Source organism: Abrus precatorius, unplaced genomic scaffold, assembly GCF_003935025.1.
Source record: "Abrus precatorius isolate BTA unplaced genomic scaffold, Abrus_2018 Scaffold11, whole genome shotgun sequence".
Lineage (NCBI taxonomy): Eukaryota > Viridiplantae > Streptophyta > Magnoliopsida > Fabales > Fabaceae > Abrus > Abrus precatorius.
Genome location: NW_020874303.1, coordinates 28410461 through 28463484, shown reverse-complemented (window position 1 = coordinate 28463484; position 53024 = coordinate 28410461). Strand labels below are relative to the sequence as shown.

The 53024-nt window shown below is 30.3% G+C and overlaps 6 protein-coding genes across 18 annotated transcripts; 5 read left to right on the top strand and 1 right to left on the bottom strand.

Moving 5' to 3' along the window:
* Window positions 1-1934: 1934 nt before the first annotated feature.
* LOC113856633 (probable E3 ubiquitin-protein ligase ARI7) lies at window positions 1935-9761 on the bottom strand. Of its 3 annotated transcripts, XR_003502901.1 has the most exons (16): window positions 9336-9760; window positions 8662-8786; window positions 8407-8512; window positions 8187-8277; window positions 7778-7950; window positions 7295-7399; window positions 7116-7204; window positions 5770-5877; window positions 5430-5520; window positions 5224-5313; window positions 5043-5090; window positions 4596-4667; window positions 4276-4375; window positions 4064-4190; window positions 3187-3605; window positions 2822-3096 (listed from the first exon to the last, which is right to left on the bottom strand). XR_003502901.1 is itself a non-coding variant. In XM_027488551.1 (15 exons), the coding sequence occupies exons 1-15, from the start codon at window positions 9510-9512 to the stop codon at window positions 3335-3337; spliced, it is 1773 nt and encodes a 590-aa protein (XP_027344352.1). In that variant the 5' UTR covers window positions 9513-9760; the 3' UTR covers window positions 1935-3334. The 3 variants fall into 3 exon arrangements, 2 of the variants coding, with proteins under 2 accessions (XP_027344352.1, XP_027344353.1); XM_027488551.1 differs by having other exon boundaries at window positions 1935-3605; XM_027488552.1 differs by lacking the exons at window positions 2822-3096; window positions 3187-3605 and having other exon boundaries at window positions 4098-4190; window positions 4317-4375; window positions 9336-9761.
* A 4958-nt stretch (window positions 9762-14719) lies between these two features.
* Window positions 14720-19609, top strand: LOC113854574. Of its 9 annotated transcripts, none has more exons than XM_027485641.1 (4): window positions 14720-14871; window positions 14982-15127; window positions 16011-16463; window positions 17013-17282. In XM_027485641.1, exons 3-4 carry the CDS (start codon window positions 16048-16050, stop codon window positions 17065-17067), a joined length of 471 nt encoding a protein of 156 aa, XP_027341442.1. In that variant the 5' UTR covers window positions 14720-14871; window positions 14982-15127; window positions 16011-16047; the 3' UTR covers window positions 17068-17282. The 9 variants fall into 9 exon arrangements, with proteins under 9 accessions (XP_027341442.1, XP_027341447.1, XP_027341451.1 ...); XM_027485646.1 differs by having other exon boundaries at window positions 14725-14871; window positions 15047-15127; window positions 17013-17541; XM_027485642.1 differs by having other exon boundaries at window positions 14726-14912; window positions 15073-15127.
* A 4275-nt stretch (window positions 19610-23884) lies between these two features.
* Window positions 23885-28623, top strand: LOC113854573 (beta-glucosidase 12-like). The gene is made up of 13 exons (XM_027485640.1): window positions 23885-24049; window positions 25024-25093; window positions 25657-25715; window positions 25958-26033; window positions 26134-26211; window positions 26323-26410; window positions 26962-27217; window positions 27344-27459; window positions 27567-27784; window positions 27868-27899; window positions 27997-28099; window positions 28267-28375; window positions 28455-28623. Exons 1-13 carry the CDS (start codon window positions 23885-23887, stop codon window positions 28621-28623), a joined length of 1539 nt encoding a protein of 512 aa, XP_027341441.1.
* Window positions 28624-30767: 2144 nt separating this feature from the next.
* LOC113854571 (beta-glucosidase 12-like) lies at window positions 30768-38079 on the top strand. The gene is made up of 13 exons (XM_027485639.1): window positions 30768-30965; window positions 31186-31255; window positions 33614-33672; window positions 33974-34049; window positions 34149-34226; window positions 34333-34420; window positions 34973-35228; window positions 35373-35488; window positions 36139-36356; window positions 36511-36542; window positions 36644-36746; window positions 37713-37821; window positions 37908-38079. Exons 1-13 carry the CDS (start codon window positions 30801-30803, stop codon window positions 38077-38079), a joined length of 1542 nt encoding a protein of 513 aa, XP_027341440.1. The 5' UTR covers window positions 30768-30800.
* Window positions 38080-39338: 1259 nt separating this feature from the next.
* On the top strand, window positions 39339-45520 carry LOC113855160 (DNA topoisomerase 6 subunit B). Of its 2 annotated transcripts, XM_027486667.1 has the most exons (19): window positions 39339-39633; window positions 39743-39795; window positions 39899-39996; window positions 40112-40217; window positions 40408-40545; window positions 40750-40801; window positions 40923-40987; window positions 41144-41250; window positions 41322-41424; window positions 41592-41677; window positions 41759-41955; window positions 42476-42591; window positions 42711-42796; window positions 43032-43104; window positions 43953-44044; window positions 44181-44319; window positions 44397-44491; window positions 44608-44782; window positions 45213-45520. In XM_027486667.1, the coding sequence occupies exons 1-19, from the start codon at window positions 39540-39542 to the stop codon at window positions 45357-45359; spliced, it is 2022 nt and encodes a 673-aa protein (XP_027342468.1). In that variant the 5' UTR covers window positions 39339-39539; the 3' UTR covers window positions 45360-45520. The 2 variants fall into 2 exon arrangements, with proteins under 2 accessions (XP_027342468.1, XP_027342469.1); XM_027486668.1 differs by lacking the exon at window positions 45213-45520 and having other exon boundaries at window positions 39435-39633; window positions 44397-44487; window positions 44608-44778.
* Window positions 45521-46765: 1245 nt separating this feature from the next.
* LOC113855231 (glucose--fructose oxidoreductase) lies at window positions 46766-51556 on the top strand. Of its 2 annotated transcripts, none has more exons than XM_027486781.1 (12): window positions 46766-47022; window positions 47099-47239; window positions 47493-47541; window positions 47762-47779; window positions 48820-48935; window positions 49003-49116; window positions 49658-49708; window positions 50235-50323; window positions 50404-50464; window positions 50593-50667; window positions 50813-50923; window positions 51145-51556. In XM_027486781.1, the coding sequence occupies exons 1-12, from the start codon at window positions 46897-46899 to the stop codon at window positions 51271-51273; spliced, it is 1080 nt and encodes a 359-aa protein (XP_027342582.1). In that variant the 5' UTR covers window positions 46766-46896; the 3' UTR covers window positions 51274-51556. The 2 variants fall into 2 exon arrangements, with proteins under 2 accessions (XP_027342582.1, XP_027342581.1); XM_027486780.1 differs by having other exon boundaries at window positions 46818-47022; window positions 51142-51467.
* The last annotated feature ends 1468 nt before the right edge of the window (window positions 51557-53024 follow it).

Sequence of the window (53024 nt, the reverse complement as noted above, 5' to 3'; positions counted from 1 at the left end):
CTAACCTCTTGCAGAGTGAAAAATTAGAGTTTAAATTTCTATTGAAAAGAGTGTGTATGTAATGTTTGACTATGTCTTGAGCATAATTATTTCTTATTAATGATGTTAATAAGAAATGAAATGATTTAACAATATCATGTCTAATAATAAAATTTTGACAGCTATAATTACTGTTATTGCTGTTATTATTATATAGTATCATTACCCTCAATAATTACTGTCATGTTTATCTTTATTATCATTATTATTTTCATTACTATAATAATTATCGTCAACACTACTTTAAAGGAGAGGTAGGTGAAGAGGGAGTGAAAAACAATGTGTAATTTGAGTTTGAAGTTTGGCATTAATTCAAATATGAAAACTAAAATTCACCATATCTAAATATTTATTTTAGTTTAGTGTATTATTGCTCTACCTTTATTATCAAAACGGACATACTTATTATCAAAAGCCATTTTGAATGCCGCAAACTGAAAAACAAGCATGTATAGAATATTAGTTTAGTGTATTATTGCTCTACCTTTATTTTTCTTTTTACCAAAATACATTATTACTAAACCTATATAATCTGCATAGCTAAAACACTCTTTAAAAGCTTTGGATGAAAACACAATTAGTTAATCTGATAAAAGAAATTCTAGTAAATTATTGTTTTCAAACTCAAAATACTTTTTTTAACACAATTATGTTTATTAAAATTTAAATTTAAGAATAATTTTTACCCATTAATTCACATTCTCTCTAAAAAAATAATTTTATTTAGTATGCAAAATTGATGCTCTTTAGGAAAAAAAAATAAAAGAACTTCTTTAATTATAATAAAGTGTTCAAGACCACGAGAAAGCACATATTCCACTTGCATGTTCTTTCTCAGTGCTTGTATATGACATGTTGAGAGGACATGCATGCACGTGTGCTTGCACACACAATGAATTGTTGTACATATGCATGAACGTGTTTGGATTTTTACTTTACTTTTTTTTTTGCCATAGACAAACTGAGGGGCCAAGTAGCAGCACGTGACCAAATTGGTCAGAGATACAGTGGATTTGGGTCCCTTAATACTTTCCCCCCAAACATGGTATAGCAGCCAGGTACATATAACCTTGGAACATTTCCCTTCAACATGTCCTACAACACCCGTCTCAATCCAATCCATATTCCATAGCTCTATTTCCCTGCTTTCTCATTTCATCACATCAAACCAATTCTAACCCATGATGGCTCTAGCAAGTTTCATAGATCAGACATACCTTTGTCTCGCAATTTCAGTACTACTGGTTTTGTATGTGATTCTACTGGCCTTGGATTCCCCATGGAGCAACCAAGGAGTTTCTTTGTTGTTGCAAGATCGCAGCTTTCCAGTTCTCACAGAAAGTACCTTAACGTTACTCAATAACTCAGAAAAGAGAATTTGATCAAGCTATGGATTTGAGATATGCCCCAGATACATCATACATGTATCGGCACACTCTTTTCTTCTCCCTATCTTTGTTTAATTACGTATTTTCTGTAATTAAAAAAGGGTCGCCAATATCTCAATTTCAGTTTTGAACGACTTAATTATCTGTATATTTATGTATTTTTTTTATCTAATTGACTTGTTAATTATCTGACTGTGCATGTGTAACCAGTCAAGATTCCGATCAGTTCTTTCTACAATCATACATAAATAGTAGGTCAGGGTATATGCCTATTCATTTTTTGTTTAATAAAACATTTTTAGTTACCATTTATCACTACCAAAATAATAATGAACCCCTTTACGTCATTACATTTTAACATACGATATCTTCAACTAAGCAATTGCTTTGTAAGAGTGTGATAATGATGGAACAATAAGGAAGTAACTGCATTGGCGATCACACAAGTAACACGTATTTCGACAGAGATCTCTGTTGGAATTACATTCTCAATTTTTCTTTTTTGGTCAACAAAATTTCAATAGTTAGAACTACTTAAAATTAGATCAAAATATAGGACCATTTGGATGCAACCCATAAAAAACCTATTAGTGCTAAAGGAAATTGCTCAAAAATTTATTTTGATTTGGAAGTACAATAGACAAATACGCCAATCAAAACTTAAAATGTTCAAAATTTTTGCATTCTCTCAAGTATAATTTACAATAACCTTAGCAAAGACGTGCTGCCAGCTGTCACTAATACTCTTATCATTGAAGATCGTTAGATTATTACATTTTCATTGTGGGTCCATCATCTATGCTACAAGTATTTTTTTTTGCTACCACAGATATTTATCTATTAGGTAGGCTGAAAAAACAACTACCAATGATTGGCTGCATATTTTGATTTTGTAATTTTGTGAAGAATGATGCAGGGGTGTTGCTACGAGGAAATTCAAATGGAGAGCGATTTACCACCATGGCAACCCATGATCACGGGGTGACAGACGACAAGACTAAGCCTAGCACAAGTTTGTCCAACTAAAGGTACTTGTTAATGCAGCGAAGACTAACAAATTTCAGGTGTAAAGTGACTCTCCCGCACCAAAATGGCTTAGGAGTGAGAAATTATAATTTACTGCACGCACGCAGGTTTATATACCTCTAAATATCAGGTTTATTTTTTACGCTTACCCTTTGTTTGGTAGGGTGAAAGGACAATGAGAGAAAGAAAAAAAAATGAAGTTTAAACTGAATACTACAACAAAGGAGAAAATTAAACTTTTGTTTCAACTCATTTTTTCTCTTCACCTTTCCTTTCTCTTTTCCTTCAACTAAACAAACAAAAATACATTGTTATTCATATTTTCCTTTATTTTCCATATTATCTAAACAAAGCAATAATTTAAAAGGACACGTCAAACATCCAATAAGACCCAGCCAAATTCTCAATCAAGCCACAAAGTTCACAAGTGCTATAAATATCGAGCGATAATAGCATGGTATTTGTAAGAGTCCTTATTCGTCGTGACCTTATTTAAATGGAAACTACCCCCAACTTATACACAACTGATTCAAGGTAACTTAAAGAAGCTGCAAAGAGATTTACTAGAAGAAATCAGGACACAAACAAGCACATTTGTGTTCATCTCCAGCATGTGCTGTATATGATATTCAGTTACAGAAGCCTGTTGCATAAACCCCATACGTAAATTTTCAGATAAAACACTATATACATTAAATTGGGATGTATTCAATAGGAGTGCAAGGAGGATAACCTTTCTTACGTGACTTAACCCCCTTTCACATTAAATAGCCTTACAAAAAGGAGCCAGCATATAAGTATAAGTAATAACTCCATTTCAGCTTTTGGTGCGCATTGGCCTTGGGCAGAAGACACGTGTTTATAAGGTGAGGATCTAAGTTTCATCGGCGCGGTTGATTGCACATTTGGCATGTGGTGGCAGCCTTGATATTTGCATAGGTACACTGTTCACAAGACCAATGATTATCATCAGTCGTTCTGCTGGACATGCTTCCTCGCATAGTTCCCTTTCCTCTTCCACCCCTCCCCTTGCTGCTCCCTGCAGCATTTTTTGAACTCGTTGCTTTGCTGGAAGCAGCTCCATTGCTATCCACATCAGATAAACCATTCTCTAATGCCCTAACCAAATTCTCAAAGTAGTTTCTGGTCACACTGCCAAAACAAATGGATTAGAAAACCAAACCACACAATCTGGGCAAGATTGTTACTGATGTCAAACCTACTATTTGATCATATAACTAGCTGCATGCTGAAATTTATAAGCTACCCTTGATTTCAATTTTTATTCAATGTGAAACTAGGAAATTCACATTGAAAGACAGAACAAACACATAATAAGAAATCAATAAATAGTATTTTTTATTAAAATTTATAACATTTAATGTTATTGTGTGATTCTCAATGCATTGAATTTTGTGATTTTCATTAAAACTTACAATATATAAATTCTTATTTTTGTTTTTGAGCACTCACTAAAAAGACCATAATTCAAAATAAGATGTTCAAACACAACCAATCTAAGTCAAACTCCAATCAGAATCCAACAAAATCATAAATAAATAAATAAAAAGAAAGTTGCAAGTAATACTGAACAAAGCAGGAAAATCTACCTGGTCAATCCAGCCAGTTTAGTGCGAAAATCATTGAATTCTCTAGATGGGCCATCAGCAGTGAGGAATAGTTGTAGCTCCTTTTCAGCACATTGATGAAGTCTCTCCAACCCAGATTCCGCCTCACCTGTTGGGGGAAAAAAGTATAATTTGTAGAGGTACCGCCACATATGCAAGACAATTCTAAGGAAATTCAAGTTGACATATAAAACCTTGTAAGTACTCAAAGAACTGTTTTTTAGCATGTTCATACTCAGGCAAATAGTACCCATACGCATATGTCCACTTCAGCACCCGCCTGCATTCTACTATCTGCCAGCATGAAACAGAAATTAGGAAGCGCAGTCAAAAACATTCTCATCATATGACTAGCTTCAGAAAATCTTTCAATCAACAGCAACTTCATTTGTGCCTTAGGGAACAGGGTTACAAAAAAAAGCTATTCACAGTCCCAAAACACATGAAAGCCTCATTAAATTTATAAATTTTACAACTTAATATACCAACCCAAAAACTATAAAATATTCATTACCTGTAACCACGCCTCGGTTATGAACTTAAGCTGTGACTCAGGCTGACACTGTGTGTCACTAAGCTTCTCAAGCTGCCAACGGAAAAAAGGGAAGATTAGTGGGACGATTTTACAATTCCTAAGAGCATATATGAAGCTCTACTTAGAAGCAAAAAAAGCCCAAGCAATACACCAAAAGGTATTATTTGGTCTTGTCCTTTGGGTTTGAGAGCATCTAAAGTAACACACACTTGAGGTGAATTAATCAAAAGACTATGAAAGAAGCGGGAGGGGAAAAAAAAAGGATTTGCATCTACAAGACTAAGACTTTGCCCAGGCATTTTAGTCAGTTTAATTATACAACGAAAAAATCTTTCCAATGTTCAATTCTTTATAATAATGTGAAATTTATTATCTGGTATAAATTTGAGTGAACACAAAACACACAAAAATGTATGTGTAACATACATGAACAGTTTGCATCTGGTGTAGATCTGCAAGAGCTTTTTGCCTTGACTGCAAGAGAAAAAAAGAAAATTAATCATTCAGCTTTACACCATAAGAATTCTAGCAAACTATAGGAATTTGGAAATTAAGAAAATCAGACATATATGATAATGCACAGGAAAAAGTATGGAGTGGTGCATACAGATTGGTTGCTGGCCCACCGCTCATAATAATGTGTGTACCTCTCCAACGAATTCTTTGCCATTTCTCTTCTTCTTTCAGTTTCATCATACTACATGCAACAAGATTTAGTCCGTAAGATATTATCAAAATATGTCAGGGGAATAATGGGCTAATGGTAGCCTGAATCCTGAATCACGAGTAGTTAAGTATTTCTATGCCCCTTACCACTCCCTCTTGTTTAGCTGCTTCATAACGATTGCAAGCATAGAAACCACCAGTCCTTTCACCGTGGTCTGACCATGCACCGAGGCATAGCCTAGGTAGATAAAAAAATATATATTAAGTATTAACTTCAGTAGATATCAATATAATTTCAAGCTATTTGAAAATAAGGTGAGCCATTAGCCATGTTAAGGGTGCAAGTTAAAAGTATCATTCATTCCAAATTAAGAAAATAACCCCACAATTTACATTATACCAACCCTCTACAAAAATAATAATTGCTAAGGGGAAGAAAGGAAAAGAGGAAGCATGCAAAACAATCATGAAAAAAAAAGAAACATACCAGCAAAATTCAAATTTACATGGTGGAGTACATGTCATATGCATGCACCCTTGATTTTTTTCAATTGGTCGCTTGCACTTGGGACATGGCTTTGAGTTAGCAAGTATCCTGAAAGTCATTAAATTAACAGTTAGTACAGGGCCTCAATTCCCAAAAAAAAGGTGGCAATATAGCAGTGTATATAATGGACAAGGGTTATCAAATCACAATTCAGAACCAGAAATCAAGAGGCAAATTTTGGAATTGTGAATCATAAATTGTATCAAATCATAAAATGCAGGGACAAAATGAAAAATAGCTTCAAATTTTTGGTCATGCGTTGACCACAACTTAAACATGAATCTCACAGAACAAATATCATAAAATATAAGTCATCGTTGAAATTATGAAGATTTGGTAGGAAAGGAAGAAAAGTGAAAAATGTAAATAGTTTGAAATTCATATTGATTTGATGTGAAAGATGTGATCTGAAATACAAAATACCAATCCTTATTCATACTTGTACTAGGCTCTTAAACCTAATCAAATCAAATAAGAAACAAATCACAGAATATTAGAAAATATGAAAATTGATCCTAAGGGATCAACCAAGATACTATAAAATATTTTAAGATAAATTGATATTGAGATATTTTTTTCATATACTCTTAGCTCTCAAAGCTTGTAAGTAACAAACTAAGTGGTCCAAAGTTTGTATAGAGCAGAGCAATACAAGAATATTCCATGAATTAAGAACTGATTAAGTAAAATTGTCAATATAGGATTTAACTTGATATAAGTATACAAATCTAGGTAATGTTTCAACTAAGTTTCTCCATTAAAAGAGTGAGTTTTAAACACTTGCAGATCATTCATTCACTAGTTTTGTTATGTATAATCATCCCAAAGGAATAACTATTTGCCATATATAGGAAAGTTATAAGCAATCAAGTAACTTTAAAACTGTTTTCCAGTTTGACTCTAGTATTATCTTTCACCATCAAGACCATGTCTAGGGCCATACTTAATCCTTTGTTCACACATAGTCAAACATCCACTGCAACAAAACCACATTTCTTGACACATCCTAGATCCTACATTGCTCCAACAGGAGGAGGTATATTTTGCATTAATACACAGATATGAATACACATATAAGAAGGCATTGATAGTGGCCTTAAGCCACTGAACTCTAGTCATAAAAACAGTGAACTCGTCAGCCTTGACATAAAGTAGGCATCAAAGACTATAATTTCCATTGACAACTAAAGAAGGGACAATCACTGCATTGCAGCAGACACAAGATCATGTCCCAAATAAATATAGGCAAGAAATATTATCCAAAGATGTCAAAGCACATTCCGTACCAGTTCATGTTTTCTGATTCTGCACTGTTTTTCAAAATCCATTTTGCCACAGTGCCACAGTCCACTGGACGGTGAGCCTCCTCAGTGCACTGCAAATCCAAAAACACATCATTAAGCAGAACATGTACATTCTAGAATGCAATGCTATAACAATCTACAACAACCCATATGCAACTTACATTCCAGCAAAAGCAATAAGAACAGAGGCAAGATACATCATAGTTTCCACTGCCAGCATCAAAAGTAACTGCATACTCACAACCTGGAGCAGGACACCACTTGGTCTACATAAAACAGATATCAGAATAAATAAGATAATTATGACAGTAAAAAATTTAAATAGAAAAACAAGATCAAAAAATAAAAGTATGAAATTCCATCTATAGCCATTCAAATTAATAATGATTAAAATAAGGGTAAAGTAACATCAATTGTTAACTAATGGGCCATTCATCATGCGATTTAGGAATTCAATCCCATGTGTAGCCAGATGACAATACCCTGGCTAACACTCAAATCAATAACGTGTAAAGAATTATGAATCCATAAATTGGGGTAAATTTGTCAAAATATAGATAAAAGATTGCAATTGGCAGGACAAAAAAAAGTATAGATTCCTTTACTATTATTATAAATGCCGAAATTCAATATCTACAATATACCTTTTTATTGTCTTCAATATAAGACCTAAGAAGGTAGCGGTCATACTTCTCTTTATCTTCATCAGATGCTAAAAGGTTAATCATATCTTGACCAACAGCAGCACCACAAGTGGGATCAGGACACCTCAGCACCAAACATCCCGGACCATCACTGATTGATGTGCCAATATATCCTAGCATGACAAAAAGGATAGAAAACATTATTTAACAAAAAAAGAAGAGAACAAAAGGATAGGATATTGACGGATACATGTATTGGGACTATAACATCTACCAACAAAAGAAAAAATATGCATGGGAACACTGGCTTCAGGATGTGCTAAGCATGTCCAAAAAGCATAATTTCATAATGATGTCCAGACAGCATCTGTGGCCACCAAAGGATGTAAGGAAGGCACATGAATAATACCTGCCCAGCATGAATAGCAGTAAGGATGGCCACAAGCAGCAGATTCAATCCTAGCACGAGGATAATTCTCAAAACAGATGCCGCAAGTAAGCTGACCACAAGGGGGGAGAAATGAAAATAAGTGAATTGGTGGAGTTTAAATGGAGCCCAAGCAGCGTAAGACTAGAAAAATCGATATCATTAGTTCATCTGTTTTAAAACCCAAACAACCAAAACTCACCTCTCTACTATTAGAATTCTGGAAAATTGGCTTTTCCAACAAACCAACTGCTTTTCGGACTTTATCTTCATCCGCAAACCAAGCATCATGCACTTTACTAACACTCCTGCATCACCAACTCATCTCTCCTTCAGTACATGAGTATACAATAAAGAGCCAAAACCTTACATATCATACAAGGCGGCATCAAAATATATACACACCAAACAGAGATGACAAATTAACCAGTACAAGGTTGGAAGCTAACAAAATTACCAATTGTAGTGACGAAGAAGTATGCTTGCAGAAACTCGTGGAATGGAAAGAACTGTTGCTACTCTAGTGATGTCATCTTCCTGCCTTTGCCGGATATCCGATTCCCTCAATATGGTAAAATTTTGCTGCAATCCAATCAGGGATCCATCAATCAAAGAGGCATAATATGATTGCAGAAAGAAATGAAGAAACACGCGAGCCCATAGGTCTTGAACGGGAAATTATTGCACCCATATCCATAAGATACCAAAAGTTTCCGTACTATATTTGTTCATCTTTTATTTAAACAGAAAGAGCAAGAAAGAAAGAATAACGACCATCTTCACCATTTAAACCAAAACCAACCTCCTCTCAGGATAACGACTGGTTCCAATAAACGATTACTTATCAAGATCAATTGAACACATCTCCTTGTCCTACCAACCACGCACACTAACATACTTCAAAAATTATTAAAAAGCAACCATGTAAAGCTTCAAAACTAGCCCTTCTATATTTATACATCGATGCTTGAGTGCAGCAAAATCCTTCACCGCGTGAGTCCAATTAGCCCCTTTCATTCAATTCTTCGGAGTTTGCAAAAGCAGGCAACATTCCCAGCTCAACAATACATTGAATACAAATTGAGACAGCGATACGCAGAGAGGAACGGAGTGAGAATCGAAGAGACCTACCTCCGGGCGACGAGACTCAATCCGGTCGGAATCGTCGGCATCGTCGAAGTAATCATCGGCTTCGTCATCGTAGTCGCTGTAGTAATCCATGGGAGCATCCTCTGTCTCGCCACTGTAGAAATCGTCATCAAGAGACTCAACATCGTTTGCGTCGTGCATATCATCTTCGGAATCCATGAGAACCCTAGAGGGTGGTTGGGTTGGGATAGAAATTCCGGTGCGATCGAAGGGATTTAAAGACGGTGCTGCGGTGGGGTCGAGAAAATCTAGGGCACAGCAACGAGAATTAGGAATCGGAAGCAGAAGAAGAAGAAGACGACGACGATGGAAGGAAGAGGAGGAAAAGGTGTGTGTTGCTTTATGGTTTTTTCTTCGATCCTTTCTCGTCCTAACTAACCAGAGCTTTGCAAATTGGAATAATAATAATAATATGATAAAATATAAATTTGCCTTTTATTTATTTATTTATTTAAATTATAGTGATAATATACAAGATGGAGTGAGATTGTGGCAGGTGGAAGAGGAATTAATACGCAGAAACAGGAACGCGAGGAAAGGGGTTTTTAAAGTGAGCTACCTAAATTACACTCATTTTATATGTATATTAACTATTCTATTTTCTAATTTCTAAATTACATCCTACATTTTTTAATTTTGTTCATATAAAACTGCTATTTTCCCAATCAAGATTAAAGTCTTTTTAATCAAAAGTAAAATGATTAAATAAAATAAATTGTGACCGTTAAAAAGTTGCATCTTATTGAAAATGCAAAAGTTAATTTAAAATATGTTAATGATGATCTTTAATGTGAATTTTATTATTATTTTAAAAGAAGGAGATAGAGATTCTGATCATAAAACTTCTATTGCATCCAATATCAATCAAAATTTCAATAAAATAATGAGAATATCGCAAAATATTCCTTCTTCTTTGTACCCGTAAAAAGCTTCTTTTTTAAAAAACTTAAATCCTCTTACAATTCCCACCTGTTAATCTTCTTATTTATCATATATTTCTTTTTATTTGATACTTTCTTTGTATAAAAATAAATACATAAATAAGATGATTTACAAAAGGAAATAACATTACTTTCTTTTGACTTGTCTACCGAGAAAACCTAGCTACCCAACAAGAGTTGGTAAAAAATAGAAACTTGTATATGAATGAACCCTAATTGATTGATTGTATACAGTTTATCATTTCTTTATTTCATTGCATTTGGTTCGAGTCACAGAGACAATTCCAAGTTGTCCGCAGCGATCAATCGCAAAAGCAAAAAAGAATCAATGGTGCTGTTGTTGTACCATGACACAAAACTTGCGGCACGTATGCAAGCTAGGTATAGAAAGGGATCATCAAAGTTGGTATTCCAAGAGAATTAAAACTGATCGAATTAATTGATTTAAATCTTGAACTTGAAGATGCAACTGGGATAAATTCGTTTGATGCAAGAATCAAAACAAATGCCATAGTAATAAGTTGAAGTTTTCCATTATTTGAAAGCATATATGATATATGGTCCATTTGTGATAAATGTGTGCCAGTGTTGAAACTTGAATGGCTCAAGTTGATGTTGCTTTATATAATGGAATGCTTTCAGGTGTCTTTGTCGTATCAAATAGCATTAATAGTTAACAAATATTGCTTGATCCTTTGATAAAAATGGTTTTTATCTGTGGGTGCTGGAAACATTAGACAAGCTTTTGTTTCATTTGAGCATATGAAAAATGATATATGTTTGGGTGGGTAAACATGTCTAAGAATGGAATTAACGGGTTTATTATTGTTAAGATGAGTAATCAAAATCTTGAATGAAATTTTATCTTCGACACATAAATTGAGTATTAACATAAGATTGTGGCAAGGACTAGAATTCCTCTCATGACATCCAAAGGCTAAACAAGCGTGTTAATGACACCTTCTTTGCCATATTAACATCTTTTTGACTTTCTCAATTATAAGACTGCAGCAGAAAGGTGTTAGTGTACCTGCTTTACTAGACCACCTTATTTTCTTCACTAGCTCGTTGCCATTATGTTTTCTGATATTGTCTAGAGTTCATAAACAATTGCATTTTTAACCATACAGGGCATGTTTGGTTATATAGTTTTGAATTAACTGTTAAATCTGAGGATTAAACTCGGTGATATTAAATTAAACTAGACAAGTGAAATTTTGATTAAAACAGTGTTCATAATTGATCATTACATGACCAAACTTTTCACACAGTTGACATCAAAGCCTAGATTGCTTTGAACCAAAATCAAAAGCTAGCTAGTAAGTACCGATATACTTTTAAAAAAGTAGTCATATATGTGTCATATTGTGTCCAACAAGTTTTCATATCAAATACCTCTACTTAAATTTTTTTATTTTGTTACTTTTTGAACTTTATATCAATAGAGATTGATGAAAATAATATAATAATTATATCGATGATGTCAATTTATCATGTCTAAAACTAACCATGCTAGAGTTATTATTATTTCTTTAATATTATGTTTTTATTTTTATTTTACTAGTTTTATGTATTATATTAACCCCCCCCCCAAGCAATGTCTTATAATTTTGTTAAAAAATTTATTGTATTTCAGTATCCATATTCTGTCACATTTGTATTCCATATAGTATTCATCTTCTTGATTAAGAGTATGTTGATGTCAAATATGTCTTCCATAGCTTCTTTCACCTCTCGTTCTTGTGTTATAATTTTTGTGTTACATTTATAATATTAGTGGTTATAATTTTTGTGTTATATTTATAATTAGCAAAACCGTAATTTTATAGCATGTTTGGCAAGTGGTTTGCAACTTTGACTTCCAAAAAAAGTAGTAAAGGTGCATTTATTTGAAAAACAAGCAATTGGCAGAGCAGGTTCTTTAACTCCTAGACAGTAGTTTGCCTTTGTTGCTTCTTATAAATCAATGTTTCTAAAATTAGATTGATTGTTAAATGGGTCAACATGTATTGATTTATTATTGACTTTAATTTTGGTCAAATTACTATTAAATTATTCACAGTAAAAGTAAAAAAAAGTATTAAAAATAAAATATTTACTATAGAAGAAATAAAAATAATAAATATTTTATTTTCAATAAAAGTTTATTATTAGTGTGACTGACGTTCAATTCCAATGTTGAAGTTTACAAAAAAAAAATCTAAAATTAAAGTTAATACTTTTTATCTCTTAAAAATATTTTTATTTATCTATTATTTTGAAATTATAAATTAGCATTAATTTTCACTTTCTTAATTATAACCTTGTGAGTAAAGGGCAGAAATTGATATATCAAATGTCATGAAAGAAACAAAATAATATATTATAAAATAACAAGCAATTTTGACTCAAATGATAATATTAATTATATTTCTCACTTTATATACTATAATTTTAAATAATAGAATTAAAAATTAAAAACAGATACATATTAATAAATTATAGTATTTATTTACAATCAAATAATAAAATCTAACAAGAAGAGCTTTTGTAATATCAAGTTTGAGTCTCAGATATTAAAAATTTAAAAATAGAATTTTATCGTCTTTTAAATAAAATTAATTTTATAAAAAGTATACTTGGTTTAAAAAAATAATAAAACTTAATAATAAATATTAAATATTATATCAATCAATAATTAATATTTTATTTTTAACACGTGTTTTTAAATATATATTGAAAAAATGGTTGATAAAAAAACAACTCAAAAGTTAATTTTCACTGTATTTATCTTCGATTCTTGTATCTTATTTCATGATTAAATTTAATATTTTATTTTTAACACCCCAAAAGAGTAATCGAATAATATTTATTTAGGAGCATATTAGCTGGAGAATGAGTGTATAGTATAATCATGTGGAATTGTGCAATCAGCTACAAAATTTGCAACTGCATTCATTTTTTAATACAAAAAGGTTCATTCATCTGAAATTTTGTCAAGTGAGAGACCAGTTTCTTTGACTCTAACACAGCAGTTTGCCCTTTATTGCTTCTTACTAATGGGGCAACCATCATTGTCACTTTTTTTATTTTAAATTAACGTGGCACTCATCAAATCAATCCCATAAAACTTTATCATAAGTCATTAAATTCATTTATTTGCCTAATCACTTTAGTATTATAAAAAAAGCCATGCTATTTCAAGGCTATCAAACGTTAATTTAATAAAAAAATTGAATATTTAATATGGCTTCACATTATTTTATTAAATGACCAAGCTAAAAAGTTTTCTGTTGTTTTGTATGTAATCTTCTTGTAACGTCTATTTTAATAGAAGAAAAATGCTAGTGTTCATAATACACCTGTTAACTTTGATGTTTCTTCAGCTAACTAACCTAAGGACTGAAGACTATGCCCAATATTTTTGGTGTCAACAAACATTGATGATTTGACTCTTGAAGTAACGCTTCCCTTCATTCTTAAATAGAAAACGTACATAATTAACTAATGTTCCAAAATATAATTAAAAATATATAAGATTTTTTTTTATAATATAAGTATTACGTGTGTATTAATGGTGTTTTCAACTAAATAAAATTTTAATTTCTCAATCAATATCATAAGAGTATTTGTTAACATTTTTTTCAGAGTTTTACGAATATATATTTTTTAGAGTTACACAAAAATATATTCAAAATTGCGGTAAAGATGCGTTGATAATTTTTGATATGTTTTAACTGGTAGGTTATATAATAATTAACATTTATTATTATTTTTTAACATGTTTCAATAACGCATGATACAGAAACATTAAACATATCTTATAAAAATAATAGTTGAATTTTTTTGTATAATAATTTATTTTTTCTTTTTAAGGTGTGCATTTTATTTGTTAAAAAAGCACATTCGAATCGACAAATCTCGTATTACCAGATTGACGATATTTATTCACTTAATTGCCAAGAAATCAACAAATACCAGTAAGATCAATTGGTTCAGTCAATTATCACAAGCATTGTAGATTCTGCTACTCACATCACACTGAAACGATGATGTAACGCAATAATCTATGTCCTTTAAGGTAGAGAATGTCCCATTTTGCAATTACCAAGGATTCAGGTATCGTTGTTGGGAGACACCACAGATGCCATGCAATCTGCGTTTAGGAGTTTGACATGCACTTAACTTAGCTACATACATTACAATATCTATCTAAGGCCCCAAACACGTATAGCACGAAACACAACCCCTAACGGTTAATCGAAGTGTAGCTGCTCATAGTACACGGCTTTTAATTTTCACCTACAGTTACACTAACCCACACATTACAAAAAGCACACACTCTTCACTTAAATTACATAACTGACCCTGTTGATTAAATTTTGTTCACGCTTTACAGAGACAGATATAAATATAAATAATAATACCCCTCAGTGTACAGAGTCACAGACCAAAGAGCCAATAGACAAATATCTATTAACTCTCTCTCTCTCTCTCTCTCTCTCTCTCTCTCTATATCTGTATCCCTACTCCGCCTCTGTTTCATTTGGCCGGTTGTTTCTTAAAAGCCACACTCTTCAAAGTTCAAACTCGTTGTTGTAAGGCCAACCCTTAATTTACTCCATGTTTCATTAACTGGGTATTGGTTTTTTCTTCCTCGGATCATACTGTTTTTTTTCGGTCTTTTTGAAATTTTTATGTTTTTCAGCTTTTCACTGTTAGAATCTACTTGCTTCCCAATAAATAACTCGCTCTGGGTGTTACTTATTCTAGAGTTCTTCTTTTGAGCGCTTTAGCAGATTCCATTCCTAGAGTCTCATGCTGGATATGTCAACCCAGTTATCCTCATTTCTGGTGAGTTTTTTTTTTAGCTGAATTTGGATTAGAATAAGCGTTTGTTTTTTTTCTCTCCCAGTTTTGGAATCAGTATTTTTCGATTTATGGGTTTCGAAAGTTTGAGGTGATTCTGTGGATTTCGATCATTGCCAGTTCTCTCCAATTAAAAGCTTATTGCTTTTTGTGGTTTATTATGAATCTTCCTGTGATTATTTATGTTTAGATTTGAAGCTTATTTTGTTAGTTGATTCGCAATTTCATTGAATCGCCAATTTCTCTTGTTGTGTTCTTATATGCCCTAATCTTTTTTTTTTTTTTGGTTGTGTGGGTTTTGGGAAGATGCATCTCCGTTACCTAGCTTTTTGCATTTTGTAAAACTAGTATTAAGTTTTATTTTCTATTCTGCAGTGCCCAAAATTTAAGTATTCTGTATTCGGGTTGTCTTACTGAAAAATCAAACCCTGAAAAATAGAAATACAGTTTACTGGTTTACTCTAGGTTAAAAAAAGGGTGCAAGTACAATTGGGAAGGAAAACTATTTTTAATGGGAGACGGTATTTCGTCTTAGGGTTTTTTAGCCCAGCAACAGATCATAGCTATGATATTATTTCAGATCAGGTTTTCATTTTGTAATGCTCCAGAAGAGATTTTTACGGTTGAGTTTGTGCAAGCCTTTTTTTTAGTCAATACATGCTGGATTCTGCATTTGTTTGTGGGGTACTTGGCTTTACCTCTTTAACACTGTTTATGAAGCCACTCCAACCTGTGTGGTTGGATTCATGTTAGAAGATTTGCAAACGTGGAGAAATTACAACTAGTAGCGTTGTAAACAAACAATAAGCAGACTAAGAATCCTATACTGTATCAATTGATTAGTTTATTGTGTGCCCTTTTCTTGCAGTTTGCATGATCAACTATTTTCTGAGGATTTTAAGACCATGGGTAGAGGTAGAGGAAAGGGTAAAAAGTTAACTGTCTCCAATCATGACGATCCTGCAAGTGGTGAAGATGAAAAAGTTCCCATGCAAAAGAGGAGAGGGAGGCCACAGAAACCGCTAAAGGATGACTTTGATGAAGAAGAAGTTGTTGAAAAAATAGAAGACGCCAGCAACAATGTTAAGAATGGAATCTCTAACAAAGAAATGAAAAGTCCAACTGCAACAGAGAATGGAAGGAAAAGGAAGCGAAACTCCCAGGTAAAAGAGAAATTAGATTCAGTTGAGGAAGAAAATGGAAATGGAAATGGATCAAGCACCACTGATGAGTTGACAACAAAGTCCAATGGATTTAGGCATAATGGAAGCAGGCGTAAAAGCACTCCTCGTCGTGCTGCTGAAGCAGGTGTGCAGTGCAAGTAAGATTAGTAAAAGTTGTGCAATAGCTTTCTTCCTTTTTCATTTACCAGTTAAAATCATGAGATAGGAAGTGAGGCGTAGTATCATTTCTTTATTTTATTTACTTTTTTTGTTTTTGTCCTTATTTTTATTTTCCTTTTTCTGGGTGGGACTGGTTTGAGGGGTTCCATTTGGTGATTCCCTATCATTAATTCCTTCTTCTTTTTTTTTTCAATTTCAATCATGAATTTGAGAATTTACAATGCTGACTGTTGTTTTATAATGCTATAACACTTTGAATTTACATCTTTTTCATTTTATCTTCTTACTTAATTCAAGTTTTCTAAGAAAAGATTAATATTCTTTAATTTCTGTTATGACCATGCCTTCTATGCTACCTCTTCTTTCACCAACAGTGTATCTCAAGGTCCCATGAATGAAATTATGCATATGCTTCTAATTATAAGTTTGGTGACAGTGAATTACTCAAGTTTTTACCTTGTTTTGTGTATTAACCTCTTTTGTCTTGTACCTGTTGAAGTTTGAGTTGTCGAAATTATCTTTTGCAGTACCTGTTGTTCCCCCCTCCCCTCCCAAAGTTTAAAAGGTCTTTCTACTCTCTAAAGCTTCAAAGATAAAAGGAAAATTCACATGACACTGAATCTGAAGTCTTTTTTTAAGAATGAGGTAATGGGCCTTGCATGGCATTTTTCAGAAGGATTTAGCACTCTACTTATATACTTAAGGCTACTTGAAGTTTTAAGAAGTCCACATTAATGAAAATGAAATTACGTGCTTAAAAAGTCTTATCATACGCCAACTAGACTGTGGTAAACTTCTTCAGAAGTAGCTTAATTTCTTAGAGCAATTTAATGTTCTGCTAATGCTTGTTTTACGCGTGCACTAGTTCTATAAGATTTGTATGTTCTCTTATGCAGTGTGTATGCATATTTGTTATTGAGTTTATTTGCTTTCTTTTTGTAAACAAAGAGGCATATTAACCCAAAGTTGTCCAGTGAAATTATTGTATGGATAACACAATGTTGGAAATAAGACGATTCTTTGCTGTATTTTAATTCGAAATAACACAATGTTGTCCAATGATTATGAAGCAAATACACTTTCATTCTCTTGGGAGGAATAAATAGGACCCAATTTGTATCCAAGTTTGCGTGTGAAATGAACTCAACTCATGGATTTGCATTTGCATTAGAAGACATCGACCAGTTATTCTGTCTTAATCTCTGTGGGTTAACCCTTTTGCATTGGATCGGACCCGTGCTTTTGGAACTTATGTTCATCTTTTCTTTTGTTGGACCTGAGGAAATGCCACAATACCACAAGTTAGCAAACAAATGATAAAAATTATTACTACTTTTAGTCTATATTTTAGTTGAGCATTGCTATTTAGTACGAATTTATACGAATACATGTGTATGAATATTATTGGTTAAATGAGTAACCATTCATACGTTTTGTCAAATTATTTTTTGTACTAAACATTATTTCCGATTCTAATTTATGTGCAACTTTTGTCTTCTGATACTAACTGTTTAAATAATCCTAATAATTTTTCCGATTAGTAAACTTGAATTTCTCATCCCACATTCATTCAATAATTAACTATGTAATGAAAGTATGACATAACATTTATTTATGTAAAATTTTAAAAGAAAAAGTAATAACAATCTTTTTTGGTTTTTGTATTCAAATTTTGTTAAGCATTTGTTTTTCTTTGTCAATTTATAAAAAATAATGTCATGCCAAACCTCTTTGACATTCTCATTGATTATTGGATGAAAATTGAGGTGAGAAATTTGATTTTAACAAATAAAATAGTTAAAGGTGCAAATGTGAATAACTAAAACTAAAAATTAAAATTCAACATTATTAAAGTATGGGACTGAAGTATAACTAAGCCATTTTATTTATAGAATTGTCACTTGGATTCATAGGCAATAGGGTGTTAAGAAACATGACCGTGTAAATATTTTTATTTGTTGCAAAGTACGATTTATACACTAGGCCCATGATGAATTGGGCTGGGTCCAAATATTGTGATTAGGTATCTTAAATTGCAGGGATAGTGGGCCATGTTCTTCCATCTCCTTATCCCTCGGCATTGCCGTGTTACTGTGTAGTGGGCCTCTTGATGGGCCTTTATGTTGTTTGTCTTGTTAAGTTTAATGTTGAGTATAGAGGAAGATAAAGCTTTCTAACGACCAAAAATTAACATAAGGCTTTCTTTTTTCAAAAATAAAAAATTATTTTACGTAACGACAAGAACTCTATTTAGCTCAAAATTTACGTGACACGCCCATGTTAGTCAAATAATGATATTAATAAAAAATATATATATTTGACTCCTGATAAAATTGAGTGAATTTTATCATGCATGAATACAAAATATTAAGAGTTTCAATTAAATCTTAAAATATTATCAAATTTTTAATGTGTTTTGAAAAAGACAATAAAAAATTTTACAAAATTATATTTTGATTAAAAATTACATACATTAAAAGAATTGAATATTATTAGCAAAAATGCCAAACTGTCCATTTCTTGAATTGAGGGAATGGGATGAGGAGAGGGTTTTGAAGTTTGAACATTGGGTTGCGTCAATCTCCAAGTCACTATGATCATCTCTTGTGTTTATCTACCCACATTTCAACATAAGAACGACGACTCCACTGTCACAAATGTTCTGCATGCAATGGATCAACCACCATTCAACGCCTTCTCCACGTTTCTACCACACTTAATCGGAGATACCTTCACCCATAAATATCCACGTCTCTCTCTCTGTTACTGCAATTTTATTCGGTGGTCCTGAAGACAAAAATTAATATGCTGAATTTTCATGTTTTGTAGATCAAAACAATTACTCTAATTATCTTTCTTAATTGTAACGTATAATAAATACTTTAAAATAAAAAAATAAATGCTTAATAGTAATCTTAATTAAGAACGAATATTAATCAAATTATTATATTAATTCTATAAGTTATTCTTTTAACTTCATTACTCACCCATCAAACTTTGTTTTTTTTTTTTGGGTAAATTACATTTTACTCTTTTGTTGCTTTATATTTTTTCTATCAACTGTGAGAAGTAAAGTGATACAAAAGTAATTGAAATAAATAAATAAATAAAAGAGAATTTAATGATATAAAAAATAAATTAAAAAAAATGGAAACTTACATTCATTAGGTGTAATGTACACCTTTCTTCCCCCTCTTAAATGCTTAACTTACATTCATTAAATGGTGAATCCACACGCAGACAAAATAAAGGACAGAAGCAATGCAGATATCCCTATTGATAAATATCACCGGTACAAGGTATGATTCAAACAATGACATTAAATTAAACCCAAACAAGAAAAATGGTGATAATTAGTAGTTGCTAGTTATTAACAAAAATATCTGAAAATAAACTTTGTTCCAATTAACATGAACAATGTGTTAATGGGCCTTAGCTATCAAGTAAATACTTGTTTTAGGAATTTAGTTAGTGAAAATGAAAATTCAATAGACTTCTTATAGTAATTTCTTTTAAAAATTTCGTATTTCTTTTAGGATTATGAAGAATATGAATTTGGATGCATTCGGATTCTCCATCTCTTGGTCTAGAATATCTTTACTCTTATTTTTCATGATCTTAGATAGGTATGGAAAATTTAATAAAAGATAACCATTAATTATTATTATTATGTGGTGACAATATATGAATATTAAAATTATATAAAATTTTAGAATACACTCTATTTGTACGATGGAAAGGTAATTCACTAGTCGCTCCAATCATGTCACAAGAGAACAAAAATGTAATTCAATGAACCCTACACGAATTCTGATAAATTTCAATCACTGTTTACCACGCAAACAGTGGACAACAGACAAGTGAAGATAGTCTCTTTTTTTTAATATATTTCTCATTCCAATCCTTTTCACATGGACTTCAATAATCAGATCCTAATAAAAACAGTAATTTCATCTATCAACTTTTGACATATTAAACCTAAATATATAAGTAAATTTGAATTTAAAATTATAAAAATAAAATTATTTTTCAATAAAATTAAATATAATTGAGTTTATATTTTTAAAAGTATAGAAATAAATAATATAAAACATAAAAACTTACCATTTTTATTTATATCTTTTTTCTAAAGTAAAATGAGTGCATTTATGCAACCTTACACATATGTATGTCCACTGTAGTATATCAAGATTAATTAACACACTTTTGATTAAAAATTATTAAAACACACAAAATATTATTTAAAAATAAAAAGGTCAAAATTCATGCAATTTTAATAAATTTTTAAAAAATTAAAGTTACCTATTGTTTATTGTTGTTTTCTTTAAAAAAAGCACCTCTACTAGAAAACGTGCAATCTGATTTTCAGTCAAATGGTCGACCAAACAAAAAATTTGGAAACTTCCTATAAAAAATTAAAAGGAATTAGTCATTAAAGTAAAAGATTTTGTGTTAATTAAAATATGGGTCATATAATAAATCTAACAACTCTCATCTCGTTCGTGCAAACGTGATTCACAAATTTTTTGTGATCTGCATGAAAAGCTTTCACCCTTAGTAATTGACATGGGAAAACTCAAAAAAGTACTTCCTAAAATGACTTTTACAAAACTTTTTCTATTTTTTTTCCCAAACACGGTATCTAATTTGGTCCCAGTCTCATGTAATATCCATATTTTAAAGCAAATAAAGAAAATCCAACCCTTTTTTTTGGGTGTGACAGAGACAGTCCACCTTACCCATTAATAATAGGGTTTATCTCTGATTATTGCATTTCCATATTATAACCACCATTATAATGTGAGTGTTTGATAATTAATTTCAGCTAATTTATAACTGTTTGATAACATAATTTAACTAAAATAAAAATATCTGATAATTAGATTTTTTTAAATTTATCATTTTTAATAATATTCAAAATAACGTTTAAATACATATAGTTTATTATTAATTTTAGTTTTGTTCTTAATATTTTAATAAAACTTTTTATTTGTTGTCTTAATTAGATCACAAATACTTTTTGTGATCTTCAGCTTTTAACAAACTTGTAGCATTTTAGCTAATTTACGAGGAGTTATTTTCTTCTTACATGATATTAATTTTTATTAAAATTTTATTTTTAATATAATCATAAATTAATTTTTTATAATTCATTTCTTAGTCTATTTCTATGTATTAAACGTGAGTCCTCATTTTTAAATGAGAACATTAACAACTTTACAAATTATTATTATATTTTTATTATGTTAAGTGACTATTTTTGCATTTATCATTTTTTAAAATTTATTTGAATTGAAATTTTAAATTTAATGTTGTTTAATATGGATGCTTTTGAAAATTTAAGCATGCACAACTAAGAATGAACACAACGCCGGCATTATAATTAATTAAATATTTTTTAAATAAGTCATTATTAAACAGTCTTTTCATTATTTTAATTTTTCATCCAGTTCCTCTAAGTATTGCAATATTTTTTATTTGGTTCCTTTAAATATTATAAAATTTTTATTTTGTTCTTATTTGTATCTGCATAATAAATTTATATATTTTATACTTTCAAAATAAAAATAAAAATAAAAATAAATTAATTAATAAAAGGCAGTATAGTCAATGTCTTTTCCTCGTGGGTTGAATTTAAATAAGCCTAGTGACGTTCTTTATTCTTTTTATACGTTAACTCGTGACATTTTAAAAAATAATTCATTAAGTATGTTTGACAAAACTATCGGACATAAATTAGCTAAAAATTGAAAAATGTTAAAAGTTTAATTGAAAGTGTTTGACAAAATTATCTATTAAGTTAACTGATAAATATAAAGTGATAAATAAGAACATCATATGTAAGTAGACCAGAATTTATGATTTAATTATTATATATTTTAACAAAAATATTTTTATATTTTATTTTATTTAAAACTATTTAATATTCTCAATTTAAGATAATAATTTTATAATTTCATTATCTTTTATAAATAATTTTAGCTGAAAATGAAAAATGCTAGCATGAATAGTATCAATAACTACCTACTCTAGTTTGCGTTTTAAAAAAAAACAAACTTTTCAACTAGTAAAATAAGTTTTCCATTAACTTAAATATTTTATAAAATACATTTTTATGAAATATTTTAAATTTAATTTTTATATTTAAATTTATTTTTTATTATATTTTTTTGAGTTAATTTTTTATTATCTGATTATAAATATTCTTTTTTTTGTAATTTCATAAACTTTATATATCTTCTTCACATCCTTTTTTAAATTTCCTATAACATTAAATCATCAATATTGTGACTATACATTCAGTTATATTATTTAATTTAATTTCATTTAATAAAATCACTTAATATTTTGTATTATTTAAAGTGTACTTTCGCATTAGAAGAGTTCGATGCTAAATTGTAACACCATAACGAATGTTACAAACACTATAATCCAAATTACTTAAAAATATATATTAACAGCAAACAATCAATTTCGACTAATAATTGCAAGAAAACAAAATGATAAAATTTTAAATAAAAAAGCTTCCTTTTAAAAATAAATAAAAAATGGAAGCATTCGTTTGGCATGTGGCAACAAATATTAGTTTAAACATACCTTCACTGGCCAAAAACAGGAGACCTTGAAAGAGCAAAGAAATTAATATTAAAAATTAAATCTGCCCCGTTTTTCTTGCACTCGGGACGTAGAAAAGGACAAACGGAACGGACACCATATTTGAAAAGTATCGATTTGGATACAAGTACGTATAAACTGGTTTAATTTAATTGAAAATTTAAAGAATAAAAAATCATTTTATTGAATTTAAATTAAATTTTAAAATCAGTCAAATCTAATCCAAGTTGAACACACGTATATACAACTTTAATTATGAAGTTAACTATTCACTTCTGTAATTATTTGTTTTTAAATAATAATATTTTCATTTTTTATATTTTAAATTATATCTTTTTGTTATTTTAAAGACTATATATTGTTACTTTAATAAATTAATTTAAAGTCATTTTATGTCTCGTATTTTTATCTATCAATATAAAAAAATTATATTATATATCCGATACCTATTTATAACATGAATATCATATTATTATGTAAATAAATATATTATATTTAAAAGAGTAAGTAAAACAATTTATTTATTATTATTCACGTAAATTAAAGATAAGATAAAAAACTAAATGATCTAATCCAATCTAAAAAACTATTAATCATATCTTAATATTTGAATTTAAAATTTGATTATCAAAACTTAACAGCAAACACGGCACGGCGGGTCCATAATATCACACGTATAACGTTGAAGCTATAGATATTGAGTTTCTGATGCTTATAAAAGGCACGTCTTAGCACAAAGGTTATGCATTAAGCAGAGTCCTCAATCTTCATTCATTCACATGACATGGCACACAAAGCGTTTTTACTATTCGGCCTCTTCACTGTTGTTTTCACGTTACCATCGATCACTTTTGCAGAAGCACTTGCGCCTATTCTCGACGTTGCTTCACTCAATCGGAGCAGCTTTCCGGCAGGCTTTGTTTTTGGGACAGCATCTGCGGCGTACCAGGTGGGTGTGTGGGTGTGTGTGTGTTACTCTTCTCACACACTGCATTAACATCAAATCATAAAATCGTTTAAGCATGTTTGTAAATGATTCATACTAAAAGTTATAATTAGTTGTCTTGAATCTATGTGCATTCTAATATGAACCTAAATACGCAATAAAATACCTTTTTTTAACGTTGATTAAGAGCTTGAATGTTTTACACTCATAATTAATTATCTATTAAGTAGAATTTATGTTATTTTAATATTATTATTTATAATTTTTATACTAATTTATGTTTATAAAATTTTTAATGTATATACACACACACATTCTATTTATGTTTACAATTATATTAATTTGAACATTTCTTTCAATGATTGAAAACTAATTTTTTTAAACTTTAAATTGGATAGAAGTTAAAAGGTCACTGATTTAAATTTTGATAAACAATAAATAAATATATGGTTACAGATGTGTAGATTTATAAGAATTTACCCCTTGTAGTTTATTTTAGGAACTAAATCCTTTTACTTTGAGGATCTAAAAGTCCTAGTAAGATCAACCACATCTCAGTTTGAAAGACCTTTGTGCGAATCTGCTAGCAGTGATTAATGTTCAAACCAGCCTGTTCGTTTTGTTTTCCAAAACTCAAAAGCAATTTTTTAATCCAACGTACATAACTCACTGGTCTAATGTACAATGATTTTTTAATGTTGTCTGTATCATTACTCGTCTTATGCGGTTGCTGTCATGAATGCTTTGTTAGTTTGGTTTGAGCTTCAGCTATCGATACCTTCATATATACTCATAAAAATATAACATTTATAATTTTTTTAAAATAAAGAATCAAAGATGGTGGCACCTTTCCAATTGCTGAAATATTCCACTTAACCTTCTCATGACGAATCTTTAAGATTTTAACCCAACCCGACGTGAAGTCGAACCAAGTTCATTAATGATTTTGTTGTGTTTCTGGTAATTGATATGCACAGTACGAAGGTGCATATAGAGAGGGTGGCAGAGGACCAAGTATATGGGATACTTTCACCCATAAATATCCAGGTAACTCTTTGTTTCTTCTCTAACATATTCTATCAAGTATAAGAAACAAGAAAGGAAAGCACTTTACCTGTTTTTCTTTCTCTCACAATTATTAACAAAAAAAGAAGCAGGAGTAAGCTGTTCTATTTTTATTTTAATTTTGTCATTTTGCTTTTTATTGATTTGGTATATTCCCTTAATTAGCTTATAATTCATCATAGCCTATCTAATCCCCTCTGGCAATATAATATAATTTTTTGTAAGGTAGGTTTGGTTTAAATTTTTAATATTAATAATTATAAAAAAGTTGACACTAACCGCAAAGTTTAGAGTTATCATTTTGCTGTGTTGCGTGTATAACTTATTAATGCATGAAATAAATATATTGCAAACAGTCAAAATTCGATGGTTCGTTATTCTTATAGATATGAGATGTGTGTATTTGTATTTTTTTTTTTCATATTTTTAAATAAAATTACGATTATTAAAAAATTATAGTAAAATTATAAATTGTACTGTAGTTTTAAACATAAAAAAACTACCGTAATTGATAATTAATGAAACAAAAAATGTTTAACCTGCAGATAAGATACAGGATAGAAGCAATGGAGATGTAGCAAATGACGAATATCACCACTACAAGGTACGATTCAAACATGATGACAGGGAATCCCAACAAAATATCTTCCTCCTTTAAAAGAATTATTAATTGACATATATAATATCCATGTTAATCCCAACAAAATTGACCAGCAACTGCCGTAAACGGTAAACTACAGTAAAAAAATAATCAAAAGAAAACTTAATATATACCTTGGAAATTTCAATTGTTTCTTTAGTTTTTAATAATCTTTTTCTGCCATTCGTTGTACTTGTATATCACAGGAAGATGTTGGGATTATGAAATATATGAACCTGGACGCGTACAGATTCTCTATCGCTTGGTCAAGAATCCTTCCAAGTGAGTTAAATATCTTTGCTCAATTAAGTTTTCTAATGAACTTAGGTATATATGCATGTTTCGTGTTAATCATTTCAATTTTTTTATAAACTATTTACAGAAGGAAAGCTTAGCGGAGGTATAAACAAAGAAGGTGTCAAATACTACAACAATCTCATCAACGAGCTGTTGGCTAACGGTCAAAATTCTTACTTTGTTTTCTTGAATTTTTTCATTGACGTGGATTTTAATATTTCGTCGGACACGTGATAACATGTCATATGTAATTTATTAAATATTAATGTCGCAGGTCTACAACCATTTGTGACTCTTTTCCATTGGGACCTTCCCCAAGCTTTGGAAGACCAGTATGGTGGCTTCTTGAGCCCTCACATAGTGTGAGTGAGATAATTTTTATTTTTTTTATTCAGATGGTATAACTATTACAATTACATATATGACTGCAAATGTATACGAGATAATCCTTTTTCAACAGAAAAAACTACTCCATTTAAGACTATATTAACCTTAATTTACTTCTTCTTTTTTTTTGCTAATTAAATTAATTTATTTCTTATGGAAAGTGACATCATTTTTTTTATAAATATCATCAATGTGGTCCTTTAATAACAGTAAAATAATACTGCAATTTCTCAACTAACACTTCAAGGACCGAAACAAATATTGTTTTATAATGAATCAATAAAAATGAACATGAGTCCAACAAGCATGGATAATGTACCAATAAATCATACTTATTTGATACTGAGTTACAAACCAACAATCCCGAAAGTTCAACCTCAGACAAAGGCATATAGGAGAAACTAGTTAACTAGATGTATTAAAGATAAACGTTTTCTCTCCTTTTCACTATCTTTATACTATTTATCAATATAAAAATTTGACTCTTGTGTATCATGCAAAATCATAATCCATGATTACTTTTCAGAAATGATTTTCAAGACTATGCGGAGCTTTGTTTCAAAGAATTTGGAGATAGGGTGAAACATTGGATTACTTTAAATGAGCCATGGTCTTTCAGTAATTCTGGCTATGCAACTGGGTCGCTTGCACCAGGTCGATGTTCAAAATGGCTGAATCCAAATTGCACCGGTGGTGATTCGGGGAAAGAGCCTTATTTGGTTACACATCACCAACTTCTTGCTCATGCAGGAGCTGTTAAAGTGTATAGAGAGAAGTATAAGGTATACTTTTATAACATTGATGAGAACTTTAAAAGCTTTTAAGTTTGATAGACTTCAATATCGTTTGTAAGGGTCTTAATTTACTTTGGTTATCACTATTACCCAAAATCCGAGAAATTCACGCAGGTATCTCAAAAAGGAGTGATAGGCATAACCCTGGTGTCTCATTGGTTTGTGCCATTTTCAGATAACAAATTAGATAAAGAAGCTGCCGAACGAGCAATTGATTTCATGTTTGGATGGTAAGATTTTAGCTCTAAATTAGAATATATTCTCCAAATAAACGTAGGCTAGCTAGAGTCACGAATTATGATAAACAGATAATTTTCATTTGTGACAATGATTACAGGTTTATGGAACCATTGACAAGAGGATACTATCCACAAAGCATGCGTTCCTTAGTTGGTAAACGATTGCCGCGGTTTTCTAAAAACCAAGCCAAGCTTATCAAGGGCTCATTTGATTTTATTGGACTAAACTATTACACCACTAACTATGCTGCCAATGCACCTCAACTAAGCAACGCTAGACCCAATTACCTTACAGATTCTCTTGCAAATCTTACAAGTAAGGACACCTTTATCTATTAGTTCTCTGAATTACACATGTTGAATTTGATAACAACATGTCTTTTGTTTTTGTGCGGGTAGCTGAACGCAACGGGATTCCTATAGGTCCAATGGTACGTATTTGGTCCCATCAAACTATATATAGCCACATATATCATTATAAATTTGTTTGGTTATACATATAACTTCAATTTGTGATTATATTCGTAGGCTGCTTCTACTTGGTTATATGTATATCCCAGAGGAATTAGAGAACTGTTGCTCTACACCCAAAATAAGTACAACAATCCTTTGATTTTCATCACAGAAAATGGTAATTATACCAAACATCATTTTTATTATCCTTGAATTATCTGTTGTAAAGTAAATATAATTAAAAGACTCCTAAGAATATAGAAGAATTTTATATACAAAGTTCCATATTTGCATGCAAATTTTCTTCTGACGTGTTACTGTGAATTGCTCTTAATAAATTTGTAGGTGTTGATGAGTTCAATGATCCAACGTTGTCACTTGAGGAAGCCCTTCTAGATACCTTTAGAGTTGACTATTATTATCGTCATCTCTTTTATCTTCGATCAGCAATTAGGCAAGTAAATAATTTTTTACATACTTGAAATATTTGTTTTTTTAAATCTCATTTAATTTTATTTTGTTGACTTTATTAGGGACGGCGTAAACGTAAAAGGATATTTTGCATGGTCATTGCTGGACAATTTTGAATGGTCTAATGGTTATACAGTACGGTTTGGAATAAACTTTGTGAATTACACAACTCTGGAGCGATATCCAAAGCTCTCGGCAAAATGGTTCAAGAATTTTTTAAGAAAATATTAGACTTTATATACCATATCGTTTCAATAAATATTGTAGTCAGACAACTTTGAAAAGGATATTATATTCCTTTAATTTTTCTGTCTTTATGATATTTGTCTCTTATAAAGTGAATGGTGTCTTTTAGAAAATAAAGTGTGAATTATAATTATTGTTGATTACAAATTTAACATTTAAGATTGTAATAAAATACACGCATAGGTATAATAAATTACAAAGTTGTTAAAATCTTAATCTTTAATAATTTAGCTTCAAAGTTTATCCTTTGAAGCACGCTCGTTTTGTTTTAGAGCAGTCAAATCTTTCTTTGCCGCAATTTGGATGTGGGCAAGTTTTTGTATGCAATTTATTTTATAAAAAGTTTACCCTGTCTTTTTGAAGGTATTACAGTAGGACTTGTAATTCTACTACGTATAATAAGATAGAAACAAGAAGTTGTCAATGAGAAACTAGTTAAGCAGATCTTGTATACACAACTATATTGTAAAGAGTTATTGAAAGCACTTTATTGTAGAATTAGAGACTATCAATATAGCTTTTGCAGTTATGATTTAGTTAATTTTCTTTTATCTGTCATTTAATCAATTAAATTCATTTTTGTTCAAAAGAAAACAAAAGTTTATTTGAAAAGGAAAGATGTCAAAGCTCTTATCTATGGAATTCGCTAGACATTTGTCGTATATTCTAAATTATTTGATGTTAATATGGCCCAAATTAATGTGTATTGTAACATTAGGCTCGGTGATGTTTCATCTTCTCCCCTATTAATTTATCATCAAGGGAATATTTAATTTTATGTCTTCAAAATTATGTAATACGTTTCTTGTAAATTTTGATTAATTTAATTCTTGTTATAATTTTATATTGGTTTGTTATTCAATATAATGCATAACATTTTTACAAATATATTTAATTGTCATTAGTTTAATTGTGGTTCAACCATCATTGAAAAATGAATAGTGAATCTATTTATTATCAGTTCAATCATTACTCTGATTTCAAAAAAATTTATTTGATAGTGTACCAAGATTCAATAAAAAAATTTTAAATTAGTGTTTAAAAAAATTAAATACTTAATATGAAAGAACAAATGTAGTTTAAGGAGTAAGAGAAAAAGTTTAATTTGAATATATTTTCAAATAAATATTTATACAATAAGAAAATAAAAATTATATCAATTTTTTTATAAATTAAAATTAAATTATGGACATCCATTTTTTTTATCTATTTTTAAAAATATTGATCTACATAAGTTATTTAAAGTTATTAAAAATATATAATTCATTTTATTTTTTATAAATATTTAATCAAAATATCCACAGTTCCTGAAATATTCTTATTTAAATAAGAAATTAAGTTTATAATAAAAGAATAAAATATATTGTATATATTGGGATATCTTTTAAATGAATGAACACTCAAACAACAATAACTTTCGTTTAAATTCAACCAATGATCAAATCATGCAAATGAATTTATTAAATTTAGAAAGTTTAATGAAAAAAATGAATTCCATTCTTAAACGACGGAATTGACACGAACGTATCTTTCAAGCACTTAATTAAACTATAGCTCTTATGCTAAACCACACAAATCTTATCTTGTCTATCCAAATGCAAATCAAAAATTTAATGCAGAGACAGAGGAAAAACAGTACGTAACTGAGAAAGTTGAATAAATAGGAAAACCTTACATACAATTAAAAGCTCATGTATATAAACCTAATTGGCAATTATTTTTTAAGCAACAGTAAATAATCATTACTTATGTAAGAATAATACGTAAGTAACTAGCAATCATCTATGGTTTATCATGTAAATGAAAAAATAAAGTTCGTATAAATCAATTTATTCCATGTAAAAGAAAAATGACCCACAATTTTTAAGAGTGGAATTAGAGGTTTCACTCATGTTTAATTAGAGGTTTCATATATTTTTTAAATCATATCTCACCTCATAGCTTAAAAGTGTGCCTTTTTTATAAATAAAATATATTTTTAAACCTATACTAACACGTGATTTCAATCAATAATATGATGTTTTACGTAACATGTGAGGTAATGTGAGTGACATCATGAGAGAGAAGTGTAACTATTAATGGTAATAAAAAGGATATTTTTCTTGATAAAAAGGGCAGCATCCAATTGTTCTTTTGATCGGAAGCATCTTTCACCACACGATATGGCATGCAACCCTTTTTCACTTTTCCCTCTCTTCGCTCTTCTTAGCACATTACCTTCAATTGCTTTTGCAGAAGCTGTTGCGCCTATTCTCGACGTTGCTTCACTCAATCGAACCACTTTTCCTCCAGGTTTCATTTTTGGGGCAGGATCCGCATCCTACCAGGTACACCTGCATCTACACTACATCACACCAATCTATACAAATCCTTTCAAATGCAGTGTCTGTGATTATTCGAATATGAAACTCTGGTGAAATAACAGCACTACATGCTTAATATTCTCGACAATTTTTTTTAATAAACCTTCCATCTTTAATAATTATCAAAGAAGATGATGATTCATTAAAGATTTTGTTGTGGCAATGATATGTATACTATATACAGTACGAAGGTGCAGCAAAAGAAGGTGGCAAAGGAGCAAGTATATGGGATACCTTCACCCATACATATCCTGGTATTTTTTCTGTCTTTCCTTTTCTTATATTCTTTGTTATCGTTGTTTATTTACTCAACTAAGATTTGTCTAATCCTTGTTCGCATATAAAAATTAAATTAAATTGGTTTGCTTTATATATTTTATTAAAATAATTTTAAAAAGTTATTTAAAAATGAATTACAATTGTTTTTAAAATAAAAATATAACCATGCTTTTTTAATTTTATACAACATACATTTAGAATCAGTTATTGCTTTCTATATAAAAAAAAAATACACAATTGTTAATACTCCTCTAACTGAGCTTTATACATAATTGAAGATGAATTTGATTCGTATTGAATTTAAGATGTATTTTAGTGAACATATGTATCTATTTAATAAAATATAAAGCTAATATATTAACTATTTATTATATTTTACACTTATGATATTTTTTTACAGTAAAAAAAACTATTAGTTACGGAAGCCTGCTTATCTTCAATAATAGAGAGAACATGTTTGAATAGTATAACTAAAAAATCTTACATTGATTAAAAATAATATATATATATATATATATATATATATATATATATATATGGACATGAAGTCTAAAAATACTCAATTTGAACCTTTCATTTGACTTAAGTCTAATAGGTTATAATTTATTACTTCACTGACTATTAGATTTAAGTTAAATGAAATACTCAGATTAAGTGTAAAAGTTTTTAAATTTATACTAGTGTAAGAAGATACTTCTCCATATATATATATATATATATATATATATATAAAAAGATTTAATATAAATATAAAAATTCTTACACTTATCTTAGTCTTTTATTTAACTTATATCTAATAGTCACTAAAGTAAGTTAAACATAAATTAAATAACAAAATTTAATAATTTTTAAAATTATACTAGTATAAGAAAATTTTGGTTATAAATATATATATATAATTAATTTAAATATTGTAAATAAAATTATAATCTCAAATTCGAGCCTTTAATAATAATAACAGTAATAAACACTATTTTCAATAGGATAAGACTTGGATCCAACTTGTTCATTCACAAAATTCAGAGGGGCAAGAACCAACCTTTTCCCTAATATATAATACCTCCAATAGTTGCTTTTTGCATGACAGCAGCATTTCAACTACAATCTACGCTAACCTTTAATTTTTATTCAATAAGGAATGAGTTACATATATAAAAAATTATTACAATTATGTAAGAATATTGTTCAAGGACATTTCATAAATCACACTATTTTTATTATTCTTTATTTTAAAATTCCTTCAAATACCTGCTCGTTATAATATGATAATCATAAATTCAAGTTATTATATATTGAAACAATATAATTATTTCCTGATGATAAAAACATTAAAAATAGTTTTAGTAAACCGTCATTTTCATTGTGGTTGTCAAATTCTTTTATTTACAAAGTCAATTTAATAGAAAAATATTGCATTAAATAAACAATAATTTATTAAGAATAATAATAATTTTATCGCGTATTATTTTCAAAAATAAATTTAATAAAATAAGAATATTAGTTATTTTTAGTTTTTTTATAGAAAAGTTTAAAGTCATAGATAAAAGAAAAAGTGAAACAACAGTATTTTTTCTGTGTTTTCTTTTCCTCGAGGGTAACGGTGTTGACGTATTTGTCAATTGTCCCCTTAGGAGAGAACAATAATCTTATTAAAGATGTTAATCATGCACGGCGATGTGATTAAAATCACAAATCATGATTACATAATGCATAGTGTATTTTGAATGAATTTAAAAAGAACAACTATTTATTTATTAAAAAATATAATAAATTTATTCAAAACGAATAATTATTTAGTTAAAACAAGTTTTAAAGTAAATATGTATATCAAGGGTGAGGTTTGAAAAAAAAAAAAAACACCGGAGAAACTCACCGCTAATTTTTTTGTTTAAATATTTTTAATTTTTATAAAAAATTAAATTTCATATTAATTTTAATTTGATTTTTATAATATTGTTATAGAATTAAAATTATAATGAGAAATTAAAAATAACTAATTTCATTATTTAAAAAAAAGATCATTTTTGCATTGCATTTTTAATGTAAAATACACATCTTTGACGATTAAAATTGTTTGCAGTTTCAAACACATTATTGCAAGCAGTCCAAATTTGATAGTTAGTTACCCTGTTTATTTGTATTTTTTTTAAAAAGATTACTCCTTTAATTAAAGATATTGTAAAGGAATTATAATATATATATATATATATATATATTTTTTTTTAAAATAATATAAACTAATTTACTATTTTTTAATTTTTAAAAATGATACAACTTTTTCAAAACTAAAACAAACAAACTAATAAACTAATATTGAATATGTAAACTTGCAGATAAGATACTTGACAGAAGCAATGGAGATGTGGCAGTTGACCAATATCACCACTACAAGGTACGCTCCAAATTCGAAATAATGAATGGTAATCAATAAAGAATCAAACATCTTCTACCCTCAAAATGATTAATAATTAAGCAACAAATACAGTATTCACCGTTAATCTCAGATTCTCGATGGGTTTTGACAGGCAAATGACATATTCTGTAAGGTGTAATCAAAATATAAAATAAAAATATCAATATATATATATCTAGGAACTACAATCTTTCTTTTGTATTTATTCGTTTTTGCTTTTCTGTACGATAAAATGATTTCTTTTGATAACTAAACAATACATCAATGTATTTATTTACAGGAAGATGTTGAAATCATGAAGCATATAAATTTGGATGCTTACAGATTCTCTATCTCTTGGTCTAGAATCCTCCCAAGTGAGTTAAATATCGATGATAAACTTTTATCATTTAATTGATCTTACTTAGGTAGTTGCTTTTGTTAACTATTTCAATTTTTTCATACACTATCTACAGAAGGAAAGCTTAGTGGAGGTGTAAATCAAGAAGGAGTCAAATACTACAATAATATCATCAACGAACTACTGGCTAATGGTCAAAATTCAAACTTCTTTTACTTTAGTTTGTATTAGAAGTTCTCATTTTAACATTTCACCAAGTGGTTGACAACAATCATAATCAATTAAATTTAGTATCGCAGGTTTACAACCATTTGTGACCCTTTTTCATTGGGATCTTCCCCAAGCTTTGGAAGATGAGTACGGCGGCTTCTTAAGCCCTCGCATAGTGTGAGTGATACAAAATTCAATTTCTACTCAAATTATTGATGCCATGAATTATATAACTAATCAGATGTCGACTTAACAGAAAAACTAAAATATATTATTTTGAAATAAATCAAGAACATGAATAGTTTTATATTGAGATATCTTGTTCCGTAAAGGTTTTATGGGCTTTAAACATAAAGTGTACCAATCTATCCTATCTATGTGAAAATTACCTGTATAGCTTATGCTCAAGGTTTGATATTACGCGATCGATTAAGGAAAAAGTGAGAAAAACCACTGTCTCTGACTTTATCTTCGAAATTGTGCATATTTTATTTTAAACATTGTTTTTTAAAGCGTCCAAATGTAATATGAACAAGCACAATATTATGAACCAACTGCCTTAAACTTTCATCCACTTGGACAAAGGCTAATCATTTGCTAGATATGTGTTAAAGTTGATAAGTAGATTCTTTTCCGTTTCTCACTAATTGTAAACTATTTGCGAATATAAAAAGTTGACTTGGGTATATCATGCAATATCATAATTCATAATCCATGATTAATTTTCAGAAATGATTTTCAAGACTATGCGGAACTTTGCTTCAAGGAATTTGGAGATAGGGTGAAGCACTGGGTTACTTTAAATCAGCCATATACTTATAGCATGGGTGGCTATGCAAGCGGGGTGAAAGCACCAGGTAGATGTTCAAAATGGCTGAATCCAAATTGCACTGGTGGTGATTCAGGGATAGAGCCTTATTTGGTTTCACATCACCAACTTCTTGCTCATGCAGTAGCTGTAAATGTGTATAAGGGGAAGTATCAGGTTTTTTTTATAACATTGAACCATGAGAAAATTATTCAGGCTTAATTTGAAGCTTAGTAGACTTCGATTCAAAACTGTTGTGAGGTCTAATTAAAGGTACTCCAGGTATTGTTATGTAACATCCATGCAAAATACTCTATGCAGGCATCTCAGAAGGGTGCAATAGGCATAACCCTAGTCTCTCATTGGTTCGTACCATATTCGGATAGCAAATTGGATCAAAATGCCGCCGAACGAGCAATTGACTTCATGCTTGGATGGTGAGTGCTTAGCATTACACTGTAATATCATAGTTCTCTAAATAAACATAGGCTAGATAAAGTTACTAATTCAGACAAATTAAATACTTATTAATATTAAGTATACAATTTTCTTCTTTCTGATAAAAAAAAAAGAAAACTATTATATTTTATTTCTACTCTTATCTATAAGAAATAAATAATAAATTCATCAAGATTAATAAAAAATAGTCATATGTCATGAATTTATACTTTTTTTAAAAATATTTATAGTATCAGTTAATGTCTTATTTATTAAATAAATGAGTGTGTTTACTTTTATAAATAAAAAATGAGTGTTTTTTAATACAAATTTTACAATAAATTAGGATATAAAGAGAATCTTGCAATTAATGCATTTAAAAACGAGTCTTTATTTTTTATATTTAAAAAATAGTTTTTTTTTTCTAAATAAGACAACAAAATAATATATTAGTCCTATACTAACGGTATTTTTTGACCGCCACCTATATATTGAACAATAGAGTTTGAAGCAATGAAACCATTCCATTGTGTCTTCTGAACTGTACTATATGAGATTGATAGCCATAAAGAGACGAACTGAGACAATGGGTGAAGAAAAACAAAAGATTCTCAAGTTAAGAATTTTTCATTTGAAAAAATGATTGCAGGTTTATGGGGCCACTAACAACAGGAAGTTATCCACAAAGTATGTGTTCTCTAGTTGGTGGACGATTGCCAAAGTTCTCTAAGCAACAAGCCAAGCTACTCATTGGTTCATTTGATTTTATTGGACTAAACTATTACACCTCTAACTATGCTGCCAATGCACCCCGACAAAGCAACGCTAGACCTAATTATCTCACAGATTCTTTTACCAATTTGACAAGTAAGGGTGCTTTTATTTATTAACTCTCTCTAAATTATATTTAAGGCACATATTAAGCTAAAATGCTTCTTAATTCTCATGAAAATAACAACTCGGATATGGTCCATGTGTGTGTTGAATTTGATAATATCATGTCTTTGTTTTTGTGAGACAGCTCAGCGCAATGGCACTCCCATAGGTCCAAATGTACGTATATATGGCCATGTTTAACTTTAGTTATCGTCATTAATTTGCTTAACTTTTAAAGATAGATGGTAATATGTATCTTTAACTACGTATATTTGCAGGCTGCTTCAAGTTGGTTATATGTTTATCCTAAAGGAATTCTAGAACTATTGCTCTACGTCAAGGAAAAGTACAACAACCCTTTGATTTACATCACTGAAAATGGTAATTAGACCAAACATCATGTTTACCATCCTTGAATGTCATTGATGTAATTAAATATATAGATAAAATTGGTGAGAATATAAAAATTATATATCAACTATCATCTATAAAAGTTAAACTATTGGCTATGGGACTGCGACATTAGCTTTTAACAATATTTCTTTTCTCAAAAGTTGCATAAAAAAAATTAATTATAAACATTCTTAACTTCTGCTTTGTTATTTTTTTACCGAGGTTTTATTGTCACACTTAAACATTCATTCATCAATTCTCTTACCTTATATTCTCATTATCTTTTCAATTATCAAATAATCTCTCTACCTTACTCTTCGTTTTTGGTAATGACCTTTCCTCTGTTTTAGTGATAGCATACTAATACCTGTGATATTTAGCTACAAGGTTAGTACTAAAACATAATAATTCATGAAACTCGATACTTTAATTTGCATAAAATATGCACATATATTAACAACCCGATATGTAGTTCATATTGAGTTAACTAGTAAACCATTCGTAGTCAGTACTTTTTTTTATTTAGCTCTAGAAAAATTGTAATTAATTTTTCTTAATATATCCAACATTTGTAACATGATTTTTTTCTTTCTTTCTATGCTTACAATTTCAAATAATGGTCAAATATACTAATAAACATTATTAAAAAAATATATGAAATGCTTTATATGATTAAAATACAACATGATTTTAAATAAATGTAATAAAATACATCAATAAGAGCGTAAATTATAATTTTTTTATTTTACACCTTATTTATTTTCTAATTTTTCAATAAAATATTAGTAAATGACTTCTTATATATTCAGAATTTATGTATCTTTTATAATTTTATTATTATAAAATACGGTCTGTATTCAGTTTTATTATAAAGTTGCATGTGATATTTTTTTTTTTTACATATTCAACATATTTACGAAAAATTATATTTTATGTATTGCACTTAATTTATAGGTATCGACGAGTTCAATGATCCAACTTTGTCACTAGAAGAAGCCCTTCTAGATACTTATAGAATTGACTATTACTATCGTCATCTATTTTATCTTCACTCTGCGATAAGGTAAGTAAATAACTTTTCTGTACATTTTAAAAACCTTTTATTTTTCTAAATCTTATTTAATACTTTAATTTTGTTGACTTTATAAGGGATGGAGCAAATGTAAAAGGGTATTTTGTATGGTCATTGCTGGACAATTATGAATGGACTAATGGTTACACAGTGCGGTTTGGAATAAACTTTGTGGACTACAAAAATGGTTTGAAGAGAAATCAAAAGCTCTCAGCAAAATGGTTCAAGAATTTTCTCAAAAAATACTAGACTTTGTGAACCTTATGGTTATTATAATATGTAATGGCTTGTATTAACCACGTATTACTCTAAATAATTGTATGGTCGTTTATCATATTCAAAAAAGAGAAATATATTTCTTTAGTTATATTTTAAATTTATTATATAATTTTTAAAATGTGCCGAATTAGTAAAAAAAAAATGAAGCTAATCAATTAGCTCATACAAATTTGACATAACAATCAAGTTTTTAGGCAAAGTTCTCTCATCCTTTAATTTAAAAATACTCGTGGATAGCATTTGATGCTATTTAAACATACTCTATGGGTTAAAATCATACAAGAAAATAAAATAAAATAAACATTACAACACATCAATCGTTAACCCTAAAACTTATCTTTTATATTTTATATTAATTGGATGGCTGTTAATAAACTTTTGTGATAATTGCGTTTTATTTTTTCATAGTATAATGGATGAGACATTCCTTTAGAGTAAAATTATAATTTGGATGAGGTCTTCCCATATGCTTACAAATAAAAAATTGTAATTGCTTTGATATAATAGACAAATCTCAAAATTTACTTAAAGCCTTAAGTCGTAGGTGATTGATAACTAAATTATGATAAATTGAGTTTGCACAATTTATCTCTAAATCTTTTTAATTTTTGTTATTTATTTACAATTGGTTGAAATCTATTTATTTGTTGAAAAGTGAACTCTTCTGAAAATACAATATGTCACTATTTTGAAATAAATATTTATAAAAAATTCTTAAAAACCTTTAAAATTTAATTAATCATCTTCCTAAAATTTGAGATCACTTGACAACAGCACGTACATTTAAAATCGTTACTTTTATTTTCTGAATAACAGAAGTATCGCTGCTTAAAATTATGAGTTTTATTATTTCAAAAACAAATTATGTTTATTAGTTTCACAAAATCTCTTCTAATGAACATTAAATACTGTAAAGTGAATTTTAATAAAGAAAAAAAAATCAATTTCAATATGAATCAATTTACTCTTACAATAATAATAGAAAATGTGAGGTTGCACGGAAATGGAGGATGGATTGTGTTGGCGGGAAGAAGCGATGAAATTTTCCAAGCGACAGCTCTGGTGATGCAGTGCAGACAAAAGCATGTACGAACTATCACGAATCTTCACCGTCCAAATATCAGGATTCCATCGTTGACTGGGTTTTAGTTATTAGACAAAAATATTGGCCGTTGATCTCACGAATCCCTTGGGCAAATGGCCAAATCAGTGTGATCTGCAATACGGATGACAGCACTAGATCACACTCCCCAACACAAGCATCTTCAATGTTTCCAACTTAGAAGCCCTAGTGGAGCAGTGTTCGGTGCAGGAGCTCGCTGAATCGAAGTCGATTACTCTCACTCTCAGCTTCTACTTCTAAATCCGAACTCAACGAGTTATTCGAATTCAAATTTCCCTGTAATTCAATATTTAAGGGTGAAATTTCCATGGATGGAGGTGGTAGCAGTGAGAGCCCAACCGAAGCAAAGAAAACCAAATCCAAGACTCCTCGAAAACCGAAAGAAACACTTCTGAAGCAGAGTCTCTCTCTCTCTCTCTCTCCATCTTTCAATGTTGCAATCTCAATGTTTCATAACTTTTTTTTTTTTTTATATATAAATTTTCAACTGAATTTTTTGCTAATTCGTAGAATCCCCGGCTGAGTTCTTCGCGGAGAACAAGAACATTGCAGGATTTGATAACGTAAGCATATGGTATAATGATGTGTTCGATTCGGTGTATGTATGCATTTTTGTGATTTATTTATGTGTGTGTGATCTCTGAAATTCTACTGAATTCACTACAGCCTGGAAAATCTCTTTATACTACTGTTAGAGAGCTTGTGGAGAACTCACTTGACTCGGCGGAATCCATATCTGAGCTTCCCGTGGTGGAAATTACAATGTAAGTATGCAAGCACAAGTATGATGAATGGAACAAGTAAATGAGTGCATGTGGACAAGGGATTTTTTAAGTGTATCTGTAAATGATTTCTTTCATCATGAGTTGGTTGTTGCAGTGAGGAGATAAGGAAAAGCAAATTTAATTCCATGATTGGTCTTGTTGATCGGGAACGTGTGGATGCAGAGTTGTATGATGATTATGAAACTGATAAGGCTCGTGAGGTGAGCTTAATTTTATTTTGTTACTTTGGTTGTTCTACTGAATATACTTGTCTGGATCAAAGAGGTATAATCTGTTATGGTAACAAGTTTGAATTTGTATTGATTCATTTAAACAACTTGTAGCGATTTAGTAGACTAAAACGTGGGAGGCTCTCTTGGGTTCTGTTTCACACTATGTCTTCCCTTGCAGAAACGATTAGCAAAAGAGGCTCGTGCTCAAGAAATACAAGCAAAGAATGTTGCCCTTGGAAAGAAAGTGAAAGAAGCTTCAGCTTCAAAAGGTGTCAAGGGTCGAGGTGAGGCTTCATTTTACAGAGTTACATGCAAGGTGCGCATGGTTTCTGCCTCAGCCTTCATTTGTTCTACTGTGTTGATGAGCATTGTCTTTATCGTTAGTTTTGATCCAGTTAGCAGAACTGTTTGTGTTTGATCTGATTTTGAGATTCAATTTGAAAATATTTATCATTTCTGTGGTTATCACTCATTCCTGCACGTGAAACATAGTCAGTCTCATGTTTGTTACTACTTGCAGGATAATGGGAAAGGAATGCCACATGATGACATCCCAAATATGTTTGGCCGAGGTCAGTCAATTACCTGCTACCTCAGTTATCCGTGAATCAACATGTTTCGACATTTCAGCAGTTGTTTTTTTATGGTAGGAACTAGAAACCTTACTTGCTGTAAGCTTATCTATTCGTGCAGTTCTATCTGGGACAAAATATGGCTTGAAGCAGACACGGGGAAAGTTTGGCCTTGGAGCAAAGATGGTATTGGCAACATACACTAGTTTAAATATGACTTTCCCTCTTTTATTAATTTTTTGTACTCTGATAATTAACTTGTAATAGTTGGCAACTTTCACATGAAGTTGTATTACATACATCAGAGTTGGCCTTCTTGATCTGTATCATTCATGTATGCAGGCGCTAATATGGTCTAAAATGAGTACTGGGCTTCCTATTGAAATTTCTTCATCAATGAGAAACCAAAATTATATTTCATTTTGCAGGCTGGATATCGACATTCATAAGTATGATTTAAGCATTATAAGTAAATTAATATTTAATCTTCTTCCAAATAAACAAATGTGTCAATTTTCAGGAATATTCCTCATGTACATTTACATGAAAAACGGGAGAACAAGGAACATTGGCACGGAGCTGAAATTCAAGTTGTTATAGAGGGGAACTGGACAACTTACCGTGTATGTCATACATATTTGGTGAAATTTTAATAATTTCACTGCAAACTTCAGATATAATTCACCAGTTACATTTTCCGAAGTAAACTATTGTCATGCTTATTGATTTTATCTGAAGACTAATGGTGGTCATGTTTCACTAATCTAAGCTCCTTTGTTTACATTTGCAGTCAAAAATATTGCATTACATGCGACAAATGGCTGTTATCACCCCTTATGCACAGTTTTTATTTAAATTTGTATCAGATGCACCTGAGTATGTATATATATCTTTTCAGATTCTCCCTCATAAAGCAACTATACACAATCATCTTATACAAGCTGTTCTCTTTGGCAGCAAGAATGTCACTGTAAGATTTGCTCGCAGAACAGATGTGATGCCACCCATCCCTATGGAGACAAAGCATCATCCATCCTCCGTTGATTTGCTGCTAATTAAAAGACTTATTGCTGAAACTTCAAAGCAGAACCTTTTGCAGTTTCTTCAGCATGAATTTGTAAATATTAGTAAATCTTATGCTGAAAGACTGATAGGTGAGGGAAAACAGTAATTTTATGAACAAATGTCAGAGCTTGTTTTGCTTCTTATTGAGCACATATTTAAAGGAACATTTGGATTCATCATGCATCAAACAGAATGAATAAAACTTATATTTGGTTACACAAGAGGAAGGATAATAGTAAAGTAAGGCTCTCCACTTGACAATATCCATTTATCTCTGATGTAAAAGCAATGTTACCGTGAGATGGTTAAGTGAAGAGAGAAGACATGTCTTGCTCTCTCTGTTGATATTAAAATATGGAAATGAAAAGGCCCTTCTCCTTTTATAAATCAATGATGAGTTAAGTTGCCTGCTGCAGCTGTGGTATGTAGATATTTTTTTTTTTTACTGAGGCTCAAAAAGAGATACTTGGGGTTTACATTGACATTTTAGTAGATTAGTAATAATTTATTTTGCTTGCAATCAGAGGAAGTTTATAGTCGTATGGTTCAATGTGCATGTTATGATGCCCAATCTGATATTTATTGCACTCTTTACTTTTGCTTTCTCAGGAGAAATGGGCCCAGACTTCAGCTCAAAAATGGCAGTGAAGTCTCTAACTTCACAGCAACTAGTACGCATTCACCAGTTACTTCGTCAAGCCAAGTTTGATGATCCTAGTGGTCATGTAAGTAATGGAGTTTTTATTATGAGCCCCTTTTCTATATATTTCATCATGCATTTTCCAATTTTTAGTTGTATATTCCTTACTTTTGTCATTTTGTATGTCCTTAATTTTTTTTTCAGTGTCTTAGTCCTGCCGGTGAATACAATCTTCGATTAGGAATTATAAAAGAGCTGCACCCAGACATGGTTGCAACTTATTCAGGCAGGTTGTGGTTCAATGATCTAAGTTTCGTTAGATCTTTTTGTCTCATTTTATGCTTCTTGGAATTTCTATACCTCTTAATAATTTTTTTTGTCCTTGTTATGGATCATCATGTGTAAATTAGCCACTATACTAGAGGCGCATGAGATATTTCTTAATGTTGATTATGTGCCTGGCTTTTCTGGTAATAGATAATTCATAATGATTTAAAGTTAATTTCCTCTGTCATTGTTGTACAGTGCTCAAGTTTTCGAAGGCCACCCATTCATTGTGGAAGCTGGAGTCAGTGTAGGTGGAAAAGATGTCAAGCAAGTTAAGTTTTGCTTCCAAGTTCCAACAATATTTATGCTTGATAAGTTTGAAATTCATGTCTGTTAAAAATATCAGAAAAGTATTTGATGATATAGTCAATAATATTAGTGTAGTAATAAGCATAAAAAACTTCTCTTGGGTGTGCAAAAGAACTAGAGAAATAGTTTTTATTTTCTTTTTCCTTGTTTTTTGTGCTTCGTGGTTCTCTTTTTCATTTGTCTTATATTGTAACAAAATTTTCTTCTGTAAAGAAAAAACCTAATTGAACTTCTTAAGATGGTTTCTGATGGATTGTGATAATATTCCCTGTTCCCACTCTCCCAATGGTATTATTTATTCTTAAAGGAAACATCACAAGGGAAAATATGCTCTGCAATCCTGGAGGCCAGCTCTTTCAGAGGATGAAACACCTCTGCCCAGCTTACAACCATTAAGAAAAAACCCCCAAAACTGGCTCCACGCTCCCACCACTATCCCCTTATATATGAGCCTTACACATGACAAGACCCAGTCCCACTGCTAACTAAGCATTTCCCTTCCCCTTCTAGAATAAAGTTGCCAAACTTTAGGCCCGGACTGAGCTGAACCACTTTATGCCATGTTGCGCCAATTGGACACTTAAACTTTAAGAGCCTTTTAACCTCCTCCCCCCACTCCCTCAGTCACTATATTTTTCGTTAAAATTTGATTGCCATAATAGTTGTAAATTAAGTGATGTTGGGTGATTCCTGATCAAGCATTTGATCAACTGGCCAATGTTAGAAGCCTGTTATAAAGAGTCATTTCATTCTGTTCTTAAACAATGGTAATGGTTTGTCAGTGACAATACATGTAATTCTTGTTTGCAGGGTCTGAATATATTTCGATTTGCCAATAGAATTCCACTACTTTTTGAGCAAGGTGCCGATGTGGTCACCAGGACTGCTCTTAAAAGAATCAAGTAAGTGTGCACAGAAGCATATGGTTTCTAATTTTATGATGAGGTGACAGAATAAGGGTCAATAATTGCTTTACAACATTCTCTGGCATCACAAGGCAATAATAACATGGGAAATCTTACTAAATACCTTTATCAGCTGGAATAGTTACAAAATCAACCAGATACAAGATAAGATTGGTGTCTTTGTAAGCATTGTGAGCACAAAAATTCCATTCAAAGGAACTGGAAAAGAATACATTGGAGATGACATCACTGAGATTGCTTCTGCTGTCAAGGTTTGAAGTTTTAATTTACAAAATTTCAATTTTAGCATTGTAAAGTAGTCTAACATTACTTTTTCTTCAAAATACAGTATGCTATTCAGCAGTGTTGTGTCCAATTAAAATCCAAGATTGTGAAAAAGATGCAAGCCCGTGAGCAGCAGGAGAGGAAACGAAATCTAAGTAGGTATGCCTAAGTTTAATTTGTCCTTCATAATTCCAGAAATTGTCCGAATGATGCTGCATTTGCTTTTTTTCGAAGGTATGAAATAGAACATGTTCCCTCTTTCCTACCAATTGCAGGTATATTCCTGATGCTAGTGGTGCAGTGTACAATGTTTTGAAAGAAATGACACACGTACACACATCAAAAAAGAATCGTTATGGGGATGATCATGTAGAACTACTGAGAAAAGTCTCAGAGAATTTGATTACTAAAGAAACTTTGAGCGAAAAGCTTGCTAAACATGTTGAACAGGTATGCTCTCAGGCTTGTTTTTTGGGTGAAAAAATCATACTTCACTTACAATATACAAAAACTAAAAGGATACCTCAACCTGATTTGATGGGAAGTGTCAAGAGTGGCAATAAATTGATCCAGAGGAACAACTCTTGCTTGTTTGTCATGTGAACAAGCCACCTTAAGTTAAAATCTGGATTTAGTTATAGTTGTTGCTAAAATAAAGGGTAGCTTGAAGAGCTACGGAATTAGCCTCATAAAACTTCCTATAAGAAGAATTTTTTTTTATGACCAACACAATCATATCTCTCATTCAGGAAAATTTTCATTACAATCTGGATTTTCGTTGAGTTGCTATTTCAGAGGAACATCTAGGACAAGAGACTGACTTGGGGCTGCTTGAATTTGGTTTTTTTGCTGAAATTTTGTTTACACTGTGTATGTGCAGGTGGACTATGAAATGGCGTTGGAGTATGCCACACAAAGTGGAGTAAGCGAGGAACCCAGAGAAACAATATACATACAGTCATTGGAATATGAAAAAAAGATGATTGATTTACATTCTTCATTTATTGTTTTCAGAGTCTTTCAGTAGGTTTAGAAAATTGATTTGATAATGAAAATGAAATCAATTTTCCAAATCAAATTTATTCACAGTATATGAAAGAACAATTATTCTATCTATTCATTTCATTTGTAACAAATGCCAATAAGATTGATAAGATTGCAATGAATTCTGAAATAATATTGACGTGTGCATCTCCAATGACGACTTCTTCATATGATTTTGCATCCAGCTTTCTATCGACGGGAACCGCTACAGATGCATTAGGGGCATATTTTTCACAGCCTTTGCCCCGGTGGCGGGTCGAATTTTTATAATCTCATGCTTGATTTCATCTTCTATATTCCATTCTCAGAAGTAAAGATGATTTCTACTTTGGGAAAATGCCCCAAGGCCAAAATTGGGCTAAGATATGTTATATTTCGCTTTTATAATTTTCTTTTACAAAATGATGACAATTTAATTCGAATTGCTCGCAGTTTTGTATTTTTTTATCTGGTGAATTATTAAAAACATTTTAGATATGATATCTAAAATAAATATTACAAATTTAATAGTTTTTAGTCACATGGTAATTTTTTAAAATAATTATATGACAATTTATGATTAAAAAATTGTGTAAATATATCTTTTAATTAAATTCATATTAATGTGTTTATTGTAAATGAGTAATTAAGAAGCCCTTTATCTTTAAAATAATATTACTAGATAAGTAATTTTTTTTTCTGATTTTCACGCATAAGAAAAGGAATAGCTTGGTTAGATTTATTTTGTTTCCCGTAGTGATTGGATTGTTCAAAACTACCGTTGCATTCTTTATATACAATTTTTTTAAATAAAAATTATATATTTAATATCTAGTAATAGTTGAATAGAACCACTTAAAAAAAGTTCCAATTACTACTAAAAAATGAATGCTTTGAAAAATGCTAGTAATTCTTTTTGTGCATTGCACAACTATTACTAAATTAAATTATTTTAAATAAATAATTAAAAATACGACACATGACTATTTTTAAATTTAATAATTTTATAAATTTGAAAAGAGTAAATATAAATATGTAAAAAGTTCAAAATTCAATTTAATATTAAATTAAAAATGTAGTGTATAGAAAACTGCTAAGCATAATAATGGTTTATTTATTTAAAAGGTCAATAAAAATTCCAATAAAAAATTATTATTTGATTAGTCTTTCTAACATTATTTTTTCAATACTTAAAATTAAAAAATCTAGGCAGACCACAACGCTTATTGTTAATGTTTAGAATAAATTAAAGCACAAAAAATTATTCATTTATTTAAAAGCCAATAAAAATATCAATTAAATTCTTGAAAAATTATGATTTGCAGGTCTTCATGGAACAACTGTAATAATGCAATACGATAATAATAATAATAATAATAAAAAGTGGCCAGAAGCTCACCACCAATGGACATTAGGGAGAATTACAAAATCCAAAAGAACCTAAGAAATAAAGCTAAGGAGAAATACTGAGAAAAGAAAGTGCGTGAGATTTGATTTGAAACTGCGCAAACACACGGGTTACAGTATATTGTATTGTAGTTATGGCGACGAAGCTTCCGCAAATCGCCATTATAGGAGCCGGTATCTTCGTCAAGACTCAGTACCTTCCAAGACTCTCTGAGATCTCTGATCTCTTCATCCTCAAAGCCATTTGGAGCCGCACCGAGGTACTCTTTCAATTTCCAAAGTTCCTATGCCCCTCTTTTCTTCTAATTGCTTTCTGCATTTCATTTTCATGCACAGCAATCGGCTACAGCTGCTGTGGAAATTGCTCGTCAAAATTTCCCCAGCGTAGAGTGTAAGTGGGGAGATAACGGTCTTGATGACATCATCCAGGATGGATCAATAGCTGCAGTTGCTGTGGTTCTGGCTGGTCATAATCAGGTCTCTGTTTTCTCTCTGCTATTTCTGAACGTTCACATTTGTGTGAGAGTTAAGATAAGGATTAGTTGTTTAACTTAATTTGACAAAAATAATATGCTCTACTTGCTGCTTGTGGATCAAGTTCTTCAAAATGTGGATCTGTTTATGTTTGATGAGATTGTTTTACAAAGTCTATGCTATGATAGTATTTATCGCTTTTTTAACTTATGAATGATATATAGTTTTTAACTCTACTATTTATGAATTGTTGCAGGTTGACATCTCGTTGAGGATGCTAAAGGCTGGTAAACATGTCCTTCAAGGTAATGGTTTTTTTTTTTTTTTTTTTTTTCAAATTTAACGTGTGTGTTTATGGTTGCCTTTGTTGGTGAGGAATTTGCCTGGTTACTTCACATCATTTTGTAAATTGATGGAGCATTTGATTATCATTTATCTTGCATTTATCTTCCGTGCCGTTGCTAACTTCTCTGTTTGTTTTGGATATATTGTATGCGTTGGGTGCCTTATTTTGTGGATATGAAGAGAAACCTGCAGCATCTTGTAAGTATTATTTTATTTTAGCAATTACATACTTCTCTGTATGTGAACAGTTTTTAGGTGGATCCCTCTAGAGTCTAGACCTTCTTTTATTATTATTATTATTATTTTTATTATTTATTATCTTCATAGTGTGTATGTAAATTTTGTTCCCTATGAAAAAAAAGATGATGGACTATGTCCTTAGAGCATTATCTCACGATTCTAGGAAAACTAGACATTAGTTTCTTTGTCTTCATGTGATCAAGTGTTCGTTTTACTTTACAAATTTAGAATGCTTCTCTCCTTATCTTTAAAGTTTGAAGATATTAAGGTAACAAAGAAGAATTTGGAGGTAAGTCATGTTGAAAGTAAAAATGTTTAGCGCAATAATGTTGAAATCAAACTGAAACTTACTGCATACTCCTCTCCACACTCTAATGCCAATTGTTTTCATTTACCTTTGGAAATTTACTTGGTTCAATTCAAAACATGTCAAGATGATACTCATTTACTGATGAGGGAATATTGATTAAGAATGCAGAGAAATTGCCTCTCATTTAGTACATTCAAGTCTTGCAGCAGTTGGGTTGGGGCTTCATAGAGAAGAGTAAGGTAAAAAAGAAAAATTACAAAAGAACAAGAAAGAAAAAAAGTGACCTGGCTGCTTACTTGATGTGATAGTCACGTCTATTTGTTACAATCATGAGTCAAATACCATGTTGCACATGAGCTGGGGTAAAAAATTCACCTGGGTGTGTCAGTGACCATCCCATGATTCTCATCTCACTTGTGTAATGAAAGTCTAATGGGACTCAATGATTCTTTTGATAATGACTTGGAAAAGAACTGTTCCCTCTATCACATTGATAACTTCCATATTAGGTGTTCCATGTATATGCTATCCCTTTTTAATAGCTGGAAATTGCCAGTTACCTTATCATGTTGGCATTATAAAATTTGTTGATACATACCGTTGTCAGGTCTTCTATAAACAATTTTTTAATATACTTTCCTTAGATTTTAAACTCTTAGCATAATTACATACCAATCTGATACTGCAGGTACAAGTGAGTTGAAAACTGCATTATCTCAGTACAAATCTATTTCTGCTGATGCTCCAGGCCAATTAATTTGGTCCGTGGCTGAAAATTATCGATTTGAGCCTGGCTTAGTGGAGGTATTTGCTTCTGTGTGAGCTCTTGACCAATGAATCTGGCTTTCCAGTCTCATAAATTTTTTGGCAGTGCAAGAAACTGATTGCTGACATTGGCAAAATGATGAGCGTCCAAGTTATTATTGAAGGATCAATGAACAGCTCAAATCCCTACTTTTCAAGCTCTTGGAGGCGCAATTTCACTGTATGTGCTTTATGATCAAGTCGCACTTTCTGTATCTGTGTAAATTCACAAGAGAGCATTTGTCAAATAACTTAGAGCTTGTTTGTTTAAAAACTGAAACTGAGTTTACATGATTTTTCATGCATAAAACTTGTTAGAAATCAAGTAGTATGAAAGGGGAAAAAAATCAAATTGAACAAACTCTGTTCTCAACGGAGATACAAACGGGCCCTCATGCTTTGGATCACTTCAACGATGACCTAAGAACTCTACTGTTTGAAATAATGATTGAAGAAAATATATTTAATATCACAAACTTTAAATGATAATTAATAAGGTTGAGATTTTTTTTCCCTCTAGTATGAATTCTCTATATGACATGACCGAAGGAATACTGAGAAATTCTAGGCCATTTTCATCAAGGTTATTTTAGTTTTCTCTATTTCCTTTTCTGAAATTTTTAATAACTTCTCACGTTGCATGCATAACAGTTTATTCCTGTTTAATCGTACTATAATTTTTTTGGTTCCTTATGTTAACTTTACTTTTTTCTTTCTGGCAGGGAGGTTTTATTCTTGATATGGGTGTGCATTTCATTGCAGGGTTAAGAATGGTAATCTCAAAGAGTTTTTTGTATAATTCAGAGACTATTTTGTTTAACTTGTGTCCTGATATTTCTAATACAACTTATTGTGCAGATTAACTGCTCTGATTATTGGTCTTACCAACTGATACTCTTTTGGCATCTTAATCTTAAATTATGAACCAGTCTTACCAAAACTAAATTATTAATGTTTAATGCTTTGCTTCCAAAATACACTTGAATGTTTAAAATTTATTGCTTGTCTGATTTAAATTTTTTATGGAAGGCTTTATTTTGAAATGCTAATAGTATCACACTCAACACCAATGAGTGCATAAATTGTGGAAGAGAACTGCTTTCATTTTAGCACGAAAATGAGCCTCAAATGGCAAACTATCCCATGATTCTAATAGTTGAAGTTTCCTTTCTGCTTAGAAACTTTAAAAAGAAAAGAACTAAGGATAGCTCTTAGATTTTCTTCTCTATTAGAAATCCTAGAAAAGGTGCTGTGAGGTTTGAGTTCTATATAACGGTGGTCTTATCCTTTTTTGGGCAGCTTGTTGGGTGTGAAGTGGTTTCGGTTTCAGCTATGACATCTCATGTAGATATGACCTTACCTGCACCAGATAATGTATCATCTGTCTTGTAAGCCTCTCTATTTCATGGAGTTAACTTTACAATACTCGACTGGAAATCTAAAATTAACTTGAAATGTTTTGCCTTAGTCATTTGGAGAATGGATGTTCAGGAGTATTTGTAATGGTTGTCTCCTCCAGATCACCCAAGGCATGTGGTCAATGATCATTCCTCTTACAAATACACACACTTTCAGCTCATGCCAGGCTGTTGATATGCTGCTTATTCTTGCATTTATTCTTCTATGTCTTTACTCATGATATTTAACACATTTATAGACTTTGTGGCGAATTGTTGGCTTAAATGGAACCTTGCAAGTTGAGCGTGGATTCCAAGGAAAACATGGTTACCTGGTACATACTATAGTTTCAGTTACTGGTTTTCGAAAATAGTCAATATCTTAGTAGCTCCGAGCTTTTAATCAAAGCACTGTCATTTATCTTCACTACTCCTTACCTAAAATGTCAGCATTTTTTTATGTCTTATGATGCTATATAGGTCACGTTATATGGTGTCGATGGACAAAGTAAAAGCTCCTTTTTCCCATTTAGTGGAGTACTTGAAGAATTAAAAACTTTTATTAATGATGTATCTGAAAACTCTCTCAAGGTAATTGAGTACAAAATGCTTCTAGCTTCTCATATGTGTTCCATTACAAATTCCATTCATTGATTTATCATGTTACCTTCTCTGCAATTATTTGTCCAAACATACATGGAAAACTGTAGATTCTGACAACTTCATGCCAATACAAGAAATAAAACCAATCCATACAGGGAGCTAATCTCTTGTCTAATACCCTAAATCTATAATTTACTTCCTTTTAGCAGAAAGGGAGTCAATTTGTGGCTGAGCATCGCCTCTCTTTTGTGGAGGGTGCGAGAGATGTTGCTGTTTTGGAGGCAATGCTTGAATCTGGAGCAAGGCAGGGTGAGATAGTTCACGTGAAAAAGTTTTGAGGTAATCATGGAATTCCTTTCATTTGGTCACATAATTCAATATCTGCAGAATTTTACTTTATAATTTGTATTCATCTTGAACATTGATGTGAGCAACGCAGTTAATTGTAGATGAATAAGCCGATATTTAAAGAATTACACCAATCAATGTGATTGGATGAAGTTTTAGGATTTGTGTAAATTTATTGAAATTATTGCCGGTATGCGATGCAGCTGCAACCTTTATCATTATTAAAATATTTTCATTCTATCGAATAAAACGTAGTAAATAATCATTATATATTAAAGATAATTTGTCCAGTTAGTTAATCTGTTCGATATTCAAACACTACTGCCTCGTTGGTTCACCAGACGCAGAAAGGTAGGAAAGAAATTAGTGAAATCAAACTCACAAGTCATTCGTGGAAATAGTCAAGAAACAGGTAGTTTATACGTCTGTATGTGTGAATGTTTGGAAGGATTTTTATGGTTTTTCCTAAGTTTATGAAAATAATTTTTATAAGTTTTCTACTTTATTTTAATAAATTTATCAAAAAAGTTTCTATAAGTTCTGTATAGTTTTTTATTTAAATAAAATCTTAACTTATTTTATTAAAATTTAACATCGAACTTATGAAGAAATTCTCGTATGATAACCTGCTATTAAATAAATTATTTATCTAAAAACATACTTAACAATAACGATTTTGCATATTTTCGTGACCAAATAATGGTAAATAATCCCATGTTTGCGGACTTCAAGTGTGTTTGATTTGTTATAAAACATATTTTTAAATACACACAAAGTTATTACCAAGCAAAAATATAATAAATAGTGAGAATCCCTTCGACTTTTTCCGTTTCCTTCTAACACGAGACACGGCTAGTGTCTAAATTACGATTAGTAAAAGAGAGATTGGATTAACCGGATCTTGTAAATCTAATTTTGATCAAAAGTGAATTTGTATAAATGTAATTTTTAAGCACTTTAATATTATTTTCTAATTATAATTAAAATATTATTTTAATAAGACATATAATAAATACTAATTTTAGTCTTTATTTAATTATTGAAGTAAAATTTTAATTTAAATTAGAAAACAATATAAAAAAATTAAAGTTACATTTAAGTTGTTCATTTGCAAATACGATTCATTCATTTGGATCTTGTGGGAATCCAATTTGGCATATGCAAAGTTTTCAAGATGTTAAAATCCCAAGTGCAATACTTTAGTTACTGTTAATATTAATTTTAAATTGAAATTAAATTTCTATCTTAATATTACATATGATAAAAATTTGCATTAAAGATTAATGTTACTTATTGAGATAAAGGTTTAATTTTTATTAAAAATAATTTAAAAAATGTCTAAGAAATTGTACTTAATACGATCCTTCACAAAAATCATGACAAGAAGTAGGAGGAAAATCGTAAAAAAATACGGCGAAATTGGAGGGATCAACGAATAATTTGATAAAATGAATAAATCAAATTGACTCCAATTTTAAATTATTTTAAAATATATAAGTTTCTTTTTAAAATAATAGTAATTTTTTTAATTTCTTATATAAATTAATTAAATAAATTTAAAAATATCATTTTTAAAACTTAATTATATTAATAAAGAATAGGCTAATCGACCTACCCAAATTATATTTGGTTGGAAAAATCCGTCGATTTTACCCTAACTGATAGAAATAGAATTATTTTATCAGACAATACATTTGTATATTTTTTTATACAATAAAAGGTTACAAGAGAAAAGTAAAAA

Coding starts and splice junctions, on each gene's coding strand:
- LOC113856633 (XM_027488551.1), bottom strand. CDS start 9,512: ATGGATTCCGAAGATGATATGCACGACGCAAACGATGTTGAGTCTCTT. Junction 8,513..8,661: donor CTTCTTCGTCACTACAATTG/GTAATTTTGTTA, acceptor TTGGTGATGCAG/GAGTGTTAGTAAAGTGCATG. Junction 7,951..8,186: donor CTGCTATTCATGCTGGGCAG/GTATTATTCATG, acceptor TTGTCATGCTAG/GATATATTGGCACATCAATC.
- LOC113854574 (XM_027485646.1), top strand. CDS start 16,048: ATGGGTAGAGGTAGAGGAAAGGGTAAAAAGTTAACTGTCTCCAATCAT. Junction 16,464..17,012: donor GAAGCAGGTGTGCAGTGCAA/GTAAGATTAGTA, acceptor TATCTTTTGCAG/TACCTGTTGTTCCCCCCTCC.
- LOC113854573 (XM_027485640.1), top strand. CDS start 23,885: ATGGCACACAAAGCGTTTTTACTATTCGGCCTCTTCACTGTTGTTTTC. Junction 26,411..26,961: donor TTCTTGAGCCCTCACATAGT/GTGAGTGAGATA, acceptor ATTACTTTTCAG/AAATGATTTTCAAGACTATG. Junction 27,460..27,566: donor ATTGATTTCATGTTTGGATG/GTAAGATTTTAG, acceptor CAATGATTACAG/GTTTATGGAACCATTGACAA.
- LOC113854571 (XM_027485639.1), top strand. CDS start 30,801: ATGGCATGCAACCCTTTTTCACTTTTCCCTCTCTTCGCTCTTCTTAGC. Junction 30,966..31,185: donor CAGGATCCGCATCCTACCAG/GTACACCTGCAT, acceptor TACTATATACAG/TACGAAGGTGCAGCAAAAGA. Junction 34,227..34,332: donor CAACGAACTACTGGCTAATG/GTCAAAATTCAA, acceptor TTAGTATCGCAG/GTTTACAACCATTTGTGACC.
- LOC113855160 (XM_027486667.1), top strand. CDS start 39,540: ATGGATGGAGGTGGTAGCAGTGAGAGCCCAACCGAAGCAAAGAAAACC. Junction 40,218..40,407: donor AAACTGATAAGGCTCGTGAG/GTGAGCTTAATT, acceptor CTTCCCTTGCAG/AAACGATTAGCAAAAGAGGC. Junction 40,988..41,143: donor TTGGCCTTGGAGCAAAGATG/GTATTGGCAACA, acceptor TCATGTATGCAG/GCGCTAATATGGTCTAAAAT.
- LOC113855231 (XM_027486780.1), top strand. CDS start 46,897: ATGGCGACGAAGCTTCCGCAAATCGCCATTATAGGAGCCGGTATCTTC. Junction 50,668..50,812: donor AAGGAAAACATGGTTACCTG/GTACATACTATA, acceptor GATGCTATATAG/GTCACGTTATATGGTGTCGA. Junction 50,924..51,141: donor TATCTGAAAACTCTCTCAAG/GTAATTGAGTAC, acceptor ACTTCCTTTTAG/CAGAAAGGGAGTCAATTTGT.